General features: G+C 41.4%; 2 protein-coding genes across 4 annotated transcripts in view; both read left to right on the forward strand.

Annotated features, from left to right (window-relative positions):
- sema3aa (sema domain, immunoglobulin domain (Ig), short basic domain, secreted, (semaphorin) 3Aa) overlaps positions 1-3845 on the forward strand; it is a 30410-nt gene extending 26565 nt beyond the window's left edge. For 2 of the 3 annotated variants that reach the window (XM_068306698.1, XM_068306700.1), the window contains exons 15-17: positions 285-352; positions 443-594; positions 1062-3845. In XM_068306698.1, coding sequence (XP_068162799.1) covers positions 285-352; positions 443-594; positions 1062-1781 — 940 coding nt within the window. In that variant the 3' untranslated portion in view covers positions 1782-3845. The remainder of the gene's footprint in view (positions 1-284; positions 353-442; positions 595-1061) is intronic. The other variant, XM_068306699.1, reaches the window with a different exon arrangement.
- A 9597-nt stretch (positions 3846-13442) lies between these two features.
- On the forward strand, positions 13443-59562 carry pcloa (piccolo presynaptic cytomatrix protein a). The gene is made up of 27 exons (XM_068306897.1): positions 13443-13939; positions 15728-16727; positions 18693-19706; positions 30143-30343; positions 32872-36940; positions 37263-38806; positions 39615-41682; positions 43202-43249; positions 43803-43885; positions 44050-44125; positions 45303-45428; positions 47645-47753; positions 48141-48205; positions 48597-48781; positions 49079-49129; positions 49303-49433; positions 50621-50647; positions 51658-51751; positions 51882-51953; positions 52048-52294; positions 52855-53097; positions 54114-54302; positions 55288-55429; positions 55559-55620; positions 55824-55958; positions 56270-56415; positions 56575-59562. Exons 1-27 carry the CDS (start codon positions 13728-13730, stop codon positions 56716-56718), a joined length of 12483 nt encoding a protein of 4160 aa, XP_068162998.1. The 5' UTR covers positions 13443-13727; the 3' UTR covers positions 56719-59562.
- The last annotated feature ends 1386 nt before the right edge of the window (positions 59563-60948 follow it).

Here is a 60948-nt window from a genome sequence, read left to right on the forward strand (position 1 = left end):
GTTTCTTTAATTGTTGTGGTTTAGGGAAATTATTTGTTTGTTTATTTTCTTCTCATAGTATATAGCACTGCAATTGAAGGGTTAAATGACAGCACATGCTGTCGTCCTGAAGTGAGTTGTGTAATAATGTTAGTTAACATTGCCCCCTAGTGGCTGAACTTAATTATTACAGAAAATGTGAATGGTCTTTCTTTTTTTTTTTCTCAAAATATTGTCATCAAATTATCTTTGATAATGTCATTACATCCATGTGGTCAATAACGTTCATTGTGGCTTCTTCATAGGCGAACCAGACGCCAGGATATTAGAAACGGAGACCCCCTCTCCCAGTGTTCAGATCTTCAACATCACGGTACATGAACATTACACACAATCACACACCTTTATTCTCTTCCTGGCTCACGTTCCTCATTCAACCCCTTCTGTCTCCTCTTTATACAAGTAGAAGACATGGACGGCTTAGGAGGCAGCGTGGAGGACAGGAACGTCTATGGCGTGGAGAACAGCAGCATGTTCCTGGAGTGCAGCCCCAAGTCTCAGAGGGCGCTCATTTACTGGCAGCTACAGAAGCCTAACGATGATCGGAAGCATGAGGTGTGTATGTTTGTGTATGTAGAAATCCATCACTCAATTTTACTTCTCTCTGCCAAAGGCTGGACATTTCCTTCTCCGCTCGTAATGACATCTGAACCCTTTGACATTTAACCTCAGTGGCTCAAACGGGGAGGTAACTACATGGGTGTGGTGGTATTTTTATAACCAAGCATTCAGGGTGTGTGCTTTTAGGGGCTGGTTGAGATGAAGAAGTACAATACAAAAAGTTCAGGTTGAGTTTTAAGGGTTGAACGTTTTTTATGAGGAAGACTTTTTCTTTTTCCCCACCCTTTGCTTTTACATCATCGCCACATCAAAACTACAGTCTTGTATTCTTCACATCATGCTGTTGTTTCTCTGATCAAGACCTTAGCTTTTAATAAACCTATAGAATAATAGATGTCAACCCTCCACCGTTATGGAGGTAAGCTGGTAACTTAAGTCCCCCTCTTTTTCCCCCCCCCCAGATCAAACTGGATGACAGAATTCTCCGGACAGACCAGGGTCTGCTCATACGGAGTCTAAACCAGTCCGACACAGGCATCTACCACTGCCAGGCTGTTGAACACGGCTTTATTCAGCCTCTGTTGCGCCTCCACCTCCAGGTCATCCCCACCCAGAAACTGGGTGACATCCTGCCGAGCCTTTCCAGTGCCGGAGGCGGGGCAGGTCACTCCGCTAAGCACAGGCTATGGTATCGAGACTTCTTGTCTCTCCTGGACCACCCAGACCTCAACAGCGTGGAGGAGTTTTGCGATCGAGTTTGGAAGAAGGAGCGCAAGCAGAAAAGAGTGAAGACACCTAATGGTAATGGTCAGGGTAAACCTGACAGCGGCTCCAACTCAGCTTTACAGCCCAGAGCTTCCAACACCCAGAAGCAACAAGCCGGTCCACCACAGACCAGGCCGTGGCTCCAAGCTGGAGCCCCGATGGGGGAAGGGCATGCTCGGAACCAGAACGGCCAGAAAGGTCAACAGAATCTGGGGCTGTTTGCCAGTCAGGCACCTAAAAACAACCAGAAGACACAAAACAGCCAGAAAGGGCAGGGCGGCGTGGCCGGAGCTCAGGCTGTCGGGGGTTCTCGGGCGAGCAGCCAGCATGCGGCCAAGTGGCGGCGGATGCAGGAAAATAAGAAGGGACGCAACAGGAGGACCCATGAGCTTCAAAGACCCCCACGTAGCGTTTGAGTGAGGAAATAAAAAGCACAAAGATGCAAACATACAACAAGATCAACGCACACAAGCACAAACCCATGCGTCCACACATTTACATGCACACATATTCTACAGCATCTAATGATTCAGTGACCTCACCACAACCATGGCGGAGATAAAACTCATGAACAGATACTTATAAGTATAAAAAACAGAAATGAGCCGCGACAATAAAGCTCTTGTTTCAGAGACGCATATACAGATGCACAATAACCTGTGAAGAGGACTGTGAAGAGACAAACAAAGGACTGAAAACTGGAATGAATACTGTAAATGTGTGATTATATGGCTCGTTGCCTGGGACACTGGCTGCCAGACACTTCATCCTCCTGTAAATAAGCTACTATAATAAGACTGGGACGGAAATGTTTAGTGAGGTGCTGGTTTGTTAAGCAGATGGACTTCATATGCTGAGAGCAGACATGAATAGATGAAATGACATTAATGGAAGCAGGACTAATGTGTTTGCTGCATCCTGCTGCCCCATTTGACTTTAGCATGTGAACGGCAATGAAATGGATTGAAAAAAATACTCTTATTTTGAAGGAGAAAATAACCTCCCATCTAGACTATTGAGACAGGACAAACAACAGCACCCTTAAAGGAGATAAGGAAGGGCTGCATTCACTTTGAGGTGCTCACAGCTTGAGCCAGTGACCCTCATGTTGTTAGAAACAAAAAAAAAAGAAAAATTACATGCAAAAACCACAAAGTCATGTCGTGGCGGCGCGGACACGCTTCACCACACGTCTATCTGAGGCTGGGAAAGCATCGTGCATGTTGTTGTCGATCAATGTTTTAATAAGCTAGGTATTTCATGGAATTCTAGAGGCTTTTTTTTTTTTTTTTACATCCTACCTAAAAATTGTTAGATTTTTCTTTTTATATTTACTTTCCTTTCCAGACAGAGCTTCTATTTTGGGAGCAAAAAACAAAACAAAACACAGGAAACGCAGCCGTCTCCCTGTGCGTTATTTCTTCTGCTCGCCAGGATTCTATGTAAGTTATTATGTCGTTGCTTTTTTTTTGTTTTTTCCTGGAATTTATTTAGAATCTGGCCACGAATTCTAGTTGTAGGCTAAAAAAACCTAGTCTGAAATAGAATACCAGTTGTTTTGTGTACATATATACAACGATTTTAACTCTCTGTGTATATACAGTACATATACAGTACAGAACACCTGTTGAATATTATTTATTGCTCATTGTTTTGTGAAAGGGTTGCATTTATTTTTGATATTATGGTATTTTTGGCTCATCCATATATTGGAGAAACAATGGCAACAGCGACTAAGAAAACTTTATTGGACCAACTATCCGAAATAGTGTCAAGGAATCCTTTTTGGGGATAAAACGTTTTGACAGGTTTAGGAGCACGAGTACAGGGGTTTGTGTCTTTTAATGAATCCCACTAATAAAAAGCACAATTTTGTCTGTTTTTACTTTAGTTTGTTACTAAATCCATCCCACATGTCTTCATTCATCCATCAGCCATTACGTGTAAGATAATTCCCCAAACAGAAAAAAAAACATTAGCTGTGAATCTCTGTAAGAAATAGTGGAGAAAATTGTTGAATCTAGTCTGAAGGACGAGACACGTTATATTGCATGTGAATGCTACCTACAGTAAGTGCATCTTTTTTATCGTCTCTTTACATGTTTTGTGTGAAAGGTGAAGTTCCCTTAAAGCAAGGTGTGAAATACTTGTGTCCTTTTGCCAAGACGATGATATTAACAACTCTTGAGACTCTGGCCAAAGCTGTGGAAGATCCGAGCTCCTTAATCTTGAATTTTTAACAAAGGTAACCCCTGTCTCCTCTCCTGTCTCCCCCCTCCTGTCTCCCCCTGTCCTCTCAATACATGTGACAAGAGTAATGTGTCAAGGCAATAAACTTAGAGCAGGTCGTGTTCTCTACCAAGACTTCAAAGTTTGTTGTGTCCCTTATTCGGGTAGAACAGTGACAGAGCTGAGAGTTACTGCTGCTGTAACACAGTTCTTTCTGGAATGCATTCGGTTGACTAAATAAACCTCTCCGTTATAAAAAACAAACATTTGGTCTCATATCTGTTAAACTTTTTATGAGAAAACAGAGGATATGTAGAAGTTAACATTAATGAAACACACCCCCACAAATACACATATAAAAATATTTTTTAATCTATCTATCTATCTATCTATCTATCTATCTATCTATCTATCTATCTATCTATCTATCTATCTATCTATCTATCTATCTATCTACCTATGTAATGCTTGCTATATATTAACATAAACTTTACACTGACATTTCACGAGGAATAAAGCACATTTGTTAATTTTGCACGACACAAACAAGTTTACAAATTAGCTTAGTACATTCTCATCTGTAAAGTGTAGTGATACCGAGCCCTTCAGGAAGCTCTTTAAATGAAGTTTAGTCACTGCATTTAAACAGGATCACCATAAATTCCCTTGTATTTTGGAGACAGTCAGTGATATAAAAAAATTTAAAAGTTTAAAAAATCTGTATGGCTGCTTTTCTTGTAATTAAAATCAACCGACCTGTCATTTTGACAAATTGCAACTGCAAACCACCAGTTGCACAAACTGTGGCTTTTCTCTCCTTAAGTGTTCTAGGAAGTAATGAGAGTGAGCCAACACTCAAAAATGACCTTGGCTCTGAGTGAAATAGGATTCAGCGCTACGCCAACATGTTTTCTGTGAAACAGGCCTGTAACCTCCCACTGAAGGGGGAATGAGGCTATGCTGTAGGCAGAAAATGCGGATTGTCATGACGACCACAAGAGGGCGCTGTTGTCCTAAATGCGTTTTGAAGCCTGTTTCACCCAAAAAGCCCATCCAAGTCTTTTTGTGATTGAGGTTATAAAATCAACACACACCTTCTTTTCACAGACACACTTGGCCTTCTTTAGAAAACGCGTGTGTGTGTGTGTGTGTGTGTGTGTTTGCGTGTGTGCATGTGTGTGTGTGCGCGCACATGTCGGCTGAAGTAGTGCAATCATGTTCCTTGTCCTCGAGTTCCCTGCCTGGTTTGAACTCATTGTCCTGTTACCATGGTGACTGTCCTTGAATTTCCTGCGCGTCTGTTTGGGTGACTGTCTGAGTTTTCAAAATAGTAATTTCTTTTAGCTGCGGCAAGAGGTCAATCATTATGTTGGAGTTTTATTACTGTGCGCTTTGCGTTAGGGGAGCTTCTTCTTGTCTCAAATATATTCCTCATCATCTCTGCTCAAATCTGCCCTCACAACAACATTAGGTAATATAATGTACAGTATATCTACATTCAGCATTCTGATGCCATTGTTAATAATAGTAAACTCTACTAAATTAATTATTATAAAACATAAATACATCTACAATACGAAGCATCAGAGAATTTGAACGGCATTCAATACAGTATATGTGGAAAAAAAGGTGTATTCCCAAACTGCAGCAACCAAATGCTCAGAGTATGTTTGTGCTATGTAAAATATAGTAAGCTCTGTTCAGTAGCTCTGACTCATTCCTTCTAGCCCGGGGGCTAGCCCAAGGCGCGGAGCGAGATCAAGTCTGTGGGTAAGGGGAGAAGAGGAGATTTAGGTCGGTAGAGGATAACACACCAACAGGCTGCCCCATTTATTGCCTATGAACTCTCTGTTGGGGTGAGAGATTCCTCCACTGTTTCCTCACTTAGGTTATAGCTGTAGGTATAGTGGATGCAGTGTGATGAAGTGTAATGTGCATTGCACTAATCCTCAACTGATCACATGATGAAAGAGTCATCAGGTGAGTGACAGCCATCTCGGAAACCATGGCAACCAGGGAGAGATGAAACCCGGAGCAGTTCTCCTTGATGATCAATGACATCTTCCATCAAGACTGAACCCTGCTGATCAGCAAATGTTTTCTTCAGCAACAGCTTTCCTTTCTCCTCCTCCTCCTCCTCCTCCTCCTCCTCCCCCTCCTCCTCCTCCTCCTCATTTTTCTTCTTCTTCCAAATGTGAGTTCCTGTTGGCGTGAATCTCTTGGATTTTGTGTCAATGTGACTATCTTGTATTTCGACTTTTGTGAATAAACGTGATTTTAAAAATCTTCTTTGATTGAAATCACTACATTTGGTAGCTTTCACTGTGAGGCTTTTATCACATGTGTTGGAGGAGGCTGTTTAACTGCCCCCATTTGTTTTATCCATCCACAAGGTACCTTGAAAAAAGGTATCTTGTGAATGGATTTTGATTAAATGTTTACTCTCCAGTTTGAGGCAGATCTTAGTATGGATGCAAATTCTGGATCACTGTTTCATTTTCAAAAAAGTTAGATGAAGCCTTTTTTTTTACATTTTCAAATAAAAACAACTACTGGACAACACGTAACTTCTTTTACCACCCTATGGAAATGGATCTGAACCCAGATTATAATGCAGATCAAGGAGATTTGAATGTGTAATTTCTTATATACATTACAGTATTTCAGTGACGCAATTCAGTTAGAAATCTTTATCATCTTCAGGCACGGCCTGTCAACGCCCTCAGGATCTAACTTTGAGTGTTTGATGGGCTTTTTAAAGATCGGTGTGGTCAGTAGCTGTTCCTCTTCTATGGGTTGATGGAGAACATAATTGGCAGATTAGATAGATAGATAGATAGATAGATACTTTATTATTTTACAATGTTGTTTATACTAGTATACCGTATATGATGAAGAAGGTTTTGACAACCCATTTCCAAACACTAGTTATTTTCATAGAGCCTCATGTAAGATAACAGTAACTGAGCTAAAGGTCACAATTACAATCCATTATATTTCAACATATATTTAAAACACAGAACCCTGTTTGATTTTCATTCTCATACAGTTTAGTCTCTACATGTATTCCTTGGGGTCCCTCCATACATATAGTGCCCTCTGGTAATGCCTGTTGTTAAGAAGCCATGATTTATGGCTTTTTCCGCCTCCTCAGCACCAAGTTACAAGGTTTGGAGTCATAACCAGAGACACCTTCCACAGCTGCACAGTCAAGCACAGATAAAAAGTGACTCACCCATTTGACCTCACTCACACTCCATTCTCCAATTGCTTGGGACTGAGCAGGTGATCAATGACCTATTCCTGCCTGTGTATGAAGTAAATGCTGATGCGCTCTAGGATGCAGGGTTACGTTCAAGGACTGCGTAAATCATCAAGGACTGCTAATGCTTTCTCGTCCGTAACCTTACCAATGTTACAAGCCAAGAAAAAAAAAATGTTTTATTAAAGCTGAGGCAGGATTTGGAAGCTTTCCCCCAGGAGATTATTTTATGTAAGCCCTCCTTTTGGCTCCGTAGCGTGGTGTGTTTTTGTATTACGTGCATTCATTAACTTCAGTGTGACTCATCTGTGATTGGTCTTGCTGCACACAAGGGACGCGCCCCCTTGTTGCAGTGTGATGACGTGACCAGCGATGATGCACCACCTTGACAACAGGTGTGTGTTGTTAATGATTCATGAACTGCAGGGGTGTGCATGACTTGATTGGCATTCAAACCTTTGTCGCTTCGACATTATCTTTAACCCTTTCTCTCTTAAATGAAAAGGTCTTCTTTTCCTCCCTGAGAGACTAATCAAAGTCCTCTTCTGCTACGGATGAATCAGCCCATTAGATCCTGGAGCTGCATTAGTTAAGATTTCAACTACTGTCAATTCACGAAGAAAAATACAAGTGGAATGAGTGGGAGAAGAAGACTGGAGGTGATAATACAGATCCATTACACTGCTGAGCAATTCATGGTTTTTTTCTCAAATGCTGCAAAGAAAGTCACATATGAAAAGAATAGAAGGCTAGAGTGACATGAGTGCTCTTCAGAACAGTTGTCGCTCTTCCTTCTTCCTGATTGATCTCCTGGAGCAATCGATTCTTTGCACAAAAGTATTGCTAAGCTGCCGCTCAAGAATGACAAAGAATTTTAGAGGGATCTTGAAACCAAGTATTAGGATAGTGATATTATAAAGAGAAGAAACTCTGTCTGCAATACTTCACCCTCTTCCAATTTAGCATGTGTGTTGCCTGAGGCCTGATTTGGAAACGGTTTGGTTCAAGGACACGCTCAACATGAAATCACAGGTGAGCAGGACTCTGTGCAGCAGTAGGAATCCAGCTTCAGAGCTTTCCTGTTACAGAGCAGTACCACAGGAAGTAGTGGGGGCAGTGTAGCTACAATATCAATAAAATATCTTTTTTGTTGTAATTCTTTTAAATTATTAAGGCTAATAGTACAAAGAAACTTGAAATCCTCTTGAATGTTGAAAGCAACTTTGTTTCCTCCTCTGACCAAAGTCAACCAGAAATCCTCACATTGTATCCACAGGAACTTAGGGTGATTTTCTCTATCAACCCTAGTTTTACTCTGGGTAGGTCTTTATCTTAAACAAAACCCATGCTTGGTATAGTCATAGATTGGAACAAGACATCAGAGATCTGTGATAATATCTGAGTGATGCTGAGAAACAGTCCCTCGCATTAATGTGGCAACGGCATCAGTCAGGGATGTCACACCAGTGACTCGGATACGATTATTTGTTCATCAATAGTTCTTGCTTCCCTCCTCACTATTGCCTCTACATTGGCTAGGAGGTCATGCTGCTGTTACATAAATCAGGCACTGGACTAGTGGCTTTGGAGATTGGCCTCTAGACAGTGACCAGTAAATCATATTAACAGTGTTACCAGATAAATCTCCTTAGGCCTTAACCCCAAAGCACTATAACTATAATGACCTCCCTGAAATACACCTCATCGTCACTAATTTCTGGTCACTGTCCAAAAATGAGAATCTTAACCTGCGATGGATAAACATGCACCTATTTAAACCCATAATAAAGAGATGCAGACGAGTGATGTGTGAAATCTAGTTAAAAGCTCCAGACTGAGGCTCATCATGTATTCATTTTGTTTGGTTGCTTCATTTTAGTTAGAGTTTAGTTTATTTCACCCTCCCATACGGCAGAGTTACAGCATTACTTCATGCAGGAAAACAGCTTAGAGTACAGAGTGGCGTGTGATTGGCCTATCTCTCAAAAGAAAAGAGGATTAGAGCGACCTCTGTGATGTCAGTGCACGAGTGTGTGTGTCAGCGATTGTGTTTGTGTGCTGGCAGCAGGTGCGCACAAGCGCACCTACCCATGTGCCAGTGCGCATGCATGTACCAGATAGTAAGATTGAGTGGGGAAAGGAAGGGATCCTCTGAGACTTTAAAGATATTTTTAGTTCACAATGTTTCGCTGGTCAGGAGAAATTGGCCTTGGGGGTGGAATTAGGCGTATGTCGGATTGCTAATAGGGATGAGAAAGGCTCAGTCCTAATATACTAGAAATGAAACATCACATGCAAGTACACCGTCGCCTGGGAGCTGTCTGACCTCGTCATACTCATCTAACATCAAGGGTAGCACCTGATATACAACTTAACTCCAAAGCCAAGGTATGTAAATGTGTTTCTGCTTGTATTTTGCAGAAGTAACAACTTGTTTCTGGAAGGAAAAATAGGATTACTGTGGTAGGGAAAGCTCTGGTAGCTTGTTCGGACATAGATTCAACTTTAACAAAGGGGCAACCAGCTGGTGGATATATTTCTAAAAAAAAAACAGATTAACAGCAATGTCTTCATTGTATAAACTCGTTGAACTTTGGCAGATATTTGTCTTCTCTATATTTCATTTTGTTTGTCTTCCTCTCAGTTTAGTATTCAAATTTAATGAACACTGTGCAGTGTGTGTTATCTGGTTACAAGCCTCAAGTTACAATACACAGGGTAAAACCTTCACCACAAGATATAAGCATCCAGGAGAGTCAATGAATATGTCAATTCTGGGGTGTAAAGTATTTAAACTTTGGTACTTAATTCTTCCACTATGCCACATTTTAGAGTGAAATGCAGTACTTCTTAATCTACTACATTGATCTGATAGAAGCAGTCACATGTTAAACCTACATGTTAAGAATGAATTACGTTTATACGATTTACTGACCTTTTTGTCTCAAGATCTCTTACAAAAAGTCTAGTTGTGGAATCTTGCACCATTCCAATCATCTAAATATTTGTTCCATCTATCGCACAATGTTTACCCTTTTAAAGTTCTAAAATTTGACATTACTGGAAGTCCTGAGAGATAAAACTTCTCAATATTTTGAACAAAGTGAAAGAAGGGTGGACAAAATGAGAATTTTGTGAGAATTTTATCAACTTTTTCATTTGCCTTGTGACCTGGTTTAACCTGTAGCAGTTCAGGGGTCGACATATAAAAATATGTTTGAGTAGTATCTAACACTTTCACAGTGATTCATTAAGAACAAACCAGATGAAATGAAATTCTAATCATTACATGTTGTTTTTGTTTAAATCTGGCTTTTTAAAAAAAAACTTTTTTGGAAAAGGGGTTGTATTTAAACTTTTGTTCATATTTTGTGATGATTATGTCTGAAACAAACAATTTCTAATCATTTTAAAATTTTAATCATCATCATTTTATCATCAACCACTGTACCTGTGTAGGTGTGTGGGTTTGCACACGCAGCGGACATGGACCCCGTGTTTTGTGTTTACACCAGCGTGTGCTTGTGTGACTGTTTCATTCATCCATTCATCCTTCTGTCTGGGGGAGTGAGTTTGCTTTGCATCACTGGAGGCCTCAGTTGTTGTGTTCATGTGAGAGAGAGACGGAGGAGAGAGGGAGTGAGCACGCGCAAATGAGCTGCTTCCGCCTCACGGCGTGAGGACCATCAGGCCACGCGTCGGCGTGAGAGGAAGAAGAGGCGGGGAGCATCCTTACACTACCATGATTTTTCACTGATCACTCCCCTACTCATGCATGTACACTGTACTGAGGAGGAGGAGGAAGAAGAAGAGGAGGAAACGAAAGAGTGCGATACAAAGACTGAAAAGAAAGCAACTATAAAACTGAACCTACAAGAAAATTAAGGCCATGAAGAAAAAGGAATTGAAAATGTGAAGATGACCAGTATCTGCAGGATGTTCATGAGTAGTAATGTTCCCTCGTCTGCTGTATGAAACCAATATTTCAACAATTGCATGATGACATGTTCAGTGTTGTCTAGATCTAACTGAATGAAGTTCAATGAATCATTTAGCTTAGCTTTGATTGGTAAATTAAATGCATAAACCCGCCCTTTTGTATTTTAGCTTAGCATCAGGGCCCAGGGCAGAAGAAAAGAGCTACATCTAGCTCAAACTTAGGTTTAAGATCAACCTACCAGCACCTCTAAACCTCAGTATTTCAAGTTCAATTTTTTCTTTAAAATTACAGAATGTTGCTTGTCAGTTATGGAGGTGTATACCACAAAAAAGTCTGACATGTCTTTATTTTATCACGGATTGAATCAACAGGATACTTGCTTTACATTTGATGATACTACACCTTTGAACACTTTTTAAAGTTTTCTTAATCTAAAATAACATGATTATATTTACAACAAGCTCCTCTTTGGTAATGCTTTTAATATATGCAGTTAGAAGGAATGATGGCCAAGCATAGATATCTGTACCCAGGTATCGAGGGCTCTGAGCCAGGTGGATAGAGGACCCATCTGCCCCAGAACTCTGGAGACGATGCACAAATGAGAACTTGCTGTCACATCGCAACCCGTCTGCTTGATATACAGCTGAGCCGATGTATTTTAATATCCTACATGCTGGGTCTGAAGACCAGCTGTGTATATTCTGAGTATAGCACAGTTAAATCTGCTCCAGGTTTATTTGATAATCATGTTCAGCATGTGATAATGGAAGACAATTATGTCATTTTGTTTTCATGATCATATATTGGCTCACGTTTCGAATTTAGCATACTGCAGCCTGGGTGTTGTCTTTTCATTAGGGAGCCTTCGTGACATTCAGTTCTTCATACAAGGAGAGGAGGTAAAGAATTCATTCATTCAGTGATCTGTCTTGTTCCAGTCAACCTGATTTCAGTTGCACACCGACACGACTAGAAAAGCACTTATATATAGCAAACCTCTTCCATCGTCAGTGTGAAACCTCAATAGTTGGAAAATATTTTAAAGGCTATGTCAAAACAACTCATAACGATTCCCATGGTGATACATTGTGCGTCATTGTGGAAGAAGGAGATCGTTCATTGTGTCGTTGCAGTGCAAACAGTGTAGGGATGCCACCAGGATGACGTCACTCTGCTCAGATCTGCTTCGTGCCATGTTGAGTAATTTACCTAGAATGATATCTTAAACTTCTTACCTTTGAATCCTGTTGCACAGAGTTGTGGAACATGATGGTAATCCAGGTCTGGGTAGTTGCTGCTGCAATGGAGGCGATGGGAAGATTGATTTTGTGGCAGAATTTTGGAATAGATATAGAGAAAAGAATGATCCTTACTTTTTTCTGGTTATTTTTTCAGTTTCTTTAAGACTGTAAGTATTTTTCAACATTTCCTTCAATTTCACAGGGAGTGATGCACTGGTCTTCATAAAAATAAATTGTCAGGCATAGCTGAGGAGTTGGGATCTAAATGTGTGCATGTTTGAGATTTAAATACTGTACATTTAAATATATGATAGGGGTTAGTTTGTCCTGTAAATTGTGAGCACAAGACTATTGGTTTAATTTTTGGATTGAATTAAGGAGACTGTAGATCTTAATAGAGGTCTGTGCACTCTCTGGTGTTTTTAAAAGATACTAGTCGAACGTTTAAAAAAAAAAACAGTCTTATTTTACAAAGCTTAAGAAAGACAGGACGTGATCCAGAATCTGTAAGCGTATCTTGCTCTGCACACAAGTTACCTCCTCCAGCTCTCCTTGGAGATCAAGAGGGTTTAGATATAGACTGAGATGTTATACAACTGCCAACTGAGTAAAGACTGAGGATATAAGATATTAATCATGTTATGAGTCACCACATTCCATACGTCCTGTGTGTGTGTGCGTGTGAATATGTCTGTGTTTTTCTTTTATATTCTATCTTCTCATGTCCCTTTATATAACATACCTGTGTTGTTTTGGAATACTTTTTGAATGCATTTTTTTTTTCATTATTCTGTGAATGGATGGATAAATACAACTGAACTATCACAAGCCTTTGGAGGGACTCCTAGATACATCATCCACAAAAAAAATTGCGATACACAAATTATGCATATCACAGCAACAACAAGAAACTAGAAGAAAATAATCAATGACGTCACTCGTCCTCTTGCGTTCATCCTCGATTCTGCAATCAAGTCAAATTTCAAAGCCACATTTTGGAGGCTTGGTCCCCTTTAAATGCATGTTTTCCTCCGCTGATGTCTTCTGATCGCCGGTCAGAGGCGGAACATGCGCAGGAGCGCGCAGAGGCTGTTGTGCGTCAATTTCCCCTGGGCTGCGTAGCGAATAACGGAAGTGAAATGATTTTTGTGCCAATATAAACGTCTGAAAATAATAACCGGAGGTTAAAATGAATGAAGGGTGACGAATGTGGAGCAAAAAATGGTGAAAACAGTTTTGGATATATGTCTACAAGTCATATCTTCTGGATATACATGTAGTCTGGGGAACCAAGATTTAATAATAGTATTTAATGTAGTTTCTATATCATATAATACAGGGTTGTTGTTGTTTTTTTTTCTTTGCTTTTTTTTTAAAAAAAGATGAAGTTAATTCAGGATTTTATTTTGCCACATCTACCGGAAGCCCCCTGCTGTGACTGTGAGCTACAGTAAACGGAGACCCCGTCACGGAGAACGGTGGCTACTGGGGTGTACAGCTGCAGAGATGCGCGACACAGAAAAACAAGGAGGGACGAGGAAAATGGACCGACGGGACTGGAAAGAAAAACACTGAACGGACAAATTCTGGGATGCTCCGACACACCGAGGCCCGCCGTCTGCGCTGAACACCGACAGGGCTCGGATCGCGCGTCGATCCGAATACCGGGGAACGGGAGGGGTCGATCATGGGGAACGAAGCGAGCTTGGAAGGGGGCGAAGGGCCGCCGTCTGCGCTACCGGAGGGGCTGGCACCTGACGGAAAGGGCGGCTTTGTCCGGGTCCCCGAAGGGACCCCGGTCAACTTGAGTGAACTCAGCGAGGAGGAGAGGCGGCAGCTCGCCGCGGCGACGTCAAGGGCGCAGGGCAGGCAGCCCGGGGGCGCAGCGGCTGCACGAAGGCAGGGCTTCTGTTTCTTGTTCTCTTTTTTTCTTTTTTTTTAATGCTCTTTAACACTCATTCTAACCTGTCACCGATGCATGAGTAAGGAGCAAGTGGATGTGTTGTGGTTGCGTGTGCACAGCATCTAAGATCACATAAAAAGAGTCCGTTTACGCCCATCCACACAACTGCACCAACAAACGGATTCTTAGAGTAATTGATTATCAATAGCGTCGGAAAATAGGAATTAATAAAAAACAAACACATAAAAATATCTAATATATTTATAGTATTGGCTGTGGATGTTCATATATTAAAGTGGTGTCTCATATATTGTTGATGTACGCGCGCATAAGATTAATACTGTATGTTTTTTTTAATTTATTTTAATTATAATGTGTGTGGTGAATGGCTCGACTCCGCTGTTTGTATTTCTGCGTGAGATCAAGAACGTAAGAGACACACCTCCTGTATTTGTGCGAAATATTCGAAATGCCTGCTGGGTAAAAAAAAAAAAAATCTGTCGTGCCCAATATGTGTGTTTATGTATTTATTTATTTATTTATTCATTTATCTATTTATGTCACGTCAACGACGCTTTGACAATCCGACTAAGCAAAAAATCAACCTTCCGCAGCCGTCAATATTCTCTCTGGTGCCATCAAATAAATCGTTTGCTTCTGTTAAACGGGGTTCCGATCGCTTTATGCGGGAGATGTGCGGTGATGATGATGATGATGATGATGATGATGATGATGTGGAAGAGGAATATGGGGGGGGGGCGGTGGTAGAAACCTGCCAATGAAAACAACACCCTACCACCGCCGTAATACTTATGATTTAAAAATTCTATTCGTATTTGTGTGTGTGTGTGTGTGTGTGTGTGTGTGTGTGTGTGTGTGTGTGTGTTTTCAAAATTCCTCAAGGTGTAATAAAAAAACCAAACCGCGCTCCCTCTAATTGGCTCCAATTGGGAGAGTTTGTTATTAATATCTCAGCTGGGGGTGGAGGAGGGGCGCATCAATATTAATATCCTATAAATAGATCGGCGGCGTTAATGTCATCGCTCCTAGACTTCCCTCCCGCTGCGCTCTGCTTTTTATTTTTTTATTTTTTTCTTTTCTTCCCCTCCTTCTCAAGTGGAAGTCGGGTTTCATCTTCCGGTGTGAACCCGCCTCTCAGAACGAGGCCCTTCGCTCTCCATGGTGCTGAAACACACACCGCACTGGATTGGCCAGCAGCAGCACAACACAAACACAACTACAGCGCTTGTGTTGTGTGCAGCTCTTTCATCCAGTGAAATCAGGCATTCCTCTGCATGCATTGTAAAAATAAAAAAAATAAATAAAAAAAAGAAGTAATCAAATGCTGCATTCATTACCTATTAAACTTTATTGTCTGGGAATCTAATTTCTCTCAGATGAGACTTGAGACATCAAGGACTTGCAGAACAGTCCCTTCATTCAATGGATTTCTCTTAGGATGTAATGTTGACTTTCATGCCTAGCAGTGTGTGTAGGCTGTATGTATTGCTCATCGTGAGCTAATAGAAATGCCCCCCTCCCCCCTCATCTCTCTATCTCAACCATCTACACTCCATGTCATTCAGCAGTATTCACTTTACTGTCAGATTTACCCAAGGGCTGCTAGCTACACAATTTGTGCTCACTGATGTGTTGAAATGGCCGGTGATCACAAAGAGCTGCGCTGCTATAGCGTTAATCTTTATTATTAGCACAGTGAAGCTATATATGTATTTGAAAAACTAACAAAAATATCTCCATATCTTAATTTCTTAATCTTTCAGGCCATCGGAATCGGATGTCCAGGAACATTCCCAGCAGGTAGGGGCCCCCAGGGGCCCTAAAGGTCTCAGTAAGAGCCGCACTGTAGACGCCTTCAACCAGGGTCCGCCAGGGAAGCCCACGCCGGGCCGCAGCCCCTCATCCCTCAGCCTTTTTGAATCCAGATTCCGGCAAGAGCCAAAAGGCCCCGAGACCAAATCATCGGGAATGTTTGGCTCCAGCTTCCTCAGCGGGGCCAACCCGCTCAGTGCCATGTCGTCTATGACCTCCTCAGTCTCCTCCTCCATATCTTCCATGGGGGATTCTGTCAACATTCCCAAGCTTGGACTATTTGGGGATGAGGATGGGGGAGATGCGTCTGCAAAACCTGAATCCAAGCAGGGGGGAAAGCCAACAGCAAAAGGCCCTCAGCAAGGGCCAGCTCCAAAGGGCCCACAGCAGGGAGCACCTCAAAAACAGGGTCAGGGTCCTTCTGAGCAGGGACCAAAGCCAGGACAAGGCCCTCCTGGACAGGGACCCAGGCAAGGTCAGGGACCACCAGGCCAAGGGCCCAAATCAGGTCAGGGTCCCCCTGGCCAGGGCCCCCCTGGGCAAGGACCCAGACAAGGTCCGGGACCATCAGGCCAAGGACCCAAAGCAGGTCAGGGTCCCCCCGGCCAAGGACCCAGACAAAGTCTAGGACAACCAGGTCAACAGGCCTCCAAACCAGGCCAAGGACCACCAGGTCAAGGTGTCAAACAGGGTGGCCCTCCCCAACAAAAAGGTGGGCCCTCTCAACAAGGACCTGGGAAACCTGGCCCTGGGGCTCATCCTGGAGAAGCAGCCAAGAGCGGAGGGCCTCCTGGTCAGCAGGGGGCTGGAAAACCTGGAGGTGGACTCTGTCCACTGTGTAAAACCACCCACCTGAACACTGGATCTAAGGACCCACCGAATTATAACAACTGCACCGAGTGTAAGAACCAGGTCTGCAGCCTCTGTGGGTTCAGCCCCCCAGACTCAGCGGTAAGACAGCCTTTGCATTATTTATTTTGTTTTCATTTTCCTCTCGTCATTGTTGTATAAATGTGAACATTTTTTGTGTGTAGCTATAAGTTTTCCAATGATTAATATTATATTTTCATGCAATAATCCAGTCAGCTGTCGGGTATAATGGCTTTTATCTCATAAAGTAGAAGTTCATGTTATTGATGGCAGTGGGTGGAAAAGGTCATACATTATTAAATTTTGTGTGAAAAATATCAAATTATTCAGTTCCCTCAGTCCACATCACACTATTTCATCTTTAGTGTGTTTGTTTACTTGTATTTTCTCGGCCTAAAGATATAATTTTTCCCAACAAAATGTGAAAAGTAAGACTAAATAATTTAAAGAGGGCAGTTTTACTGCTGTTAAATCAAATGCTAACTTGTTAGTAGCATCCTGTTTCGTGAGCTGAGTGAAGGGAATGTGTCTTTTAATAGTGGTGCACCATTTGAGAAACAGAGGGACCATATGGGTGCAGGGAATGTTGATCAAGGTGACTCATGTCATGTCCACAGGAAGACGCTGTGCCAGCCTGAGAGGAGACTCCATCACACATGGAAATTAAATGCTAGTGGGTCATGACTAAAGCACAACAAAATGACTGGGGCCTCCTGCTTGAGCTGCTTCTTTGGCTTTTTTTATTCTGAAGCTGTTATAGTATTGTTTTGGGTTTTTTTTAATAGATTGATTAAATTTTATTAATGTAATTATTTAATTATTAATTTATCTCATCAAATCACAACATAACTTATATCAAGTGAATTTACAAGAAAAGAAGGTTTTGACCGATTCAACCCAACAATTTCCCATAAGGAAGCATTTGTCAATAATGGGCAGAATCCTCGAGCAGATCCAAGAATCAAGGTTCTCTTGTGAAATTAAATTTTGGTTAGAAATAAAGAGCGAGCAAGAAAACTGAGAGAGGTGGAGAGAGAAAGGGTGTAGGCATGTGCATCCACAATAACAATAAGAGCTATCATAAAAGAAAAGATATATTTTAGCCTTAAGAAGTACTATAGTAACAATAATGCAATGAGATTGACAATGATAAAAGTAGTGATAGTAATAATGTTAATCGGAAAGGCAACAATGATGATGACATCATTCTTAGTCAATCATCATCCCAGAAGCTGATTGGTCAACGGTAACTTGCCAGCTACTTCAGTATGAAGACTGTTCAGAAAATGGATTTTGACCTCCGTCAAGGAGGTGAAGTGATCCGTTTGGATTGTTTGTCTGTCAGGACAACTCAGAAAGTTATTGACAGTGCACGCATGTGCTGTTCTACACACTCAGTTATCAAATTGTCAACACTAGTCCTTTAAAATGCGTTGGTTTGCTTACAGTGGAAACCAAGGACATATTCTGAACGCTAAGCAAAGAAAGCCATAGTGTAATTGGTCTTTTTAGGGAAGCGGGTATTGAAATATACTCTATGTTCAGAACAGATAATGAAACTCTTTATGATGTCCTGACTTACATACACAATACCTGCATGAAATGAGAGAACAAACATTGATACGTGAATGGTATTTGCCCTCCTGCAAACAGTCTGTTCCTCTTGGTTACAGGTTTTTTTAATCGCTGAATGCAAACATCTGCAGGAATAAAAGATTTCTTGATGTTAATTTAATTGGAAAAAAAGCTTTTAATCATAAAATAAAAAACTCCCTGGCAAATGATTATATCGTGTCACCGGGAAAACAGGATTCAACATTATTTTCAACAATAATCTCAATGATTTCAGCCACTTATAGGCTATCCCAGCTGGCTACAGACAAGAAGTGGGGTACACACTGGACAGCTGCTGCCCTCAAAAAGATTTCTGTTAAAAAAAGTATTTTTTTTTTCACTTTTGTTATGCTTGCCTCTGTTTGTTCTGAAATTACTTAACACTTTAATATCTGCTCATAAACTTTTTGTTTTGTTTTTTTGTTTGTTTAGGGAAAGGAATGGCTGTGTCTCAACTGTCAGATGCAGCGAGCGATGGGAGGTATGGACCCCCCAGTTGCGACAAAACCGAAACAGGGCTCAGCACCACCCTCTCCCCAGAAGCAAACACCCGGCAAACCTGGCAAGCTGTTGATAAAGCAGCAGAGCACGACTGACCAAGGTTTAACACCACCAACCACACCCAGGCAGAAATCCCCGGGTGTGAGCTCTCCTGGACCGCTTTCCCCAGGCTCCTCTGCTGCAGGATCGCCCAAAATCGACCCCAAAACGGGACGCCCGATTCAGCCAAAGTCCAGTCCTCAGCAGTCTCCAGCTAAAGCCAAACAGGAGTCCAGTTTCTTCGGTGGCTTTGGAGGTATCAGTCTGGGAGGCATAACAGACGCAGCTAAACCTTCTGCATCTGCCTCAGAGTCTGTCACAGGTAAACTATTCAGTGGATTTGGGGGTTTGATGGATTCGTCGAAGCCTCAAACGCAAGCAGCGCCCAAGCAGGAGGAGTCAGCGGCGGGGAAGTTGTTTGGAGGTTTTGGAGGTTTGACGGAATCAGCAAAATCTCCCGCTGCGGCTTCTCAGGTGTTCAGCTTTGGATCATCTCTCTTGAGTTCTGCCACTAATATCGTGTCTGGAGAGGACAACAAAGCAGCAGATTCTCCTCCAGAGTCACCGCCAGACTCACCCGCTGACTCTGGACCAGGTTCTCCTCCGGATTCTGGCCCCGGCTCTCCGCCTGACTCTCCATTCTCACCTCCGGGGTCTCCTCCTGATTCGGAATCCGCCCCTGACACCCCACCTGCGTGGTCCAGGAAACCCCTCAGAACCACTTCTGTGGAGCGGGAAGAGAAGCCCTCAGCTGCCCCTGCCTCAGCAACCATTGAAAGCTGCCCTCTCTGTAATGTGGAGTTGAATTTTGGATCAGCGGACGCACCCGACTACAGCCTCTGCACCGAATGCAAGAAGAAAGTGTGCAATCAGTGTGGCTTTAATCCCACCCCCCATTCAGGAGAGGTAAGAAAGCTTTTTAGATCCCTGGCTGCTTTAACAGCTGTGTTTGCTTTTAACACACTGCATCCACCCGTAATTTATGCATTCTGTGCTACATAAATAGAACTCAAACATCCTCTAGACGTTTCGTTGAAGTGGGTCACTGTGAAGATATCATCATCATGAGCTGCAGAGTTTTCAGCTCTGCAACTTTCCCCCCATTGGCATCCAGCAAAACACTCTGAAGGGAGCATGGAACCTTTTAATGCATTCTTAGCGCTTTCATTTATCCCAAATAGATGCTATAAAGATGTCTTTGCGCTCCTGACCACTGATTAAATAGATCAGCTCAATTATGCTGCATTTTAAAATTGCAGTTTAATTACTATTTTTTTCTTTGTTGGAGCCGGCAATCGGCAGTGTGAAAATGAATTAGGTTGTTTGAATGGATGTCTCATCACCAAAGAGCACTTCAAGCAATTGACTCTGAAACCAAATACTGTGCATGTGTGTACAGTAATGTATGTGCATTTGTGTGTCTGAATGCATAAATCCCCTCTGGGTAATTCTTGTATTACGATGATATATTATCATACGGATATGATGCTTGTATGTTTTCTTGTGTGAGTGTGCCAGCTTTGTCTAATGATGACTTGGGAACCCGACACCTTCAGCCATCGGCCTGTCCCTTTAATTTTGGGTACGGCCTATTTGGTGTTACTGTGGTGTTTGGTCTCATATGAAAGATCAGATGATGACAAGACTGCGTTGACTTCCATTTAACAGATGGTGCTCTTAATGTGATGGATGAGTATATTATAAGAAAAGAGGCCAAGAAGCGCCCTAGGTCATGTAGTTTCTTGTCAGTCTTCTACTATTGACCAACCTAAAGCCATGGGTCACTGACAGTACGCCGTTCTCTTATATCCATTTGACACGGTCATGTGATTCACAATCACATGTCTGACGACCAGCAGGTCGACTCAGGCCTCACGTGTTAGCCAGTTTCCTAGCTGCTGGTTTAAGTGTGTCTTTGGTAATCTGGTTATTTCTGGCTCTTGGAGGAGACTTTAGTTACAACAACAAGAACCGATCTCCACCTCTCCCTCGATGCAGTGCAAATGCAAATTATTCATGTGGAAATTTTGTGAAAGAAAAGTGTGATTGAAGAGTTTCCAGTATCACTCAAATGTAAAACTTGCTAAATGTAAGAATGAACAGAACATAAGTAGGAAATGCTCTTGTTAGCATTCTGTCAGAGAGTCAGTTGAGATGATGCTACTCCTGTGTGTGTAGGTTAAATACAGTCCTGCACAACCAAAAGCAAGGATGCATTACATATAATTTGGTTGGTTGATATAGAAATGCTGGATATTGACGTAAAGAATTGCAAAGTATTTATTTCTTGCTGTCTAAATGGTGGATCTTTTGGTTTAAGTTTTCAGATGTATGTCTCTTCTGAGCTCCTTATTGCATCGTCTTGCTGGGATAATGAGGAGCTGAACTGTGCAATCGCTTAATTAAGACTCAGTGTAGAGAAAAAATGTAATTATGCCAGAGAGATGGACATGCAAGCTGCTCATGCTCTAATTGTATATAGATTTGCTGTTTGAACACCGTCTTTGACCAACAAGTTTAACGTTGAATCGGTAGAAAAGGCACCGGCGCGCCTCAGCTGCGTCATCGACTCACCACGCTCTGTGTCTCACTTCTGTGTCATCCGCTGTCACAATGTTAGCTGCCGGTGGGAGTTCATTTGCTGACGCATGAGAGTGTGTGTACCTGAGCGTGAGTGTGACTGTGTTTGTGTGTGTGTGTGTGTGTGTGTGGGAAGTGAACAATATGTTATATTTGTAAGACTGTTAATTTCTGCGTAATGCAGACTGGACAGGGTGGTGTGAACTTCCTCAATGTTGTTTGTCGTAGTCAAAATGACAAAGTTAAGAGTGCCTGCATGCTGTCTGTGTTTGTGTGATGTTTGTCTCTGTGTGTGTGTTTCTGTGTGTGTGTGTGGTATGTAAGTGTCAACACGTGACAGTGAGTGTAGGAGTGATCTGTGTTTCCTAAAAGGATTTAAAGGCCACCAGGAAGCTGTGTCGTGTCTGTCAGGGTTTGATCCCTGATTCAGGTGTCTCATGTTTCACCTTTATGGATTTTCACTTCCCTTTTTTTTACTCCATCTTTGTCTTTCATTTTCCTCCGTGAGGCCTTTTTTTTATCACCTTTCCCAGAATCTAATTTCCCTCTGTTTTATGTCTTCCTCCCCCTTATCCTTTAATCTTGTCTTATCCTTATAAGACCGAGTGGAGACTCCCTTTAATGCCAATGATTTCTCGCTGCTCATCCTCCTTTTAAACGCAACGCTTTCCTTTGTGCCATCCCTTTGCGTCCGTCAGCGTTGCTCCTTTTAATGTAGGGGAAGCCTGTAAATGTGTCTGCGTCTAGCGCTCATCAGCGATCTTGCTGCAGCTCAGACTCATCGTCACTATTGGCCTTATCGTAAAGAAAACGCGCTGGCTGGAGACGTAATATGTAAAACGGGATGGGCTCTGAGGAAAAAGATCCAAGCTAGAAGAGGAACTGCATGCAGAACCTACACCAGCAAAAAAAAAACTACATTTAACATTTATTTCCAAACTGTAAAATAAGAGATTTCATTTGGTTTGGTTAATAGTCTGCAGCTTAGGATTTGATCTTGTTTACAAGTGTCTTATCGCAGCTATAAAGCTGACAAGTTATTTTTACTCACCAGGTGATTGTGCTCTAATGCTTTAATATCAAATGGCCTCCTTGGCCTTAATTATTGAACACTGTAAGGATAATGGAGGATCGTAGCAACTACAATACTTCAGTCCAAAACTCTTTTATTCTTTAATGATTTGAAAATCATGACTGTGAAATAAGTGATGTTAAAAACAGAGGGTAAAATTTTTTGGTGATCCTTAATTTGATGCTGCAGTGATAAATAGGTCATCCTTTTCTGCTGTCAAAGAGACATTCTGTTTCCTCTTGAAGATGTTGATTAAAAAAAAAAAAGTTCTGCATTGTGATGATTTCAGTTTATTCCCTTTCTAAAGTTAGTTTAGCTTAGCATTAAAACTGGAAGCAAGAGGAAATAGTTAGCCTGGTTCTGTACCATGACTTCTAATACACTCTTGTCAACATTCATTGATTACTTAATCCATGTGGTGTAAATACAAAAAATATTTTCCAGACAGACACAGCTGCATAGTCAACGGTCATTGTTGTCTCACTTCTTCATGAAAATTGATTTAAACAACATGAAATCTCTGCCCTTCTATTTGTGAAATTGATTTATGCGGCATTGGGGCGATGTGGCATGTAAGACTGTCCCGTTGGGCCTAACCTTTCATGAATGAATCTGTGGTCATGTTTAATGACATTACAGAGGCTAATATTCATGCTGTGTCTACAACTTTTTTTGTTTTATTTTAGACCAAATTTTAGAGCTGTTTTTGGTTCCTCATTTAATAGTTATAGTTCAGGTTGGATGTGTCGTCCATTGACTGAATATGAGACAATACATTAAATGTATTCGTACCTGCTGGTTTCAGTTGCTGGGCCCAGACCCTGCGCATCTTCACCAGACATGTTAACATGAACATGTGTCTTCCTCCCTCATTGTTATTCTGTGGTCGTGGGTGCAGGATAACAACGAAAAAAGGCTCTGAGTCTGCATTGGCAGATAGAGGCCTCCACCACGGATCACGGGTATACAGTAAACACAGAAATGAGATATGAATCTGCTTCTTTACAGTAGTTGATCATGTTAGTGTGTTGGACCCGTACAGTCCAGTTGCCTCACAGCTTTCTCATCTTTTTGCCCAGGAGGCTGAATTGTACAGAAATAGACGCAGCTACAAAAGATCCTCAAAGGGGAGAACAGAAGCTACTGCAGGGCAGCTCTCTCTCTCTCTCTCTCTCTCTCTCTCTCTCTCTCTCTCTCTCTCTCTCTCTCTCTCTCTCTCTCTCTCTCTCTCTCTCTCTCTCTCTCTCTCTCTCTCTCTCTCTCTCTGTTCGAGCTCCTTTGTTTTCCCTCTTTCATATTTTGTCCTTTTCAAAAAGGGGTCTATCAACTACACCAGGAAACCCATATACCCCCCATCCCCCCACAGCCACCTTGGAAGGCCTGAAATGGAAGTTATTTTTATCCATTAAATGAGCGTGTGTGTATGTGTGTGTGTGTGTGTGCGCATGTGTGCATGTTTGTTTGTTAAATTGAAATGTCTTCAAACACTGCAGATTGCCTCTTCTATTCTTTCTTCTGTAAAACGTCTTTCTCCTCCGACGCAGAACGATGTCCCATGATCCTCTTTCTAAGGTGCTGGTGCTCGCATTCTTAGCAAGGGTCGTGTTTTAGCAGCTAAGCCTCGAGTGCTGAAGATTTGGGTAAAAGCCAAGACATCCTGTGTGCCAGTGCTGAGCCCTGATGAGACGGAGAGGCAAGGACAGGCGGACGGAGACGCTCAGATGCTTGAAAACACACCTTCTGGCTTTGGCCTCGTCGAGTTAGCACAGGCTGTTACATCCTGACCGTCGCTGCCCGCGCTCCCTTTAAACACCCAGTTCGTTTCAGCAACAGGAGAGTCTCTGTCCATAAAAACTGATATTCAATAGATGAGCCTGAAGCAGAGAGACGGCTTAGGTTCAGGTTTCACCATGCATTAAAACCCCAAGTGAGAAGTGGGTTAACTTTTTCCACCATTAAAGCAGAAACAGTTCATCCTTATTGGAAAAAGTTTAAACTGGTTAAGGATTGCAGCAAGAAGGATGACGTTAAAATGCCGTGACGATGTGGAGATAAGCATCTGGTCACAGGCTGTACCTGTTCAGTCAATCAGCAAGGGTTAAAATCAGCAAATGCAAACAGCCCGAGCAACAGAATGCGCCGTCTTCTCTGCGACAGAGTACGGAAGAATGAAAAAGTGCTATGAAATATGGAACAGACAGACTGCATGTGAAAGTGAAGCAGCCCAAAACAGTGGAGCAAAGGAGGAGAAAGAATACTGTGATGATCTGACAGGGGAGGAGAGAGGATGGGGGGGATGTCACAAAGGATATGGGTTCCATCCCATGCTGCCCTAAGCAGTTTTGGGCCATGACAACCTGACTACTGCGGTTTGCTTTGGCGCTCATGACTCACGCCTTAGGGGCCGCATTAGCAGCACCTATAGGCCGAATTCACCGTCAGGCCGGAAACATCTGATGAAGCAAATACACTAACAAATGCAATCGTGTGAGAGAATATCAGGACACGTAGACGTATCGTTTGTTCCATGTGTCATGGCCGCGTTACACTCTGTGAATTCTGTCGCTATGATCCGATTCAAATCTGGGTTTGCATTCAGCTGTGCATTTTGGTGGAACAGCATGAGCTGTCGGTGCATGGCTACTTTTGATTTTGATTTTCCTGTAGTTGTTCTTCATGAAAGTGACCAAATGAGCATATCTAGCAGTGTTAAAGAAAAAAAAAGTCTGGAAGTTGTGCCTATAGTCAACTTAAACCTCAATCATTGCTTTCTTGGCCTGTGATCCACCTTTGAAAATGTTTTGAACTGAAATGAAGATATCAGAGCAGCAGTGCTGATTATTAGTGTCGTAACGCAAATGTCAGGTTTCCAAATGTGTTTGTTAAACAAAGCCCTCGGCCAATCAGGCCTCGACTTGACACTGAGTGGACGAGACAGAAGGAATATCTCTCCCCTTTCCATGTCTCATTTCTCTTCTGACACAATTACCCTGTCTGTCTGCGCTAAGTAGCTTCACAGTGAAAATTTCATTGAAAATTTCTTTAAAGACAACCTGTAACAATGATATTAATATTAGCACAATATGATGTTGTCTTAATATTGTACAGGGCACTGATTAATGACTGTAGCTTGGAGCAGATGAGATAAAAGGGATTTGACATTTGATTTCCACTGTTGCAACCCAGACTGAATATGCAAGAAAAAAAAAAATTCCGAGTACATATAAGATGTTCCTCACGTCTATTATTGCATATCAGATTCAGTTATATGCACAGAAACATGTGTTTTCTATCATTCTGGCATTTTTTTCCACTTATTGAAAGGAAACTCATCGAGAGAGAAGAAGTGCGTTCAGGCTCTTCTGTTTTCTGTCAGCTTTCAGTCAGTTTTTCGGAGAGGTATGGAGAATTGGATAATTTGCTTTTGTTCTGTCCTCGTTACCCCTGACAATGGTTACTCACACGGCTTGATTCAGTTTCTTTCAGCACTCTAGTTCACTCATATTCATTTTCCATTTCCATCTGAAATCTGACGAGCACAGCCATTGTCCTGGTTACCAAGCAGCGAAAGCTTTCCATTTCTGCAGCTTCCCAGTTTAGATTGCACGTCTTGTTTTGAGATTGAATATAACCGCGTCTTAGTTTCTCAGTTTGCAAGCCACCTATATCGAGTTCCATGAGTTGAATGAGATTTATACTGATACATCAGCAACGATCATTTGCGAAGCACACATGTAGACCATTAATCCAAAGATTGTAACATTTATAATGGTGGGACATTTATTAGGACAAAGATCTTTTTTGGCTTCCAGAAGCTGAGCCGTGATGTTCTGCTTCCCACGTACTGCATTATAATGAAGTTGAACACTCAGCAATGCTCATCAGTGAGATAAGGGCAGCGACTTCCAGACATTACTTTAGTGATGAAAGGTGACTTAAGCGTGACTGCATGAAGGGCAGTGGTCCTCCAACCATAAATAAGAGCTCTGTCCTATTTTTCTGCACTTGTCTTGTCTGATGAGGAAAAGCATGTTTTAACCACTGATACACATTGGTTCCATAGATTATATCCTTAGATTTTATGTTGTTATAAATACCCAAATTATTATACAGAGAGGATTATAAGAAAAACACCAGAGTCCTGTAGGCCCACATATGAGGATTTAAATATGTTTAGCAAGGGCTGAAATGTTTGCACTCAGTTGCACTTCAGAAATAATTATGATGGATAATTCATGAATTTTCTATTGCATATCTGCATTTTGTTTGCCCCAAAACACATATAATATATCCACACTTTTGCAAGTAACTGAGACTTTGACATTCTTCATATGAACAAACTTTTTTGCCAAAATTATTATTATAAATTATTATGGTCTGAAAAGTTTCAAATTTAACCTACCTAAAAAGAAAAACCCACACGTCAAATTCATTTTTAATCTTTAGTCTAACATTTTAAAGTGATTCTTGGCATTTATCCTCGAACTGCAGCTTCCCCTTCCTTCCCAGCAATTGATTAACAGATTTATGGGGTGATAATGTTAAACCTGTTGGCAGGAGCTGGTGATGAGTCACCTCCAATGTCCGTTAAGCTCCTTCACCCTTTCCCTCGCAACACTATTCTCCTTTTCTAGTTTCATCCTGTTTGACTTAGCTTCTGCTCCAGCGTGACACCATGTCCCTTTCTCCTCACGTGTCATCACATTTTCTCTGCATCTCCATCCTCTCCTCTGTTGTCATCCGATGTCTCATTCTTCTCTCGATCCTCTTGTTCTCCAACTGTAAGTGCCAGGCTCTTTCTGCCTTAAATGGGTAAAACCCAGTTTGCATCTCATCTTCTTCAAAGAGTTGCACAGACTTTTTGCTACAGTCCTAATCCAGGCTGGTAACAATAACTATAGATGCATACTGGCACAGCTCATGCTGTCTCAATATTTGGTTACCGTCTGCCATTTTTAGCCGCCTCCCTGAGCTGCTGTAGAAAACTTGAAGAAGATTTACAGAGAAGGAAAAACTAGCTCTTGATTCATCCTTATTCATCAAAGTGTGAGATGATATTTTTATTTGAGAAAAGTTTTTTCTATGTCGGTCATCAACAACATCCCAAACTTATTTGACTCAAGCTTTCAGGAATCATCTGCGATGCTGTTTACAAAACTCGTCACAGCATCAGACAGGAATGCACACTGTCATGTCAAATTTATCCGAAATCCTGCTGCAGGAAAGATAAAATATAAAGTAAGATAAGATATACAAGATAAAAATATGTCAGTCTTAGTATTAATTACGGGGCTAAAGGCTGCATGTGCTAATCTCTATGGATCCACTCCAAATATGACACCTGTGTCAGGTAGAGTAAGTTTTGGTAAGAATTCTTCTCTGACTGTAAAATGACAAAATAACTTTAAGAAATGTGCTCACTTTTAAGCTGATTGCTATTACGGCCTAATCAGTTAATACATTTTTAGCAGAAAGCCATTATCTATGGCATTGTTAGCAAACTTAGAAAGTTATGGGATGGATCAAAGGGATTTATGCTCATTTTACCTACACATCAATTACATTGTAACACTTATTTTTCTAATTTGGGGGATTTCTAATTTGAGTTATTGTTTGGCATTTCCATGATAGCAGCATATACCTCTTCTTAACCGTGAGGTTATTTTTCAAAGCAGACCGTAGAAACTGTATTTTGATTCTTTGACAATTTTTTCACATATATGAGGAATTAATTAGAAAATATGTAAATCTTAAATACACGTACATGTCTGTAGGACAGGATGTTCCGATGTGCTTTTTACTCTGTAACAGATTTTTGTGACGATAATGCTATATATTGCCATAGCAACCATTTGCTGTCACATATGGATGTCGAATAAACTGAGGTGTACTTTAATTAGAATATTTTTGATTTTTTTGTCTGTGTTTTTTCACACGGCTGTATCAGTGACCATCTCTCTTGCTGCCTGCTCTCTGGTTTAACCGATGGGCCCTTCAAGATGGAGAAACTCCCGTCTTGATTCCTTCCAGCAGGGTCAGCTGAGATGGGTCATATTTGTTGCTCAGCACATGCATTCACATTCAGCTCATAAACAACAGATGGACTTTAAATGAATTACAGTGATATTTTCTTGTTGATTAGACACAGAAAATCAGATTCTTTGTCTCCTGTTGCATCAAACCACAAAGCATTCTTAGCCTGACATGCTTGAATTAATTGCATTACTGGACATGTTGTGTCCTGTGATGTGACTATTGTACATAGCCACATTCTGAAACAGTGCATTGTCTAGCTGTAGTCTGCAGGTTAGTCATTCTTCCTAAAAGCTTCCTTCTGTTACACCATGACCTGATGGCTTGTGTGTGGCTTTTACCTTATTTACTGCGACTATGCTGCTGCGACATCCCCTTCCCTCCTATTCCATCCTCCTGCTGTCTCTATCTTTATTTTTACAGTTCCTGCAGAGACGGGACTTGCCTGCTGTATGACTCAACATGCAGTCAACAGACCTCTTCTCTGAAGCTGGAATTTAGCATAAATCCTGCTGTTAAGCCATGTGAAGGCATTTGCAAGAGTGCTGTCACAGAGAGATGTTTGAGCACTTGGTGCAATGTGCGGTGAAGTATTTACATCAGAGTGGAGGATGGTTGAAAACATGCTGACTGTTACCTCTTATCAGACTTCTGTGTGGATGTGTGGATTGGTGCATGCATGCACTTACACTGTTTATATTGGCAGTTTTATTTCATAAAATCTCAAATAGTCTGTCATCAGTTCGATTTCACTTAAACCAAAGCCAAACTAGATACTAAATACCAATAACGGCGACAACCGATGAATTACAGCCCCTTGTAGGGCCATCAGCTTAGCAAGCCTCTCTGGAGCCCTGTGTTTAAATGATCACCAGGAAATATAACAGTGATAAAATGCTGGAATGGGATGGATTTAGCGCTGTGCTGAGATCACAGATAAGAACAGCCTCACCATAAAAGTGTTGTGGGTAAGTGTAACATTCCAGATGATTTTAAAGTGGACAATGTGTTCGCATTATTGGTCTTTAAGACTAAACAGCATAGGAAATATTATTTTAATTAGGTTTTTAATGGTGGCATCACTGAATCTAAATAAAATGTGCAGGGGCAAACAGTTACAGTTTCCTGACTCACACAATCCTTCAGAACATTCTTGTTCTTAACTCATGAATGATTGTAATCGGTTAAATTAGCGGCTCAGGTTACATGCATTTGACTATCATAATTATCGTGTTCTCTGGGTCAGTCATAAAGAACACTAATATGCATTCAAAGACTGTCTGTTCTATCTACTCAGGTCATCCAAAACTTTCTGACATGCCCCGGAAACCCCTGTTCCATCACCATGCATTATGCATGTGCCTATCTTCTTAAGTCGCATAAATGCGAAAGCTTCCCTTGAAATGGAATAAGCTTGACTGGCATCTTGTCACAGTGACGTTTTGACTGTGTGGAAACATGTTTCACATATCCGTGTCAGAATTAACGGTTTACACTCCACTTGGAATTATTTATGAAGATGTTACAACGATGTTGTCGAATAATTTCAAGGCAGTCAAAACTGTGCCTCACACAACCATGTAACAGTATGCAATTCATCACTAATGGATTTACTTAACTCCAAAAATAAAATGTCTTTTTTACTTTTATCTTACAGAAAGAATGGCTTTGCCTCAGGTGTCAGACCCAAAGAGCCATGTCTGGACAACTCGGAGAGATGCCACCTCCAGCTATGACCTCCCCGAAGAAGCAACCCGCTCCTATACCTGCTCCTTCGTCCACTCCCTCCCCAGCTGCTGTAGACAGTAAACCTGTGTTAGAATCAGCAGACCTTACCCCACCAGCTCCCGAGGCCAAGGTAGTATCCACAGCCATTTCTACACCTCCCTTAACTTCTGATCCCAAAGTCCCTCTTTCTGATAGCACCCATCAGGAGACACCACAGTCAAATGATCAAAAGCAACCAGAACCTGAGCCTGTAACTCATGCTGTACAAGAACCTCCAGTTTCAGATAGTGTACCTGTGAGTGTCCCCGCTCTATCAGTTGAGCGACAGTGGAATAGCTCTGAAAATATCACAGCGGTGCAATCTCACCCTAAAACTGAGTCATCCGATGCTGATCAAAAAATACAAAGTGTGATTGTCAGTGACATCCCAGCAGTTGTGCAACAACAGAGTAGTTCGTTGAAAGAGGCAGAGCACCATATTCATTCTGAGACTGAGCCATCCAGCGTGAAGCAACAAGTGCAGAGCGTACCTGTCAGTGAAATCCCAGCCGTTGAGCAGCAGCAGAGTGGTTCTAAGAATACGACAGAGGGCCTTTTTCTCTCTGTTCAAAGTAAGACACCAAATCTATACAGTGATGCAGGTTCAAATGAGACAGCAGCGCCTGTTGAGGCAGGAATGCATCCAAATGACAAGTATATTCAGAATGCCGTCGCACCGCCCCTGACTGACATAGACAAAGACGAAGAAGTAGTCTCACAGGAGTTTGATCCACAGCCAGATATCCCAGCTACAATTGAAAAAGAGCAGAAAATAACAGCAGTAGAATTTGATAAGACATGCGCGCATCCTCAGATAGGTAATACTGCAGCAGGTCAAACTATATTAGATACAGAAAACACAGTTTTTAATAGCAAGCACGTCACAAAAAATCTGGAGAGCGACAGCGTTGCACCTGATGTGAACTTAGAAATTACTTCTGAGAAGGGAGGTGTTTCTCCTTGTCCAGTTGAGGTTCTAGAAAGAGCTCCTGTTGGCAATATCAATGTCCACGAACATTATGTCTCAGCTTCACAGGAGGAAAGTCTCACTAATAAGGTTGAAAACAAATCCACAGAGCAACATGCTCCACATCATTCAGTAAGTACTTCACTTCCTATTACTTTAGTTCAAGAAGAAACCAAAGCTCCAGAGAGAGCTGAAGAGGAGAAAAAGTTTGGTAGTAAAGTTTTTGAAAAAGCTGATATTGACGGGGACATTGCTGAACAGGAAATATCTGGAAAGATTCATGTGGAAGCATTGGCTGAGACAAAAGTGATGAAAGACAATGCTGATGTAAAAAATGTTGGTGAGGAACCCACCAAAATAGAGAAAAATGAGGGCAATATTATTGAGAAAGCAGGAATTGAGAATGAATCCTCTAATAGCAAAGCAGTTGAAGAGGAGGGAATTCAGAATAATCCAGCGGAGAGGGCTAACAAGTTAAAAGCTGATGAAGGGAATGCTGTTGAAGGAAAAGCAACTGAACGGGAAACAATGAAGATGGAAAATAACAAGAAAGCTCAGGAGAATAAGGTTAATAAAGCAGAATCGGCTCCCACTCCCTCCTCTACTGACACAGGGAATGCTTATCCAGTAATAGAGCAGAAAGAACCAGAAAATGCCAAAGAGCTTGACACTGCTGTTTCTAAAGAAACCCCAGTGCATAAAGAGGAGAAGCAAACCCCTCCTGTAACAATATTAAAAGCAGACGATACATTTCAGAGAGCAGTTGTAATGTCTGATGATAAGGGCAGTGTTACAGAGTCAATATCAGCTGTAGAGATCGTGTCAGATTTCACCATGGAGCCACAAATCAGAGTTAAATCCTGTGAGGTTGACACAGAAACTGATTCAAGGAAGGCAAACAGTAGTGCTGAAAATCAACATGAAATAGAGAAAGAGATATTAGTTCTGACTGACAGAGAAGACAAACTGCTGGAGAAAGTCACAGCCCGAAAAATATTAATCAAAGAAAAGGAAGAACAGCAAGACAAAAATGCAGCACAGCTTGTTGTAGGTGATATCCATGATCCTATTTCAGGATCAGAATCAAGCAAATCCTGTGACAAAGACGGCAGAGTGCTGCTAGATGTTGGAAAAAACACAATATCAAAGAAAGCTGAAAAAGCAGAGACAGCGTTTGAAAATGGAGGTGTGTTTGTATCAGTAGTTTCAACCCCAGTAGAACCTGAAATCCCAGTCTCTGTAGTAAGTGAAGACGATAAAACCCCAAAGGAGAAGAATAATACAGAGGAACCACGGACTGCAGCTCAGCTTCTGAGAAAGTCCAATGATGAAGATGCAGTCTTTGAGGTGACAATAGTACTTAGCATATGTGGTGGTAGATTATATACTCTATTATCTTTCAAATTTTATTCCTCCTATATTTGAAAATACTGTATATGTAGGGATATTGATGTTTTTGTAAATGGGAATGTCTGAGGTACTGGAAAAAAAATACACATTTTTAACTAATGGGTTTCAGTCAAAATATTTGTCTCTTAGATTCTCACTTGTTAGTCCTCAAAATGCGACATATGCACATGTAACAAGCATACTGAAGTTACATTTTTCTTTATTGTGTCGTCTGATAACATTGTCTTCTCTCAAATCAACAGGTCAAATCAATTGAGACCTTGAAAGAGCTAGGAGAAATAGGTGCCAAGGAGGGCAGTCCTACCAGCCCATCAGACCTAGCAAAATTGGAAAGCACTGTCCTTCCTATTCTTGAGGCGCAGGCAACCACGCAACCAAAGGATGAGGAGAAATTAACAGACACCCTGAAGAACAGACGGAAATTAGAGGTGCTTCCTCTCTCGCCTGACTCACCTAGCTCAGAGGATGATAGAGAACTTTCTACCAAAGGTACGACAAAGAAAAAGCTACTAGTGCCCATGGATGTCAGAGCTGATTCCCTTGATGATAGCAGTGAAAGCTTTGGAAAGGAAAGTCCAATGTCAGGTGATGATGAAGAATTCATAAGAAAACAGATAATGGAAATGAGTGAGAACGAGGATGCTTCCCCATCTGATGAGGAAAATTCAATCCACCGCAAGATAAGAGAGGATGAGAAGAAAAAAATGGAACAGAAAAAAATCGAGGCTGGACAGAGGAGCGCATCAGGGAAAGCCAGGCGTCTTACAAAGAAAAGCACTATAAGTCCAGATGATGAAGAAAAGCAAATCGAGGTGTCTGTGGATAAACCCGACAAAGACAAAGAAGAGGAAATAAAAGACCAGGAGTTTCAGACTGGTACTGCAGTTCGCAAATTCCAAACAATGGAGCTCAATACAACCAGCAGCTCTATACATTTACCTATTGATGATGGAGAGCTAGAAATGGAAAGCCTTACTGACTCTCCAGATGATCGTTCTCGAGGTGAGGGGTCTTCGAGTCTACATGCATCCAGTTTCACTCCTGGGACATCTCCAACATCCATCTCATCACTGGATGAAGATAGTGACAGTAGCAGTCCCAGTCATGGTCGTTCTGGTGAAAGCAAACAACACAGGAAAGCCAAACACAGACAAACTGGTCAAATACTACCAACTATTGAAGACTCTTCTGAAGAAGAAGAATTACGGGAAGAAGAGGAGCTCCTTAGGGAGCAAGAAAAACAGAAAGGCTCAGGGAAAAAGTCCAAGAAGGACAAAGAAGAAATTCGAGCACAGAGGAGGCGAGAGCATCCAAAATCAACACCAAGCAACCTGTCCCCCATTGAAGATGCCTCACCAACAGAAGAACTGAGGCAAGAGGCTGAAATGGAGGAGATCAGAAGATCATCCTGCTCTGATTTCTCTCCCAGTATTGATTCAGATCCCGAAGGTTTTGAAATTCATGCTGCAAAGATTGCAGCAGTCCAGAAAACATATAAACTGCCAACATCAGTATCTCTTCACTCCCCAACAGATCAAGAAACTAATAAACCACAGAAGAAAACATTGAAATCTGCTGATGAGGCTTATGAAGAAATCATTTTGAGGGCTACATCTCCAACTGCTGACAAAGCTGAGATTCAACCAGGAAAAGAGTCCCTTTATGGTGGCATGCTCATTGAAGACTACGCCTATTCATCTCTCATAGACAATTCAAACGCTGATTTTGTGGAGCCAGAAAAGATGGTTGTTCCTGCTCAGCCCAAAAAGCTAAGATCTCCAGATGAAGTTTATGAGGACATGATAAAGAAAAGGAAAGAGTTCATGCAGCTGGAGCAGGAATATCAAAAGATGCAGCCCCAAAATGAAAGTACTAACCCAGAAATTATCTTGCATCCTCCTGAGAACATCCTCTCCAAAAGCAGTACAGTCACATCAGGCAAAGATGGAAAACCATTGTTGGATGCTGAAACTGCCTATGAAGAGCTAATGAAAAGAGTGCTGACTCCTGGAACTAGCCCAACTCAACAGGAGCCAGACGTGGAAGCCATTGCTTCTAGAAGGGCACTCCATCCCATCCCAGACTTAAAAGTGACGCAGTGCTCTTCAGGAGAGTTGTCTTCTGATGATGAGAGTATTAGCAAAACAGAAGAGGGGACAACTGCAGTATCAGACACAACATCAGCCATGCAAACGGAGCTTGTGACAAAGGTTTCAGAGCCATCCCTGTCATCTGAATTGGATAATCAAACTCATGCCACATTTCCGGAATCCCAGGCTGACCTTGTGGATTTATCTGGTGCACTCCCAAGAACATCAACGCATGTGATTGCCAGTGTATCACCTTTGCCTACAGTTCCTCAGTACACACCCAGTATTCCCAGCGTAGTGTCAACTGCCCCACCAGTACCCCCTAAGCCTAGCATTCAACTTAAGGCTAATTCTCAGGATAAAGCAGAAGTACCTATTGCACCACCACTGCCTCCTCCCACCCCACCAAAACCTACCGTTTTTCCAAGGAAACCTCCAGTTCCTCTTCCACCTCAGGCTTCAACAATTCCAGTCAGGTCAGAAGAAGAGGCCATTACTACTACGGCCCAAGGACCATCCACAAGACAAGCGGGTATACCAGTGTACAAACCTCATGTTCCCCCTCCTGTTCCCCCAAAGCCAACCATTCCTGTTGGGATTGGGGATAGTAGACCAGGACAATGTGTCAAGCCACCAATTGCCCCAAAGCCTGCCTCACAGCCTTCTTCTCCTGCCCATGCCGCTGCCCTTCCACCGAGACCAACTGTACTTCCTACAGGCCCGACTGAAATAGCCCTCAATCTTAGCCCTTCTTCTGAAAGCAAACCATTTCAACCCTCACCAAAGTCTCCTTCTTCTCCAAGATATGCAAGGAATCTGCGTGACACATATGTGGTCATCACACTGCCATCTCAGCCCAGTTCTCCTGTAGACAGTGTCTCAACCCAAGCTCCCTCCAGCCCTGGCCCAGCATCTCCTTCACGCCAAGATCACCCCCAAAGTTATCACCAACCACTGTCTCAACCTCAGACATATCCACATCAGCATCAACCACCACTTTCTCCTCAAACAACAAGGGTACCTCTGGCATACACTCGTGTCACAGAATCTATTGAAAGTCAAGAGATATGTGGCCCAGAGAAACATGTCTCTAGTTCTTGTCACATCATTGAGGCTATTTCTGCCTCAGCACAGTCACCTGTGGTTACGCCTAATTTGATCAGTCAGGTGGTCACCACAGAAGTGCAAAGGACCCTAGTCTCTGTTGTACATGAAAGAACAGCACCACCAGTACCAGCTCCAAGAGCAAATGGTATCCCAATGACAATAGAGAAATCTAAGCCCCAACTGGCAACTCAGAATGGACAGGCAATTCAACCCTCTGAAGTGGTCGATCTCAGGACTATGAAGGGGGACCCTGAGTCAGATATGAATGGTGTTGATCTGTCTGCTGGTACAGAGGCAAGACATCAGTTTTTTTCAAATGACGCTAACCGTCAGAACAGTGCAGTGCAATCACCAGTGGTCAACCTAAGTACTGAATCATCTACTGTATCTATAATGACCGATAGCATCACCATTGTAACCTGTGCTGCCACAATCCAGCAATCTAATAATGTAGCCATTCCTCAAGTATCTTCATTGCCCCTTCAGCTAACAAAAAACAAAACATTTGAACCTGTTTCTCAAATTATATACAGACCAATTGATTCTCAGCCCCCTTATCAAGTTGGTACAGAGATCCCTATTAACCTCTCGGTTGGATCAAGCACAGGTGGAGGGACTTTCCAGACCAACCCTGTCACTATTAACCCGACTTCTATTGCAAGCGTTGCCAATGGGTTAAGTACAAGTACGTCCACAGTGGCAGGAGCTGTTGACCTTAGCACAGCAAAATCATTCAACACTATAGTATCAATGGATGCTGCTTCTGCAGAAGTGGCCACAGCTGTCATCACAGACAATGATGGCATACCAGTGGATCTCACGGCAGGAAAGCGAACTGTATGCTGTGATGTTGTGTACAAGCTCCCATTTGCCGGAAGTTGCACTTCTCAACAACCTGCCACACCATTGCCTGAGGACCGTTTTGGATATCGTGATGACCATTACCAGTATGACAGATCACCTTATGGCATGAGAGGATTCGGTGGGATTAAACCATCAATGTCAGACACTAACCTTGCAGAAGCTGGCTTGTTCTTTTATAAGAGCAAGAATAGCTATAATTTCACAACAGAGGGTGCAGTAGATCTTACCTCTGCAAAGATTTCTGATACAGGTCAGTGGAGTGACATTGCAGACCTGTCACTTAAATGTCATTTTGAGCTGCCTCTGCTCATTCATGGATAACGTGACTTTTTTTTTTTTGGTTTGTTTTTAATTTCTATTTTTCTTTGGCATGGACAGTTAATTTTTTGTTCAATCTTCACACTATTTTTGCATGCGTCTGCATCTTGTATGTTATATTGTTGTTGCATTCTCGACATTGGAGTTATTTTTTCTTTTCCTCCTTTTTTGTAAGTTGAATACGTCATGGCTTGCTTCCATCTTGACAAAGTCTACATTATTTGGACTTAACTGATATTTTTGACTTTTGACAGGTGAAGCTGTTGACTACTCCAAGAAAGGGACTTACACTGGAATGACAAGTCCACCTTATTCCCAATCCAGAGTCACAAGTGCTGTGGGTACACTCTTTGGTACAAACAGTGTTTTGAGGTCATCAAATGGGGTGGTGTATTCCTCTGTTGCAGCACCAATACCATCTACATATGCCATTACGACACAACCTGGGTCAATCTTTAGTACAACATACAACACCCTGTCAGGTATGCATACGAGTGACACCATGCCCTCTTTGTCCGATCTCCAAAATGTTCCACTAACACGGTCCCACAGCTTCCTATCCACCATCTCCACTGCTGCAGTAGACGAACAAGACAGTGCTCCCCTCAATCTAGAGCTCTCTAGGGGCGGCACTACTTCTGCCTTTGCTGTCAGCACAGCAACAACCTCTTTATCGCTTGACAGCTATACTGATGCATCCTTGGAAGCCATAGCTGCTTCACTTGAGGCTTTATCTTCACCAATGGTTCCTGGGGATGACCAGTATCAGGCAGAACGTGAGAGGCTAGAGATGGAGAAACTCAAGCAGCAGCGTTTGGCTGAGGAATTAGAATGGGAGCGCCAGGAAATTCAGAGGTTTCGAGAGCAAGAACAGATCATGGTACAGAAGGAATTGGAGGAACTTCAAGCCATGAAGCAACAAATCCTGACCCAACAAGAAGAGGAAAGACAGGCTCACCTTATGATGCAGAAAGAAACCTATGCTCAGCAACAGCAGCAGCTTGAGCAGATACAGAGACTCCAAGAACAACTGCGCCAACAATTGGAAGAGCAAAAGTTTCGACAGATGTACCCAGGTGGGGACATAACAGGACATGGATTGCAGGAGGCCATTGTCTTAGGACCTGATGGCACAGTGCTGGCCCGAAAGATCACGGACAGTGGCTGCCAGACAGATGAAGAAGATGAAACAGTCAGTAACGCTTATGCAGCAGGAAGAAAAAAGAGAAGTGCAAAAAAGAGTGTTGACAGTTGTGTGCAGACTGATGATGAGGACCAAGATGAATGGGAAGCTCAGAACAGAAGCAGACAAAGTCGTCCACGTACTGCCAGAGGGGATAGAGCTGGACACTCAGAGATGTCTCTACAAGCCCACACTGAAATTTCTATCCAAACAGATGCAGACGGGAGCATTAGAATGGACAGTAGATTGGAGCTATCGGACACTGAAAGGACCTCACCAAAGAAAAGACCTACCCCTTTAGAAATAGATCATCCTCCTAACCTGAAAGTTGATTCCTCTACACTTCGAGCTCCTCCTAAATCTCCCAAAGTGCTCTATTCCCCCGTTTCGCCCTGTATATCACCTAGTAAATCCCTCGAGTTTGTGTCTTATGAGAAGTCACTGGGTGACACAAGCCCACAAAAGCTAAAAGGAAGTGATGATCCATCAAAAGTTTCCCCAGGAAGTCCAAGGGGACCAAAATCCATGCAGAGATCCATGTCTGACCCTAAGCCCATGAGTCCAACTGGAGAAGAGAGGGTAACATCTGGCACTCAGTACAGTGATAACTATACTGTGAGTACTACAAATATAACTTTCATTTATACAAATATAAAAGAACATCAGTGATAAAATACTATGGCAAAGATTTTTCAGGTACATTATTCTAAATATGTCGATGTAGATAACAAATTTGATCTTATTCACACCAGGAAATATCTGTCCTGTATAGACACCAAAAAATCTACTTTCTTTGACTAAATTGATCTGATGTTCATTCTTCCTTTTAATTTCCAGCCCTAAAGAAACAGTTTACATTTTCTCTTTTTGTTTTCATGAGTAAGCCTGTACACCATATTGCTTGGCATTCATGTTACTTTGCAGATACCAGGATTGCTGTGATTTTAAACTGCTTAATGTGCCCTTTTTTGTTATAGAAGACAGTTTTCTGCTAGGGCAATTCTCAAACATACCCAACATGATGGAAAATAAGCTGAGTTTGCATTAAAATATTGAGCTGTCAAAGATCTATAGACCACAGAAGTACATTGCTTCCAAAAGTAATTATTCTAAAACTCCAATTGTAGTGTAGAATTATTATATTTTATGGGAAAAGACTAAACATTATTTTCTAATAAACTTTCATACACTCAATATACGTATACTGCAATGATAGATAATCTGGAATGAGTCTTCTTTTCCCTTCCCGGTTTTACAGTATTATGAAATCCTAGATTATTTAGCCATCATGCTGAATTTTATTTTTTTGTCTTTTTCTCAACAATATGTTAACAAAGAAAACCCTAACCACCTCAATTAATTTTGGAGATTGAGAGAAGTGTTTGAATTACAACAGTTCTGATGAATTTTATTTTTCATACAGGGGAAGGGGTCAGGTGGAACACCGACAGGTACTCAAAAGAAAGTGAAGCGGACTCTTCCTAATCCACCATCAGAGGATGAATCAACAACTGCTGGCCAGACAGCATACAACACTGGCTCTGCTCGCCGAAGAATGTGCCGCAATTCCAACATGGCACGTGCCAAAATTCTTCAAGACATTGATCGTGAGCTAGATCTGGTGGAGCGTGAATCCTCTAAGCTCCGCAAGAGACAAGCAGAATTGGATGAGGAGGAGAAAGAGATTGATGCCAAGCTTAGGTACTTGGAGATGGGTATCAATCGTAGAAAAGACGTGCTACTGAAAGAAAGAGAGAAGAGGGAAAGGGCCTATTTGCAGAGTGTTGCTGATGACAGAGACTACATGTCAGACAGTGAGGTTAGTAACATCAGAGAAACTAGAGGTGGGCGAAGTGGTGCAGAAGATGAAGAGATTGAGGATCATGGTATTGAGCGCCCCAGGACAGCTCCACAATCAGAATTGGATGAATTTGTCCCACCTCAGACCAAGCATGAGTATGGAAAATACTCCCAGTACCAATACCCTCAAAGCCAATACCAGCAGTCTCTCTACCAGACTCCCCAGTCATACCAGTCTCACTCAATCTACTCCTCGGTCCCCTCACTGACTAGCTCTCAGCAGCAGAGTTATCACCAGATGCTCTTGTTGCAAGAGAAAGCTGCTAGACAAGCAGCCCTCCTTTCCGAGCTGGATGCTACTAAATATGAAGTTATTAGCCGCCAGCCTGATCCTACATCTTCAGCGTACCTGGGAGTCAAGTATGACAAGTATGGCAACCACCTTGACCTCAGGGCCTTGGACGTGGGGAGTTTAACACGTACCCCCATGTCAGCTGTCTCTGATTCCTATTACACAGATGTGGATCACCATACACCTCGAAGTTACATGTTGTTAGAAGATGCTGCCGAACTCGCCAAGGGCTCCACGGGGTTGTCTTCATCCTATAGTTTAGCTGAAAGGGAGCTGGCTAAGGCAGAGAAGCTGCTGCGCAGAAGCGCTGCCGATCTTGGGTCTACTGACTATCTGGGATCTACTTCCAGACTTCATACATTTGGAAAGACCCCTGATGAAGAGGATACAATGGAGGAACCCTATGAACTTAAACTCCTGAAGCAACAGCTTAAGCAAGAGTTTAGAAGAAGTACTGGAACAGACAACTTAGAGCAATTAACTGGTCTCTCCCAGCATTATTATGCCCCAAGTTCAAGCATTTCTGGTTACTCCCAAAGACACTATCCAAAGTCAGATAAGTACAGCATCAGTCGTCTTACTCTTGAGAAGCAGGCAGCTAAACAACTTCCAGCATCCATGTTGTACCAAAAACATAAAACTCCACTGTTAGATCCTAAAATCTCCACCAAGTATTCCTCTATTACAGACAACAGAGGCTTAGAAACAGACTATACCAGCTATCTTGGGTCTACCAGTGTAGCTACAAGATCTAGCAGGCTTTCGCAGGATGAAATTACCTTTGGCCTCCGTAAGAATATAGCAGACCAGCAAAAATACCTTGGATCTACATTGGGTGCCAACTTGGCTGGGTCATTAAACTTGGGTCAGAGCTTAGGTTTGGACTCTGCTTATCCTAGTGGTAGTCGCTCAAGACCATCATCCAGGCCCACATCTTGCTATGGCCTGGATTTGTCTATAAAAAGAGACCCTTCCAGCTCTTCACTGAGACTTAAAGGAGATGGTGAAGCATCAGGAGATGGACTTAGCTTTCAAACCCCTTCTGGTCGCACAAAACCCACCAGCCTCCCCATTGTCCAAAGCGGGCGTGGCCGCATTCCCATAGTGGCACAAAACTCTGAGGAGGAGAGTCCGTTGAGCCCTGTCGGGCAGCCTATGGGCATGGCACGTGCATCAGCGGGACCTCTGCCTCCCATTTCAGCTGATTCCAGGGACCAGTTTGGTTCCTGTCTCTCCTTGCAGGACTCTCAACAGCAGCAACATATCAGGGAAGAACCAACCAGGGGTAGGGGTTATGTGCTATTGGATGACCTGCAGGGCACCATGTCAGATAGTGAAGGTAAAGGACAGACTTGTCACATTGACACTCTTTTCCTTCTAAATGTTTCATCCTTGAGTGTCTGGTTATTGTTTCCTTGTTTCCATTTGATATTATGTACAATCTTTAGCTTTTGTGTAGTTGTTAAAACTCTGCATGTGTCTGTTTTTGTATTTAACCCTAACTTTGGTGAATGAATCTTCTGATTTCTGGTGACAGTACTTTGGTCAATCAGTTGATACCTGCTATGCATGCGTGTCTGTGTAAAATTTTTTCAATATCCCATATGTGCTTAATGTATTTTGATGCATGCACCGTTCTGACTGCATTCCAGATGCTGTGTACCATTTACCCAAAGTTGTTCACTGCATGATACCACATAGTCTAATTTTCTGTTACAGCTACATTTTGTAGGATGTTTCCAACATCAAATAGCAATATCTATTTTTCTGGCAATATGTTTTTGTTTTTTTTTATTTTAATTTGTAGCTGTTTCCACTTTAGAAAGATCTGTTCATTCTTTCAAATCATGTCTGTTAATCATACATGGCCTCAATAGCAGAAAAGTTAAAATTTAGGTTAGATTTCTAAAAATTTTCTTGAAAATAAGACTATGAACAGTGCCTCCCCACTAACAAAATTTACATAATTGGTACAAAATACCGTAAGCCGACCCAGTTATTTAGTAATTACTCAAATTTTGTAACCATTCATACATGGATTATATTTTTGGACTATAAAGTTGAACTATACTGTTTATATTAGTTAATAATTGTGTATTTTGTCAAATCTAAGTGTTTAAATATTTTTAAGGGTAAATTTAAAATGTAAAACCAGACGCAAGATGAAAAAGTTACCAAATTTGAACAATAGTAGAAATAATAATGTAAGATAATATTTTCACGGTAGCTGGACCTTGAATGTACTTTTCTCATCAGTTGCAACCCTTAAATGTGCACAATAAATATAACCATTTAACATGCATGTCTTGTCTTGCATACTTGTCATATGTATTGTGATACATCAGTAACTTTATGTTGCATGGAATATATCTGACCTTTCTATAACCTTTATTTATAACGCATTTCCGGCCACACCAGTGAAAATAACATCATTATGGCTCATTATTTTCTGTATTTTTTATTATAAAATGAATAATAATCAACAACAACAACAAAAAAGAAAACAAGAACAGTACAGTTCTGGTTCTTTTAATCAACTCCTGAGCATATGTCAACTAATTTGTTTCACTTTTGATTGATAGATGGATATTTTATTCTAAGCCATCATCACTTAGAGCAGTGTGAAGTTACAGTAAATCAACAATGACATGGTTAGTTTCCATCCTGAAGACGATGTTTTCCTGAAAATTGATGTCATGGTCTTAACAATTTCAAATTCTAGTGGATGTGTCATTGTTTATCTTTGTGAATCATATATTTCATACATTGTAATTGTCTAAATAGAAGAAATAACTGTGTGAATAAATTCATATGAATCCCATTATTTTGCAATGTAAACCCATTTGCCTTGATTCCAGCTTTAAGTGAATCCCTGATGGCTTTGAACAGAGACGATGCAACCAATGGTAGAGTATTAGTTCAGTTCTCCAGGCATCCATAAGCTAATGTACTGTATTAACCTGCACCACAACTCAAATGCATGTTTCACAATTACTTGAAAATGAAATGTTTGGGAGATTTTGGATACATATTAAAACACATTGAAATTATTTTCTATACATCCTGAAATAAATACATACTTATTGTTTTGGAAGAAGCATCCCTTTCTAAAAAAAATGGGATGAAGAATAAAGTCGATAATTTGCATACCCAACATTTACATTCATAAAAGATTTAACACACTATAGGTTATTATTCCACTATGCATATGTACTGATAATGAGTTTATTCACTCTCAAGATTCATTTTAAAAGATTACTTTTAATACTAATGAAAAACACTTTCTCCAACCCTTTTTCCCTCAATTTTTTTAATCTAAATCATTGATGTTTCATGATTTCAATTCTCATACTGGCATGTGACTCCCCTTATATGAAGAAACATATCCTACCTAGTAGGAGGAAAATAGTCCAGGGACTCATGCTGGTTCTTAAGTATGACTTGTTTTTGTCCTTGAAGCCTACCACCTTCGGCGGGAAGAAACAGACTGGTTTGACAAACCTAGAGATGGACGACCAGAGAACGGACAAGAGAAAAGACAGGTGGGAAATACTCCAGTGAAATCAAACCAGAAATGAAATGCATGAAACCACATTCTAATGTGCTGCACATAAATGTCCGTGATGTTAATAATTAATAAGTAATGATTTTTCAATGTCTTACCCTGTACATACATAACATCTCACCCATCGTGTGTGGGCCACAGGGAAAAGGCCCATATTACCCCTTCCCTCACCTCAGGGTTAAACTGCAGAGGGATCTCAAAGACCGCAGTGTCTCAGGTGAGGTACCATCATTTATTACATTGCACTCCACAACAGCAGCCTGCTAACAAGGGAGATGATGTGCATTCAAATAGGCTTGTGTTACAAACTAATGTGTTATTGACTGTGATGCATGCATCAAATTTAATTGACCCCATTGCTTACTGATGGCATCAAATATGCACTGCTCGCTTTCATATCATTGTCATTTTATCGAATGTGACCGATCATGTAATAGATTCAAAATTATTTTGAATGACAATAAAATGTATGGCTGTATTTGAATTATAACATCACACTAGAGCATGTCAACCACGCTTCATGCATCAAGCGTTTTATTTACTTGATGTTCATGCCAGATCTCAGGAAACTGGCAAGTCACTTCCCCTGCCGTCGCATTCCATCACGCCATTCCTCCAGGCCCAAAGCAGGCAGACATTTCATTTCCTGGCTTCCCCTTTTGATTTGGCACTTCTCCACGCTCATCAGTCATTGCCATGCTCAAAATGGCGTATCCCCCATGCTGGATTATATTATGCAATTAACAAACAAACCACAAAGGAAGGATTTTGTTTGTGAGGACCCTTTGCTGAACAGAATCATTTTCCCTGAGTCATCTTATTCATGTTTCCATAGCTATGCTAATGAGTTTATACTGTAAAGGGCAGTTATTTCTCTATGTAAGTAAAGGCCTTTTATTTTGTGACCTGTTAAAGAGAGACAATTGATCAATCTAAATCTTAACTCTAATCTGAAATTGAATAATCATAATTATATAATCTGTTTAACACTGCATTGACCGTGCTGCTACGCTGCTAAACTAATCACATTTAGCAGGGGATTTAGTGAGTTCCTTCCTTCATCTATGGATTTATTCTCCCTAAAATTATGGCTCATATTAAATAAAAATACTGAGATGTTATTTAATTAGAGTTCATTGTTTTTAAATACAGGTTACTCGGAATTATCACAGTCATAAAAGAATATGTATTTGTGGTTCAAGGTGAGCTTTTAGCTACAAGGTAATATAATATAATTTTCAAATGGTAACATTATCAAATATCAAAAGTGAAATCCTGACTTAACAAATTTTTCAGCTATATTATATTCAATACGATACTAAAGAGACCAGTAACTATTTGGTGATGCTGAAGGTGTTTTTCTTTTTTCTTTATTTATTTTTGGTTTTAAACAGGGAATGGTCTGGGGATCCGCGTTGTTGGAGGCAAAGAGGTCCCGGGCTGTAATGGAGACATTGGAGCTTATGTTGCCAAAGTCCTTCCCGGTGGAGCTGCAGAACAAACAGGAAAGATTCTTGAAGGTAACACATAATATTAAATTGTTCCCTTCTTGCAAAAATATTGAAACCAATTTTATTTGTAGTAACAGTAGACTTCCTTTCAGCTTGTCCTCTGCTGTATGTGTTTATTTCATACCTTGTTGTGCATGAGTCTTTTTACTAAAATTACATGTATGTCTTTGATGGTCTTTTTAGTTTATGTTCACTGATAGCATCAGTAAAATGTTATATGACTAGGGGATCAGGAGCGAATCACCAACATTAGAATCACGACACTTTAAGATTCGCACAAGAGTCACATATAAAATACAACCATGGTCGAGTGTAATATTAGATGTGCAGATCTCTCATAAGAAGCTGGTTGAAACTTTAACTCCTTACTGTTTCACCATTGTGCACGAACCCACAGATATACGACCTGTGATTTCACCCTCACACGCCTCTCACTGCCACCACCTCAGGATAAATTGCTGTGTGGTATATTAACAGGAACATGTTTCATGAGGTGTTATTGATTTGGCATTGGGGAAGGGGGAGGGGGGAGTCTGGGAATAGTTAACCCTCTCACCCTCCGAGTCCATTTATCTCCTCCTAGTCGCCTTTAATCTTTCTGTCGAGCCACGTTGAAGGCGTCTTACTACTGTTAAATCTGCAGCCAAAGCCTTTTTGAAGCTTCCTGCTGATCTATGACTATGAATGGTGTGACAGGGAGAGAAAAATGTAGCCTGGTTTGGATCTGTGTAGTGTGTTGTCCATCTGTCTGCTCTCTGGATGTGTGTGTGTGTGTGTGTGTTTGTGTATGTGTGTGTCAGCAGTTGTGTGGGCAATTCATTTCATACTGTCCTGTTCTTGCAATTTTCTTTTTTAAACTCAAATGCGTCGTTTTTTTGCTGTTTTTTTTTTTTTAATTCTCCACTTTTTTTGACAGTCAAAGAGGAGAAATCTTAATATATAAAATTCAAACAAAAGAAATACACCAGGAACAATAGTGGGAAAACTGATTTTATTTACAAAACAGCAGTGTAACTGGGATATTTTCCCAGTTACAGGTCAAAACCCAAGTCTACATCCATTTATGCAAAGTCGAACAACAGTGATTTGAGCCAAATGCTCAGATCATCCAGCTAAAATTGCTCATAATGACATGTAAACAATTCGCAGCTGTCATTTTCAGCATTTTACCACCTTAGTTAACATGTTGGTATACAAACATACAAGTATGTAAATGTGATTTATCTGGGAAATTTTTAAATAAGAAAAATGCATGCCGTTTTCAGCTAGTAGAAAATGAATCATGATAACACCCATAACACTGGAACCAATGAGAAGCACAATGCCTGCAAAATACTTTGGTTCTGCCTGTGGGAATGTGGCATCTCACTTTCTGTGCTCTGAATTTTCAACAGACGCAGGAACTAAGCATCGCGGGGGGGGTGGGGCGGGGGAATCAAAGTGTATCAACACATGTTTGTTTGTCTGATCATACAAATTTTGAAGTGCCAACACATACACAGGCTACAGAGTGTGAATAATTTGATGAATGATGTCATGTGAAAACTTCCCTGTCGTGCACGCACGCAGCCCGAGAGTGTCGTCGCAAACCGAGGACCCTTCTGAGGAGCTGTTTTAATCTGTGTGAGTCCTGCTGCTGAGGCGGGGATGTGTTTTGGAGGATGCAGTGTGTTTGCTGTGTGGGCTTGAGCCTTCGCTGTTGCATTAAATAAAAGCACAGCGGCCTATGTAATCTTTGAGACATTTGTCATTGCTAGATTGGATTTTGCATTCTACCCAGGACTTTAATAATGCATCATCTTTGACATGTTTTCCTGTGAATTCTGCTTTTATAACCAGAATAACATGAGGTCATTTCCCTTTTCTTTTTAACCCAGTTCTGTGGCTGAGCTCTCTACAAGCAGCTTTAACACACAGCTGCTGTTCTGGCTGTCAGCACCATTTATCCCTCCAATTCTGTCTTACAGTGTGATGTTGTTTGAGCTCAAGAATCAAAAGCTTGTTTTTTTGTTTTTTCAAACGATAACTCCGACTGAATTTAATAAAAGGACAGCTTTTAAACCCTAAAGAGTTTCCTTGTTCCCGTTAATATGAATTTACTTCTGGCATGAACTGATCAGATTTCAGTTTGCTTTTAGATTTGTGGTGAAAAAATCTTTTGCAAAAAAGTATTTTGGGTTGTTGATTGTCTTCTTGCGTGCTTTTTTGTTTGCATCCGTGAATAGGAATGCAAGTCTTGGAGTGGAATGGTGTTCTTCTGACAGGGAAAACTTATGAAGAGGTGCAGGCGCTCGTTGGACAGCCATGTAATGAAGCAGACGTGTGTGTCAGACTGTGAGTATAGTCCTGTATTCTTTATTATCTGTGTCATTACCCTGTAATTACTGCTCTCAAATTCCATTTTTGGCTGTTTTATCTTTTTTTTTTTTAACATTTCCTGCCCCTTCATCTCCCAAATGTTCACCTTTACTATTCTTTTCCATCATTCTTAGGACTTCAAATAGCTCAATGTCCCACCCTTTAACTGCACATTATATTCTAAATATTCTTCCTTAAAATAGAGCCCCATTTCTTTCTTCAGTAAATTAAAAGTAATGATGCGCAGACATTTAAAACTGCCAGCTTTGATAGTAATCAGTCCTATTTTCTATATGTGTTCCATCTGCTTGAGTTTTCATTATTACAATTTTATGATGCATTCTTTTTCTGTCTATCGCACAGTGATCTGAACATGCTGGCTGAGTCTGAAGGGCCAGACCGGCTGGATTTCCCAGAGCACAGCAAAGGTGAGTTACAATATTTCTCCTACACTGCCTTTATTCTCTCCCTCCTCATCCTTGTCTTCTCAGTTTTTCCAAAGGGGTTTGTTTCTCCTGCGATTTTTCAACTCTTCAACTCGGCGCCATCTGCAATTATCTCAGCTTCAGCAATGCATTGCTCTTTCTGCATCACTGAGAGCATCAAATTGAGAGCAATGGCATCGTTAAACTCGCTGATAACACATTGATATCCAGCCTCTCTTTTATGAAGGGGGCCTTAAAAGTAAAAGAAACAGACTGTTGACTAGAGGGTGCTTGGTTTAAATCCTTGGTCTGTGTTAGCACATGTTGTTAGACTGAAACACCCTCTTTGTCCATGTTGTATCTTGACACTTGTGTGTGTCTGGATCCCTTTTAGGTGACAGACCTCCCCGGTCTCCAGGCGTTGACCCCAAACAGCTGGCAGCCGAGCTGCAAAAGGTCTCCCAACAGCAGGCTCCCACCTCCACCTCTTCTCCCTGCCTACCAGCCACCACATCAGCGACCTCCAGCCCCGGTCAGCCAGGATCCCCCTCCGTCAGCAAGAAACGCCACCACAGCAAGGCGAGTCCAGAAGGGGTGGTTTGTAATATTCATATTAGAATTGGATTTATCTTATCAGGAATCACAAATGTTCTTGTTTTTATCCTAGTTTGAACGTAGAATACATAAAACGCTCAATACTCATGGATTTTAAGATGAACATTTACAGCATCAGTCACATTTTTGAGAGGATAAACTGTCAGTGAGTGCAGTCAGTACATACCGAACAGCATGACCACCCACTACTAAATACTCTGGGTCCACCTCCACGTTTTTGGCAGCACTGTCTGAGGATGTTGAATTCATTTTTTCTTGTAGACTGCAGAGGGAATGAAGATCCAGTCACACCCCGTCTCTGGTGAAATACAGGTCTGGGAAATAAAAGCATCTGCTTTGCTTAAAGGATGATGTTTTAAATATAAGAGTGTGTGCGAATGTAGCATTTGAATTTAAAAGTGAATGTATAAATGATCGCTTCCTTATTTCTTAGCCGCCTTGGGAGCATTTGAATGCATTGTAATTCAATCTGCTTCTTTTCTCAGCTTCAAATCCACTATGATAAGCAGCTTGGCAACTTGATCGTCCACGTCCTGCAGGCCAGAAACCTCTCCCCCCGGGACAACAATGGCTACTCTGATCCGTTTGTTAAAGTTTATCTCCTGCCAGGGAGAGGGTGAGTTTGGAGTGTGGAAACTACAAACGAACCTCAGATAGTCCAGAACAGGAAACTCGCTGTAGGCTGAATGATAGAAAATATGAAAACTGTGCTCATTTCATAGCTCTCTATCTTTTTAATCCACTTTTGCATGAGGAATCTGACTGTGGAGATATTCCTACACTAGAAAGGCAGCTCCTTTATCAAACCTAATTTCCATTCATTTTAAAAATCGACTTATGATTGATTTTGGCTTACCATGACATCTTTCAATGTGCAAACACATGAGCTTCTTTTGTATCAATTCCATAGCACCTACAGGCTGCACATCAGGTCCGTTGGATGTATAAATTATGTTGCTCCTGTCAGTTTAACGGTACTTATAAGCCCCACATTACTTCCGAATTACATAATCTGTATGTAAATGATGTGAAGCTGCTGTTATTCCTGCTGTTGCTCCCTCAATCGAAGGGGATCCTACTGTAGGTGTGAGTGCAGTCAAAATCAATAGCGCTCATATTTACGTGCAATATGATCTACACTCACTCGCACGTCCAGGGCTCTCTTCCTGACTTTGATTGTGCTGTAATGTAATTGACTCCTCCATTGACTCTTTCTCTGCTGTACTAGATCCCCCCCCCCAAGAGAGAGTGTGTGTTTTTTTCCTCAGATAAAAGCAATAACATATGACTACGGGCTTTGCGGCTGACACTCTAGTGGGTTTTTCAGTTTAACACATGCAGGTGCAATCACCACTCTGTTGGTTACGGAAACAATCACGCTCAAGCAAATGTGTGTCAATAATCGTGCATGTGCTACATGTGTGTGTATTCAATCTATGGGATTATCAGATGCTCACTCACATCACAGATGTCCTGGCAGCAGGTGCTTAAATCTAAATAATAGATTTATATGAAGAAAAAAAAAAACATCTGTAAGTCTCAGAGAATACTTCACATGCTATTCGTGATACATTTACACACAGTTTCAATCCACCGCTGCTGCAGCACAGCCCGGGTCCCTCGCTTTTACCCCTCTCCTAAATGCACACCTGATAAAATCCCACACTGAACCTAAACGCAGCAATCTCCCCTTCCCACATACACATTCACAGTCCAGAGACTCTCTCTTTGACCCCCACCCTCCCTCTGACTATTGTTTCTGTATGTTGTTCTTTATATTTAATGCATGCTGGACCCCCTCAGTCAGGTCATGGTTGTCCAGAATGCCAGGTATGTGACTTGCCCACTTTGGTACTTTGGTTCTCTTTTGGTTGAAATTTGGTCTTCAGTTTGGTGACAGTAACAAGAAGTCCACGTGTTTTCGAACCAATCGATGGCTTGATATACTTATATTCATACCCAAGTTCTACTAACCCCCTTAGAATATACATTTCCCCCACTCCTCCTTTTCTCATGATGTTCCACTCACCTTTTTAATCCCTTTGTGTTTGACTTTATCGGAGTTGAATCCCAAAATATTAACATCTTCCCATCTCTAATATATCACATATAAACCTGTAGTCCCCTGTGTTTACAAGTGCTGTTTCCTCCAGCTAACCCTTGGTAGATGGTCTGTTTTTGTTCATAAACATTGATCAGTTTGTCCCTGTTTCGTGATTAAAATCCTGCAGTAATGTCCTGACATCTAACTGTTCCCTGACGTCCTGCCACATTCAGCACACACTCCCATTGTTTTGCACTGCAGTCCTAGCTGATTCCATTATTCTATTTATTATTTTAGCCTTTGTCCTGACCACACTAAGTCTTACATACTTTAAACCTAGATTTAACTCCTCTGCAAAAAACATCCATCATCAAAAACTCATTCTCTATGAGTCTGCTGTGATGTAGAATATTTTCTTTGCAAAACAAGTGCATTTTTTCAGCTAAGTTGGATTTTGACTGTTTATTTTATTCAATTAAATAATTAGCAGACATATTTAGAAATCATTTTAAGTTTTTCTTCTTTTGCAAACATTTTCACTTTTTTAAGGACGTCAAATTGTCCGGAGACTAAATGACTTGATGGACATCAAAATGGACTTTTTTGCAGCTCCCTCTTACATCATACCCTCCTTCATAGGACCAATCACTGTGCATCACAGTCATTCCCTCCTTTCTAGTGTCACACTCTTCCCTTATCCATCCTCTATATACCCATTCATTGTGCTGTTCCTCTAATCTGTCAAACTTCCACAGATTGATGACAGGTTTTATCTCCCTGTGATCTGTTTCCTCAGTGCTGAGAACAAGAGGAGGTCCAAACATGCTGGCAGGAGCCTCAACCCTGAGTGGAATCAGACTGTCATCTATAAGAACATCCTCCTGGAGCAAGTATGTTGTCAAACACACTTGTCTCATGGGAATAATGGCACAAATTCAATGTCACACACCTGAATGTCTATGTGTGTGTGTGTGTGTGTGTGTGTGTGTGTGTGTGTGTGTGTGTGTGTGTGTGCATCAGTTGAGGAAGAAGACCCTGGAAGTGAGCGTTTGGGACTATGACAAGGGCTCCTCAAATGACTTCCTAGGAGAGGTAAGCGTCTTTGAGAACAGCAGTTTTCCTTACTAGCAATACTTTTGAAAGAAGATGTTCATTAATAAAACTTCTCTGTTTGCCCCCCCCCCAGGTCCTGATTGACCTTTCCAACACAGCCCAGCTGGACAATGTTCCACAATGGCTCCCCCTAAAGGAGCAGAGCGAAGGGGACCACCACCGGCGCTCCCACTCAGGCCAGGGCCGACACGGCTCCTCTAAGCCTTCCTCGCAGCACTCCTCCCCTAAAACCACCGGCTCGTCGCACGACAATCAGGATTCCCCCAAATCATCTGTCATCAAGAGCCGAAGTCATGGAATCTTTCCAGATCCGGCCAAGGGTAGGAGCCAGTGAAATCCCTCCGCCTGCATGACTTCATCACCATCATCCACCGACAAGCTTCTGTACCGCTGCCTCTACTTTTTCCCTCTTCTGTATTCTTTTTCCCACCTCTCTTGCCTCCCTATCTCCGATTCTCTCATCTTTTTCTTCCTGCTATCTTCTTGTCTACTTCTGTTTCCCCATTTCTCCCTCTCTCTCTAGCTGTTTTTTTTTTATTTATACCAGCACCTTTCTATTCTCCCACTTTTTTTGCACACCAATCACAGCAGTAGCTTCATGCTATTTGCTTCCTCGTAGTCTATTCCCTTGGTTGCCATGATGTCACCTGGCACCTAGGCTTAGCTTCCCCCTATCTTCTAACACATAGGCCAGCATGGCCGCGGAAGGCTTTGAAAATATCGGTCAAATTTAGCAATGCTTTAAGATTGTGTAGTTAGCTTGTTGGCTGAATGGGCCAGTTGCTCCTTTACCACAAGTGGTACAAAAAAGGTAGCAAACACAAAGTTCTCCAAATAAAAAGACGCTGTTTCAGTAATTTGGTGAATCTGGTTGTTTTAGACACGCAGGTGCCCACTATCGAGAAATCTCACAGTAGTCCTGGCACATCGAAGCCTTCCCCGTCCGGGTGCCAGAGCCAAAGCCACAGCCACGGACACGGCCATTCTCGCTCGCACGGCACTTCACGCTCCAGCAAAAGCGCTGCACGGCAACGCCATCAAGACGGCGGCGCAGGAAGCGGCAGAGGCGCTGCTATAGCAACAGGCGATGCCCCGCAGCAGTCGCAGCAACCCCTCCAGCCAAGTAAACCAAGTCGCAAATAAAGCCTACGCAGCATGGCCTCCTCGCACTCATCTGTTCCACCTTCTGTTGAATACCCCCCACCCCCCGTTGCTTTACTTTCCTTTTCTATTCTTGGTTTCCCTCTCCCTTTGCGCCCTCAGGCCCTCTCCTCCGTTATATTCACAGTGTGTGAAGCCTCTCACCGCTTTTCTTCTGTGTGTACTCACCCGTACTGTAGCACACTGTATTTGACTTCCCTATGTTGGACCCTTTTTTCAATTAAGAAGCGGCTCTTTTTTAAGCAAAATGAAATTATATAAAAATGTATTAAAAAACATAATTGCTATTTTTTAGTATTAGATAATATGAAAGAGAAATTATAACTAGGTTGAGGTTAGGTTTTTCTGTTTGATAAGTTATTTAAATAAATACATTACATTTTCTTTAGATGAGTGTGATGGAATAGAAATAAAGTAAAATCAGCACAGAGCACAACAACGTCTTCAAATCTCACAAAGACCAGACGAGTGAATTATTTTTTTCATTATTTTATTTTCCCAGAGAGGAGTCTCCTGCTAATCAGCAGTTAAATATTTTGGATTGATTGATCCAAGCAGTAAAAAAGATGAAAGATGCAACCCTAACCCCTCCCTAAAATATAATTTGTTTGTTTATTTGTTTGTTTTGTTAAAAAAAAAAAACGCTCTACCTCCGAGATGGCTGTGCATGCAGTCCTCCACTAACCCCCATGTTTTGTTTGGTCGACTACCGGACCCACAATGCACCTCAGTCGAAGCCACACACCCCGCCTGTCACTGACATGCGGAAGGGGGAGACTGTGCGCTGCACACTGTGGCTGCATGGTGATTGACAGTCAAGCTGTTTTCCATGGTGAAGATAAACCACTCTGAATCTTCATGTTGCTCCCCCCTCCTTATATCCGAAAATGCGACCCGCCCTCCCCCCTCATGCCCTGTGTTTCCTGGCATTGACCTCCTTGACATCCGACCTGCGCCTGCGAAATTAAACATATCCAGGCCAAAGAGGCCGCCTCTCACTGAGGCACCACAGACACAGCGTGGTGGGTGTGCTCACCATTCAGAGGGCCCAGTCTGATTGGCTGCCTGCCCTGCCATCGATCGTGGCGGCCAAAGGGAGCAAAGCAGACAGCAGACACCTGACCCTCAGGAAAGCCATGTCAGAAGAGAGGCCGCAGAGCATCGGAGGTGAGAGTTCGCCCAAGAGTCTCCTCTCTGTCACGTGACTGAAGCACAGATGGAGCGAGGAGAGAAAGAAAGAGTGAGAGAAAGAGAAGTGAGGATGCCATGCTACTAACGCACACCTGCAGAAAGAGGGAGGGCAGTAAGGAAAGACAGAGAGGAAGTTCAACTAAGTTTCTACATCACCAGAGATTCATGCAGCGAGGCACACTTTCTTAAGGGCCACCAACATGGTTCGCTAATACCCCACACACGCACACACACCTTTACTTCTTTGAACTGGTATTAGTGAATTTCTGCAGCACGTTGAGTGGTCTGAAAGAAAAACTGTGTCGACATGGATCCTGTTCTGCACCAACATCCACACATCTCATCACGCTGCCTCATCAGCTGTTTGTAAATGTAAGACATCCGGAAATGTATTTATTGCAGCGATAAATAGAGAGTAATAAATAATTATGGTGCTTATAAAACATTTATGAAATAAAACCCACTTGTAAACATCCGTTAAAGTGTAAAATAGACTCACATCACGTCATCATTATTACCTTAGGTAATGCTGAGATTGAGATATTAGTTATAAACTTTAGTCCATATAGATGACTAACAACGTCTGTAGGGTTTATGTGCCTTGTGTCTATTTTTGCATTAACATATATATGTCATATTTGTCTGGATTTAAGTGTTGGTTTAATTTTGAAGCTTTACATGTGACTTATCATTGTCCTGTCTGTCTGAGAGAAAGACTCTATGTTGGAATGCAAATCCTCGGTGTTTGTGTGCTATTCATCACAACCCAGCCTAATGTGATCTGAATATACTCCTCTTTTGACTGTGACATTAATAATAGTAATTGCAAAGTTGATGAAGATGGACTTGAGCTGGTGCCTAACACTTCTTGGCTGCAGCTTTTCATCCTTGGAGGGTTGCAGAGGTGCAACGTTTCTTCCTGTCTCTCTGTCGTGATGGGTGTCGTTGTATCTCTGCGCAGCTCGATCGAGCTACAGATCTGGCGACGCTCCCGTCACGGCGGCCTCGTTGGACAGCGGCCTGAGCGGCAGCGCCTACAGCCTGTTGGACGAAGAGGGAGAGACAAACGAGGTGGATAGCGCCATCTTCCAGGTGCCACGATTGTAAGTGGATTTGTTTCTGGACTGGCGTTTTGAACTTTTGAAACTAAATTAGGACTTTACGCTTGTGTCTTTTCAGAGTAGAAAGATGCATTGGATTTGTTTTTCTGATTCAATTTTCATTTTCTTTAGTGGAAAGATCCCCAACGGCACAGATGTGATGAAATCATCAATGGGACATGGTGACACTGAAGGTCAGACACAGAGTGATCACACGAGTGTTAACATTACAGCATTGTCATGACAATATTCACACCGCTAGGATTCCAAACACATCATGTTCCAACTTTTCTTTGACTGATACATATTGAAAAGTCTGATTTTCACTTTCCCTGATGTGTTAGCGGTCGGTAGATTGTGGTGTCAAGGAATTCAATGTGTGTCTTTGTGTATTCAGGTAAGTCCCAGGTAATGGGGGAGATAAAGATCGCTCTGAAGAAGGAAGTTAAGACAGAGGGTGACCACCTGGTCCTTGAGATTCTTCAATGCCGTAACATCACCTACAAATTCAAGAGTCCGGATCACCTGCCTGGTAATGAAAAATGAAATGCACATGTGGCGACAACAGAGGCATTTTTGAATTTATGATAACAGAACTAAATCATGGAATGATTGAAAATGGGTGTCAGAGCCTGCTTAGTTGCTGACAGCCCACATACACACCTGTTTTATGAAATGCTACCATCTGACATTACACGTTATTCAGTGCCAACTTTTCTACCACGCAAAGACCACAGGTGTTGTGTTTGTAATTTCCAGCCAACATCCACTTGGTCATGAAACCGCCCGGATTGATTGACACTTAGTGTGTGTGTGTGTGTGTGTGTGTGTGTGTGTCTACAGATCTCTACGTGAAACTCTACGTTGTGAACATCGCAACCCAGAAAAGAATCATCAAGAAGAAGACCAGAGTTTGTCGTCATGACCGAGAGCCATCTTTTAACGAAACCTTCCGCTTCTGTATGAACCCCGCAGGGCATTCCCTACAGGTATTTCCTCCATTCGCTAAAGCTAACACAAACACAGGGTCATGGGTCTTTTTTTTTTTTTACCAAGAGTTTTATGTGAAGATGAAATCTACTTGTATTTAACAAGAGGATTAAACAAGGAGATGGTTAGCTGAGCACATGTGTTTCTTTTCATACCAGCTGTTCTTGGTGTCCAATGGGGGGAAATTCATGAAGAAGACCCTGATTGGGGAGGCTTACGTGTGGCTGGACAAAGTCGACCTACGGAAGCGAGTGGTGAGCTGGCACAAACTGCTCGCTAGCACCGCCCAGATACATTCCTAGGAGGCGACTCGGTTGGACAACTACAGCTGAGGGGGCACAGAAAGACGGCTTTTGGGACGCTTATGTTCCACATCTGTAACGCTCATCCACTCTGGATGGGTGGAGGTACCCGAAAGGGAATATGTCTCCTGTTTTAATTTTCCAGGGCGTGGGTAGCTGAAGTTTTGGAAGATGTTTCCATTCATAAGGGCAGTTCTGATGCTGATTTCTGTCACACGGAAAGTTTGCAGGACGTAATTATGTGTTTACATGACATAAACACAAGTTTACAGGAAGTACAGTGTGCAGTGCTGAAGCCGGGGCTGAGGAGGTCAAGCGCAAAATCAACCAGGTATTACATACATTTATTCACACTTACAAACACACACATGCACACAATCATTTAAAAACTTGATTCTACAGGGACTGGACACACTATAGATGTTTAATTCATGTCAGATTTTCCTCATAATGTTATTGGAACTGCTTGATGTAAATGATTTGCAAATCATTTTGAAAAGAAATACTGAAGAATCCACAACAGTGACCTTGTTTTTCTTTTTTATTTATTTTTGTATTGTGATATTTGCATAGAATTCTATTGTTTGTCTTAAAGGACTTTGCTACATAAGAGTCTATCCTGAGAAGGATTTATAGTCTATTTTATAACACACAACCTAACACTCCAGCTCAAGAACAACATGTCAGCAAACATGACTCTATTCACTTTAGAGCCCATCTTTTATGTCCACAATTATTAATGAGTGTTTAATGTTCGATAAAGGATCTAAATTACTATATATAAAAAATTGGACAGTATATATATATATATATATGAAAAAATATAATGCGCATGAGTCTATTTGGTATGCAGTGCCACATGTCCTGCACAGAAAAATCACCTCTAATGTTGTCTTTGTACATAGCGAAGTGTTATAGCTGGAAATTAATTCTAACATATGAATAGATATATAGATATCTTTATCACAGACAATCGAGTCTTGAGGATTGTGACATAGAGTTTTTATTTACCCACGGTGCCCCTTAGATTGTGACACAGTTATCATAAGAGATTTGAGTGTTTTATTTTTCCCTGTGTGATCGGAGCACATTACGAGTCTTTTGCCAGTCCTGCTTTCGTTCGTGGGAGTGGTGACGTTCAAGTGGTTTTTTTGCACTTTTTCATGCTTAGAATGTAAAAACCTGCTGAAAATGAGATGGCCAGAGATTTATTTTTTACAAAGGGAGGAGTTAGGGTGGTAGAGCAAAGACTGTGTCAGGAGATATTGTCATGACTGGAAGATAAATTCACTGGGAAGTTTAAAAATCACCATTAATGTCACAACTGTTCATGTTGCTTTTGTCTTTGTCATACCTGGGTTGTCTTAATATTCTCACTTTTTGAGTCTGCACATTACGTCTGGAGGAAAGTCAACCTGTGATTTTGTGCGACGGTCAAGAGGCAGTGAAATTGCTGCACACTGAATCTGTGAGGGATTTCTATGCAACATCTTCTCTAAAAAGGTTGTAGCTGAATCTTAACTTTCCAGAAACGTGACACTTTGTTGGAAGCGGAAGCATTGGCGTCCATTTATTTTAGTGCTGCTCTGTTTTTTTGTCCTTTGTGAAATGGTTACTGCTTTAATGTTTTTGTTTTTATTTTATATTGCTAAATGAATCTTTATTTAATGCCTGTAGAGACTGTTTCATATGTTGTATTATATTTGTTTCAAGTACATATCAGTTGTACATAAAAAATACTTTGTTTTTATACACAATGTAGTGCTTGTTTACAAGGCCTGAAACTCAGAGAACCAACTTTTTCGACCCTGTGCACGAACACACTCACATGCGGAAATTTACACGCACAGATCCCAAATTTCACGTGTTTTTAACTCCAGATATCAAAAAATAACCACCCATTAAAATTACACATATTTTTATGCACTTCCTGTGTTTTTTTTCCAGTATGTGTACGATAAATGACCAAAAAAAACATTGCAACCAATGGATGTTATATCTAAAATTATGAATTTAAGAATATTGTGTTTTTGTGTGTGTGTTTTTTTATTTTTTATTTTAGTTGCCTTATCTTTACACCCATGTGCTTGTGTGTGTAGCATCTCCATACAGAGTCCACGCATGTCATTGGCTGTAACACCGATATCTTCTTTTAAGTGTTGTTTGTCTAAAAATATCAACTTTAAAATTTCAACATACACAAATAAAGAATCGCACATACTTACGCACATACACTCACGGATGTCATCTCTCTATTTCCAACCTTGTAAATACATAGCTTTTTTTATACTGGGGTTTGGGAAGCAATAGGTCTTTTAGCAGACAAAAAAAAATGGTGTGTGGTCATAGAAGTACGAGGAAGTAATTTTACTCTCGATCAATGTACAGTGGATAGACTGAGAAATGACATTACGTCTGTTGATAGGGACCCAGCCCTTTACACCAAACACTCAAGGTTTACCAGAGTCTAACTACACAGAAGTCTATCTTCACAGCTCAAGCAGTTGCAGGACAATTTAAATGTGCTCACACTGGATGTTGCATGTTTTGTTGGTGGTTCATACTATTTTTGTGTCCAGATATTATTAAAGTTGAAACAAAAAAAGATTGTGGTAGAGAAAGAACAAAATGTTATTGGGGAGGGGGGCGAGTATGAAGAAAACCTATTAAGATATCGCTAATGTTTGCTGACTGTACAAAGATTATGCTTGTAAAACCTGTCTGGTTTTTTCACTTGTAAGAAAACAGAAAAAAACTACTGTCATGGTTTTGTGATTGTATACAGGAGATATTGATAAATTATGCAAATTGTGCTGTAAAAAGGGCTGTTGCCCCATGTCTAAATATTAAATATCAGTACAAAATAAGTGTTGTTGTGTTGACTTTTACAAATTCCATAATTATCCTTTATTTTGTATTGGTTTTTCCATTTTTTTTCTTTGCAGGATAACATGAAAACTGCTGGATCCAATAAATATACATGTCAACAGATTTTTTTTGTTTTAATTTAGGCATAAATTGTCTGATATTGAGATTGGTAGAAGCAAGTTGGGCACACAGAAAGAAAGAAGCCATTTTGGATTGCACATGAAGTTTGGCTGAAAACCACTAGGTGGAGCCACAGACTTGGAGGACTTCCCACGCTGGGGGCTGATGAGGTGGTTCACAGACACAGTACTGTAGTTCTCATCGACCAATTTTCAGTGATAAAATGAGTGATATGGGATTTTTACTTGATAAAATTTAACTAATTTTCATATATTTTTGAGATGTTTTCGAATTATTTCTTTTGACCATATCTCATCTCATGGAAGACAGGAATGGACTTAATCCTAGAACAGATATAATATCACCACCATAGCTTTTCTTACTGGGATGTTATGGTCTTTACCCACCTTCTGTGCTCAAGAATCCCTCCATGAATTCCAAGAACCAAGACCCAGATATTCAGATTGTCTGATAGTTTGACGCATTGATAGCAGCCAAATAGTTTTCCTTCACTGACTTTTATGGTTTCGTCTGCTGGCTGCAACATACAGCTGATTATCCACTCCATCACACATTACACACACACACACACCACCTATTTCCCCAGAATGCATTGTGCATGTTTCCACTTTGACCATTCAAAAAGTACTTAAATATAATGGTTTGGATGCAATTCATGGGTGGTCTCTACTCTTCTATGCAATGTTTCTTTCCTTGAGCTATGTTGTTGAAAGGGTTGGGTCATATAGTTTCACTCATGCTGTACAAATAATAGATTTGTTGATCTGGCGAGTCAAAGAAATAATCCACCAGAGGATACATACATCTCCTTTGTGAGTAGGTTTTAAATGCTCTCATAAATCAGCGTTCCACCACTTCAGCAATCTTAACAGCACACTACTGAGTCAACCCTAGTACATGATAAGATCATTTCAGAGACTGGATTGTTAATTACATTTTTTATCATTTGGTTACTGTAATTATAAGTATTTGCATTGATTAAAAGACACATTACATAGAATATTTATAGTTGTATTTTAGTTTGTTTTTTTAAGGCTATGTCCCAGCAGAAATGTTCAGCGTGAGAATGAAACATGTAATATAGATAAATTGATTGGAAAGAATTCTTAGTTATAAGAGAATGGATGGATAAGTATATGCTGAAACAGAAGAAAATCATCTTGAGAAGATACGTAATACGTACAGAGAAGATGCAAGTATTTGCTTGCTGATTCACTCTTC

The sequence above is a fragment of the Antennarius striatus genome, chromosome 22 (genome assembly GCF_040054535.1).
Source record: "Antennarius striatus isolate MH-2024 chromosome 22, ASM4005453v1, whole genome shotgun sequence".
Classification (NCBI taxonomy): domain Eukaryota; kingdom Metazoa; phylum Chordata; class Actinopteri; order Lophiiformes; family Antennariidae; genus Antennarius; species Antennarius striatus.

Bases quoted from the DNA above. Each gene is read 5' to 3' on its own strand.
- pcloa (XM_068306897.1), top strand. From the start codon at position 13,728: ATGGGGAACGAAGCGAGCTTGGAAGGGGGCGAAGGGCCGCCGTCTGCG. The intron at 30,344-32,871 runs GTAGTATCCACA...TCAAATCAACAG, and splicing joins CACCAGCTCCCGAGGCCAAG to GTCAAATCAATTGAGACCTT. The intron at 36,941-37,262 runs GTCAGTGGAGTG...GACTTTTGACAG, and splicing joins TGCAAAGATTTCTGATACAG to GTGAAGCTGTTGACTACTCC.